At 38.8% G+C, this 72,089-nt stretch overlaps 2 protein-coding genes across 2 annotated transcripts in view; one reads left to right on the forward strand and one right to left on the reverse strand.

The window, feature by feature from the left end:
• The first annotated feature begins 13,549 nt into the window (after positions 1–13,549).
• Positions 13,550–43,492, forward strand: UBXN2B (UBX domain protein 2B). The gene is made up of 8 exons (XM_026516444.4): positions 13,550–13,931; positions 19,817–19,920; positions 24,276–24,426; positions 27,114–27,197; positions 28,030–28,139; positions 31,459–31,596; positions 37,778–37,939; positions 38,935–43,492. The coding sequence occupies exons 1-8, from the start codon at positions 13,851–13,853 to the stop codon at positions 39,095–39,097; spliced, it is 993 nt and encodes a 330-aa protein (XP_026372229.1). The 5' UTR covers positions 13,550–13,850; the 3' UTR covers positions 39,098–43,492.
• A 26,773-nt stretch (positions 43,493–70,265) lies between these two features.
• Positions 70,266–72,089, reverse strand: part of LOC113268152 (cytochrome P450 7A1) — a 9,733-nt gene continuing 7,909 nt past the window's right edge. The window contains exon 6 of the mRNA XM_026516514.4: positions 70,266–72,089. This exon is cut by the window's right edge and continues 152 nt beyond it. Coding sequence (XP_026372299.2) covers positions 71,942–72,089 — 148 coding nt within the window. The 3' untranslated portion in view covers positions 70,266–71,941.

A 72,089-nucleotide genomic window follows, 5' to 3' on the forward strand; every position in this document is an offset into this window, starting at 1 on the left:
TTCACAATCTAAATAATCTCTCATTTGCAAAAACGCATGGGCCTTGTTAGAGCAGTCACCCTCAAAGTGGTTTGGATGGCCCTAAAAGGGCATGTCAGCTCCAAGTAGGCAGAATTGTATAAAATATGTAGTGTACTGGGTTGAACAGTGTCCCCCACCCCAAAATTCATGTCCATCCCAGAACCTCAGAATACGACTTGATTTGCAATACAAGTCTTTGCACATGTAATCAAAGTAAGGTTCAAGATAAGATCATCTTGGATCAGGGTGGGCTCAAAACCTAATGGGAGTATCCTTAAAAGAGACAGAAAAGGGAAAGACCCAGGGACACAAGGAAGAATGTGATGTGAATATAGAGGCAAGGGTTGAAGTGATGCACCTTCAGACCAAGGAATGCCAAGGATTGCCTTCCACCACCAGAAGCTGGGAGAGAAGCAAGGGAATGGGTTCTCCCTCAGAACCACCAGAAGAAACCAAACCTGGAGACACCCTGACTTCAGACTTCTGGCCTCCAGAACTTTGAGAGAATGTATTTTTGCTATTTTAAAGCCACCTAGTTTGTGGTACTTTGTCATGGCAGCCCCAGGAAACTAATATTCATGGACACCCTCTTGAGGTCCTGCCCTTGGAATGCCTGGTATGGGGTGGGGGGCTAGGGGGGCTTAAAAGATACTTATACATTTGAAAAAGAAGATATAAACCATTAGGACTTCGAGAAAGATATCCTGGTGACCATCATGTATGCATGGGGTGGGGGGCTAGGGGGTGGTTTTGGAGTCCAACAGAACTCTCTTTCCATGAGGTATACAAAGATTTCATCTTCAAGACAAAAAAATCCATCGGACTCAGCACTTTCCTCAGCAAGCCACAGCCCGCACCAATCCACCTCCCTGCATTAAACCGTTCAAGGAAACCACCTTTGAGGACAACAGTTCCAGAACAACTCAGGAAAATAAGATCTTCATCTAATTCCTGCTGCAGTGTGGCCAGAGGTCATCAAGTAGAGGAAGAAGAAATGATCAGCCCTCTTCAGACAAAGCAGAATCTCCAACCAAAGAAAACTGTTGGAATAGCCAGAAAATTTTAAACACACAGTGAATTTGATGAAAGGACATATTTGAAAAGCACCTTCAAGAACATCAACGCACATGAATCTTGGGCACTTGATACTAGGTCATGCAGCGGCCCCCAAACTGATTTTGCGAAAGAGAATCTTCTCAAACAGGGATTAAATGAAGAAAAAGCAAAATTGGTGAAGCCCATTCAGGAAAAAGAAGAACTTCTTCAGAGGTTAAAACTAGTCAAAATGTATGGCTCAGACCGTGACGGGGTTACAGCTGTTAATGAGGAGGTGGAGAAGCTCTAGCCAGCTGTTGCTTTACGACATGCGGCAACTGTGTCTGAGGAGAACCAGAGTGCAGCCTCCCTCAGCTGACCGGCCACTGTGGGTTAGACAATAAGATGTCACACCGTAATAGAAACGAAGAAGGTATAGGTGTTTCATTCATCATTGTTTCTCCAAATGTCTTTGAGAATGACAACTTAAAAGATACTTATACATTTGAAAAAGAAGATATAAACCATTAGGACTTCGAGAAAGATATCCTGGGGACCATCATGTATGTAAATATATGTATGTAAATATATATGTATGTAAATATATCATGTATGTAAATATAAACTCACCTCTAAGATGAAAATTCGGTATGTGGGGTAAATTTGCCAAAGAAAATTTGACAGCTAAAGTAATGTGAAAAAAACTAAATTGTGTTAGGGGCGCCTGGGTGGCACAGCGGTTAAGCGTCTGCCTTCGGCTCAGGGCGTGATCCCGGCGTTATGGGATCGAGCCCCACATCAGGCTCCTCCACTATGAGCCTGCTTCTTCCTCTCCCACTCCCCCTGCTTGTGTTCCCTCTCTCGCTGGCTGTCTCTATCTCTGTCAAATAAATAAATAAAATCTTAAAAAAAAAAAAACTAAATTGTGTTAAAAAAAATTAATGTGGACAATTCTGGGAGCCAAGTTTAATACATCGTTTTGCTCATGGCAAAAATTTTATGTTGACTGTTAAAAAAAATAGTCCAATGTGGTGAATGTCTATACCTAAACTGGTCTAAAAATGCCTGCCTCTCTCCTAAGTTTGTGATCTTTGTTTCCATCCATTTACCACATATTTCCAACTAGATGGTTTAGCAGGCAAGGAAGCTCCTATATCCGAAATTTTACAATAATTATAATAATATTATGGAGACAAAAATTGGGGGTCACTGCACAAGCCAAAGCCTTTGCCTCCTGCAGCCTCCAAGCTGCTCCGAGGGTCCTGCGTCAGGCACTTTGGGCATCTGGAATGCCAGCTCCAGCCAAGCTCCCCCTCCGTGCCCACCTGACTCCTTATCCCCCTGGCAGAAAATGGTTGCCCCACGCTTTGCACATTTTAATTCCAGCCCCTGGGGCAGTCTGACCTACAAATCTGAATCCCACTCCATATCGCAGGAAAGAGAACCAGATGGACCAAGCTTGGGTGACAGCTGTCAATCCAGTGACCGTATTCCGGGGTCAGAGTTAATACCTAGCCTTCCTTGAATGCCACTCAAGCCATCCCAATCTATCTGGAGTAAAGTTGGTCTCCTGATCTCCTTCTAAGACAAACAAACTGAAGCACATTTGGTTAAGGATCCAAATTGTCTTGGACGTACGATGTGGGCAGATACGTTTCCTCCAGGTCTGTAGTGTTTTGGTGGCTGGGGCTCAGGGTCCATCAATCTAATATCCATGATGTATTCATGCAGGCTTAGAACAGAGCTAGATATATGGTTCAAAAGGAGTATAATATTTATAATATAAAAATATTTACATAGTATCAGTGCTTTAGCAGCATGTAAATTCATAAAAAAGTGCACAAATAAAGTTTTAGAAATATAATTATATATTAACATGCTATAAAATATTTTTATTTGTAAGACCCACAGAAAATACCCTTTTGGAAAGTGAAAAAACTCCTGAAACAAAAATGGTTATTTCTTTGTTCATATCTTTAGTTTATAAGGTACTCATGTATCCTTAAAGTGAAGAGCTCTTAGAATTTGTTTTCTGACATAAATTTTTATTTCTAAAGCTCCCCTGAGATGTAATTGACAAAAAAATTCTGAGGTATTTAAAGTATACGTTTTGTATACACACACACACACACACACACACACACATCACACCCCATATTTAGCTTCTTGGGGGGCAGAGGACACTTAAAATCTACTCTCTTAGCGAATTTCAGTTATACAATGTAGTATTATCAACTAGAGTCACCATGCAATGTATTGGAGCCTCAGACCTTATCCATCATACAACTCAGTTTGTACCCTTTTACAGCATCTATCCATTTCCCCTACCCCAGGACCTGGCAACCACCACCTACTCCCCAGGACCTGGCAACCACCACCTACTCTCTGTTTCTATGAGTCTGGCTTTTTTTTTTTTTTAAGATTCCATATGTAAATGATACCATGCTGTATTTGTCTTTCTCTGGATTATTTCACTTAGCATAATGGCATGAAGTAATTATAAACCCTGAGCTCCCTAGTGATGAAGAATGAAGAATGACCTATGGGGTTCTATGAAATGCATACTCAGATCAGGCTCACTTCTCTAGGCAGGGAGGATACCTGGTGTAGTCATAGGAATTTAGGGTGAAATTTTATTTATTGCATTCTTGCCCTAATTCTGGTCCTTATTGCTGGTAGTGGTGACTTGGCATGTTTGTCTTGGGGCCAAGGAAGAGAGGTGAAGGGCAAGAGCTGGGAAGAGCTTGGGGCATTGGGAAAGAAAACCATTCAATAGGTGTTAAATCTCTAGAGAGAGTGCTTTCCACAAAAAGATGAAGTTTTAAGGAATAGCTTGGCTAAAGTTTGCAATAAAATCAATTAATAAAATTTGGTTACCTTAGATGCTTTAAAGAGTTTTTTCAATTTTTTTAAGCATGATTGACACACTGGTTTCAAGTGTACAACAGAGTGATTCAACTTCTCTGCATTATACTATGCTCACAAGTGTAACTACCATCTGTCACCATATAATGTTATTATAATATCATTAATTATATTCCCTGTGCTGTGCCTTTTATTCCCATGACTTATTCATTCCATAGCTGGAAGACTGTATCTCCCTCTCCCCTTCACCCATTTTGCCCTTCCCCCTACCCCACTCCTTCTGACAACCACCAGTTTGTTCTTTGTATTTATGGGTCTTATTCTGTTTTTCGTTTGTTTGTTTATTCATTTGGTTTGTTTTTTAGATTTCACATATGAATGAAATCACATGGTATTTGTCTTTCTCTGTCTGACTTAATTCACTTAGGATAATACTGTCTAGGTCCATCCATGTTGTTGCAAATGTCAAAATCTCATCCTTTCTAAAGAAAAAAAAGGATCTCATCCTTTCTAATGGCTGAGTGTACATATATGTGTATATGTATATTTATATACATATATTCATATGTATATAAATCTTATCCCCATATCTTGGCTATTGTAAATAATGCTGTAATAAACACAAGAGTACATATGTCTTTTTGAATTAGTATTTTCATTTTCTTTGGGTAAATGCCCAGTAGTGGAATTATTGGATCATATGGTATTTCTATATTTAATTTTTTGAGGAACCTCCTCCCAAATAATTTTTTTAAACTTTTTTCCCCAGGCTATTTTGCAATAAATGGAAATAACCACTGCAAATTTCACATCACAAATTTGACTCTCTCTCTCCCCCAAATTCAGCTTTACATTTCTACAGAGTAACAATCACAGTGACATATTTAATCCTCTCTTAATGTATATTTTAGATAATACTGTATCCCTGAGAATTTCACCTTGTCTCAGTCCAGATTGGGAGGAATCTGAAGCTGCAGTTGGATTCTCAAGTTACAGGCAAGCCTGTATGCTGGTGCTCCCTCTAGTGGACTTTCTTTTGCATTGCACAGGCTTTTGTTTTTGTTTTTGTTTTTGGGATTTTTTTGATTTTTGTTTTGTTTTGGGGGGGTTGGGTTTTTCTAAAGCAGGAGCACTTGCTCATAGGCCAAGAAACATCTCATAAAGCCAAGAGTAATCAGAAGATAATAATCTCAAAAGATACTTGCATGATCAAAAATGCATGAATCCAACAAGATGAAGCTGCTTGTATTCGCCCGAATTTGCAGGGAACTTGCTAAAAAGAAATCTCTCCGTAAGAGCTTGGAGTGGCAGATAAACCTCAAGAGACTGCTCATTAATAATTATTTTTCAAATGTTTGTTCTGATTGATAAAGGACGGGGAGTTTGTATTCGGGAATTGGGAAGAGATCCTGTACCATGGTAAAAAATAGGGACCACAGAAAATACATGCTAAGTCAAGTGTTCATTTGGAGCGATCTGAGATACTGAACACTTCCCTGGAGAGCTGATGTGTAGGTCCTGTTGCAGAAAATGGTGAAGATGCTGAATTCTATGTGCTGGGTGATTTGGGGTTCCGGAGGTGACTGGCTGAGACACAGACCAGAGTGTGAAGGGACAGCTGAATGTAGGAGCCCAACATTACCACCATGGCCCTTTGCTGGAGAGCTGCACAAATCCATAATGCTCAAATGTCTCTGGGCCAACACTACTGAAGTGGTTGAAAGAGTCAAAAGCAATGCTGTCAGTGTTTCCCAGCACGGGAAATGACGACATATGTGTAGCTTGCTGACAGAGGTGACTGTCCAGGGCCTGTTCAGGGAGACCTCACACCTTGTGTTGCTTTCCAGGACCCAGGGGCACCATTGTCTCAGTACGACTGTCGCCTACTGAAGGCACCCCTGCAGGAGAAAGACTGCACACGGGGTGCTGAAATGCCGGGGGCTTGGTCAGTAGGACTGACAATACACCCGAAGACAAGGCCAAGGTCTGATGCCTCCCTGGTCTTACACAACTCTAACACTGATCTCTCTGGGTCATCCTGTTCTGCGTCATCTTGTCATATTAGAATGGCCTCCTTTATTGAATGCCACCTGCTTAGCTTCAACCAGGCATTTAAATCTTGTGTGCGTTTACTCAATAGCTCTATTTTTAGTCACAGGTGGATAGAAATATGCTGCTACAATTTTGGTGGCTGCTCCTCTTCCTTTATTTTTATGCTGCTCTATATGGTCATTTCTCTCTGTCTAAATAGTTCACTAACAGACAAAGATGGTAACACGTTACACAACTGAGAACAGGGAAGTAAGCAAAAAGGGGAGAAAATGCCTCTGAATAGACAAAATGGATATTGCAAAACCCATGTGTAAGACTGATGTAATGTTTGCATAATCCTGAAACCACTACCTGAGAACAGTTCTAATATCTCTTACTACTGTGATGAAGGGAAAGCCTCAGGGCTTTAAGAGGTAAAAGAGAACAGATTTCTGGAAACTTGCAGTGATGATTACCCCAGTGTACTAAGTATCTTTTTCTTAGTTATATTTCCTGGTTGACCATTGTTGGGGAAGATCATCCAAAAAACATGACCACTGGAAGATATTTGCAAATGATACATCCAATAAAGTGTTAGTATCCAAAACATATAAAGAACTTATATAACTCAACACACACATAAAAACAAATAATCCAGTTTAAAAATGGGCAGAAGACATGAACAGACATTTCTCCCAACGAAGACATCCAGATGGTCAACAGACACATGAAAAGATGCTCAACATCATTCATCATGAGGGAAATCCAGATCAAACCCACGATGAGATACCAACTCATATGTGTCAGAACCAAAATCAAAAACAGGCTAAAATCAAAAACACAAGAAACAAGTATTGGTCAGGATGTGGAGAAAAAAGAACCCTCTTGCTCCATTGGTGGGAATGCAATCTGGTGCGACCACTCTGGAAGACAGTATGGAGGCTCATCAAAAGATTGAAAATAGAATGACACTACGATTCAGCCATCACACTACTAGGTATTTACCCAAAGAATGTAAAACATTAATTCAAAGGGATATACGCACTCCTGTATTTATGCAGCATCGTTTACAATAGCCAAATGTGGAAGTAAACTGTGTCCATCCACAGGGGAATAGATGAAGGAGATGTGTTACATATATACACAATGGAATATTATTCAGCCATAAAAAGAATAAAATCTTACCATTTGCAACAACATGAATAGACCTAGAGAGTATAAGCCTAAGTGAAATAAGTCAGAGAAAGACAAATATCATATGATTTCACTCATCTGTAGAATTCAAGAAACAAAACAAATGAACAGAGAAAAAAGGAAGAGGGAGACAAACCAAAGAACAGACTCTGAGCTAAAGAGAACAAACTGGTGGTTGCCAGAGGGGAGGTGGGTGGGAGGATAGGTGAAATAGGTAAGGGGGATTAAGAGTACACTTATTTTGAAAAGCACTGAGCAATATATGGAATTGTTGAATCACTATATTGTACACCTGAAATAAATATTACACTACATTTTAACTGTGCTGGATTAAAAAAAAAAAAAAAAGGACATGGCCACCGATTGACCTGACAGCAAGACCCACCAGGCACTCAGAGACTCCTCACCCCCTTCCCTCTGCTAGGAAATAGTTCTGCTTGCCTCACCTGCTCCTAGAGGCTTCTCCAAGGACACGGACTTGAGATAATAATGTGGTGCTGAAAACACCTGCATGGTATACGTGACTGAAACCAGTTAAGGCCTCTTTATAAACTTCCAAGATTTGGATGGTGGTGCTGGAATCCACTCCTCTTGCTGCTGCCCAGCACAAGCGTCTTATGTAAATTCTCTTTGCTTATTAAAACTGCCACTTACTAGCCTGGAGGGGCCTTTCTCTTTGGTCTCTCCCTGCCCTCTACATATGGGGACCAGTTTCAAATTTCATCTAGGAATTTCCCAGGAGGGTGATGAACCAACAACTATACAGTATCTTTGTCACAATTTTAGAGTTGGATGAAAGAGGCTATTCACTGCTAGGACCAGTGCTTCAAAACCAGTGCAAGAAACATCTTTCATATTCCCCTGTTCTTAATTTGTGAAACACATTGAAATAGTCAGTGCTGCTCACTGAGATTTCTAGTTCTTGTCCTTCAGAGTACACTATAGGATTGTGCTTCCCCAGTTCCTTGAGCTGGGCATGGCCAGATGATTTGCTTTGGCCAAGGAAATATGCCTATTCAAAGAAATAACGGTTCTTTAGGGGCGTGTATAATGCATATATTGGTCAGCAGTCTTATAATTCCCTTAAGCTATCTTCACTCTTTTTCATTGTTTTTTCTCTTTATTCCTCTCATTGGGTGAATTCTACTGCCCTGTCTTGGAGTTCATGGACCTTTCTTCACTCTTAAAAAAGAAGGAAATCCTGCCATTCCCAACAACATGGATGGACCTTGAGGGCATTATGCTAAGTAAAATAAGCCGGACAGAGAAAGACAATATCACATGCTATCACTTATATGTGGACTCAAAAAACAAAAGTTAAACTTATAAAAACAGGGAATAGAAAAGTGGTTGCCATGGGGAAAATAGATTGGTAAAAGGTACAAACTTTCAGCTATAAGATAAATAAGGTCTGAGGATCTAATGCATAACTTAGTGACTGTTGTTGATAACACTGTACTGTTATTTGCTAAGAAAGTAGAACTTAAATGTTCTTACCATATATACATATAGAGAGAGAAATATACATATGTAAATATGTGAGGTAATGGGTGTATTAACTCAATGAGGGAAATCTGTTCACAATGTATACGTACATCAAATGATTATGTTATACACTTTAAATATCTTACAATTTTGTCAGTTATACCTTAATAAAAAGAAAGAATTTGGATCATGTCAGTGGAAGTAGGGTAAAAAGGAGAAGACATGCTCAAGAGATATTTTGGAGTTGAAATCAAAAGCTTTGGTAAACAATAAATGGCGTGGGTAAAGCAAAGAAGAATTAAAATGACTCCAATTTGTAGCTTTTGCTAAATGGTGTATTAAATGTTAAAACAGTGAGGAAGGTTTATAGGAGGAAAAAAAAGAGGTTTTGGTTAGAGAGGCAATGTTTTTGAGACATCCAAAAGAAAATTACAGTTGACAATTGGAAATGCAAGTCTGGAGTAATGGAAAGAATTAAGAATTGGAAAAATAGATTTAAAAATTTTAAATGCAGGCAATCCTCCATTCACATTTTCATATTTGCAAATTCACCTACTCGATAAAATTTATTTGTAACCCCAAACCAATACACATGGAGCTTTTGTAATCATTGGCAGACATGCACACAGAAGCAAAATATTTGAATTGCCCAATGAGCATGTTCCCAAGTAAGGACAAACAAGGCAATATTCTGCCTTGTTGTTTCAGCTCCTACACTGTAAACAAATGTTTTGCATGGTCTGTTTAGTGCCACTTTTTTTTTTTTGCATTTTTGTGCATTTTGTTGGTGATTTTGCTGTTGAAAAGGGCCCCAAGCATAACGCAGAACTGCTATTCCTAAGTCCAAGTCCATAAGTACAACAGGGTTATAATTTGCCTTATGGAGGAAATACATGAGTTAGACAAGCTCCATTCAGGCATGAGTTATGGTGCTGTTGGCTGTGAGTTCAGTGTTAAAGAATCGACAATATGTATTAAATAAGGTGTCTTTTAACAGTTACAGAAAACAAGGTTATCTATCAATTGGTTGATGAAAATGTAATCAGAAGCTTACAGGACCCTAACCTTGAGTTTCTTCTAGGAGCGATGGTTCAGTATTCACTAATTCCATGTTCTTGGCAACATTATAGAACATAACTACTGCAAATAATGAGGATTTTCTGTGTATAATCATAGGTATGAGACTGTAACATTGAATAGTGAAAGCATATACATCAAGAAAGTAAGAGAGCTGAAGATAGAACAATAGGAAAAAACAGAATTTAGATGGTGGACAAAAGGTAAAATGTTAGAAGCAGCTCAAAAGGAATGGTCAGGTAGGTAAGCAGAGTACCAAGAAGTACCCTGAGGAAATTTCAGTAAGAGAACAATCCCAATGTTAAGAGCTGCATAGAAAGCTCCCAGGAGACACACAGATGGTATAAAGGAAATGCATATACGAGACTAATGGACTTGAATTTAAAACTTAGTTCTGCTCCCTAATACCTGTGATATAAAGAAATTCTTCTTATTTCTTTGGTCCTTAATTAATTCTGTAGAATGAAAACAAATCCAAATAGACATTGTAGATTACATAAAATAATGACCAACTATAAATATTCCACATTTTGTAAACTTTAAAAAGCCAAGATTAAATGTTTTAAAGGGTTGTATACTACAGGGACCTTGGATCTTGCAAGGCCTCAGTTATGTTCCAACGTAAATAAAATTACACAAGTTTATGTTTCATTTAGGGGAGTTGCAGTTGGATATAGTTTATTAATCCAAGATGGAGAGGCCTGCATTTTATTCTGTCTCTTCTATCCATACATGATGATCTCTGTTGATATATCTTGTTATTTCTTGACTTTCCGTGAATAGAAAATGGCCTTTGGAGATAGTCAAACCTAAATCTGAGTTATGGATCCCTACCTCCTTCCTTTAGTCACTCACTCATTTATACACTTTTTAAAGGTAATATTGGGTCCCTGGGTAGCTCAGTCGGTTAAGCATCTGCCTTTGACTCAGATCATGATCCCAGGGTCCTGCATCCTGCTCCCTGCTCAGCAGGGAGTCTGCTTCTCCCTCTTCCTTTACCCCTTCCCCCACTCATGCGTGCTTTCTCTCTCTCTCTCAAATAAATAAATAAAATCTTTTAAACATTTAAAAAATAAAATAAAGATACATATTATGTTCCAAGTTCTACACCAAGGCACTAGAGATAAAGAAGGCTGTAGCCTCCATGATCTTATAGTCTACTGGAAAGAAAAACTAAGTATAACAAGGTATAAAATTAAGTTTCCAGTTTAAGCACCCCAAGAAACAATACATATTATATGTGGAAGCAAGTATGACACAGAAACTCCTGGATTTTATATCCAGTACAATAAATGCCGTGATCCTTGAACCCCCTAGACCACTTTGAGAATATAAAATAGAGGACAGAGGGGCAGTGAGGTATTTATAATCATATTCCTTTGGAGAAGAATGGGAAGAGATACTATAGTTTTCATCACAAGCTAAAAGAGAGGGAACTTCAAAGGGACCATGTGAATGTCAGTTGTTATTTTTATTCACTTTAACAAGACAGGAGTGAAACAACACAAACATATGGAGTAACTCAATGACATGACATGAGCAACTTCTTTTCTGAATCAACAAATAATTTTCAAATACTAGAAGACTACGTCTTTTCTTCTTTCTTTCTTTCTTTCTTTCTTTCTTTCACTCTCTTTTTTTTTTTGTTTTCTTTTCATAATATAACAGCTATGGACACAGCATACTTCTAAGTCTTAACTGAATTGTAAACACTCTCTCCACCACATTTTAAAATCTAGAGTAGACACTGAACAAAGCAATAAATCGAATCTTTATTTGTGGTATTGCCAATTTCTGAGGTGTACATACTGCCATCGTGGTAAATTTCAAGCTACCACATGCTGTGGATGAAAGCATATGGAGTTCAGAAGAGGTGTGCAGAGCATGTCATTACACAGTATCTCCACCACATGGATAGAAGAGATGTAAATAACCTCAACAGCATAGGTAATAGTAAAATGTGCTTTTAAATAATTAGGCAGTGATGACTTTTGAATTTTTATTACCTCGGTTTTTGACATGATTTCATTGTAGGTTTATGTAATTTACTTTTTAATAATGGCTATGTTTAACAACTCCTTATAAAATTCCTGAAAATTTAACAATAGTCTCTCACAAGCCCATATAAGCCACCTCTTGCACACCATTGACTTTAAGTACGTTGAAAACATAGGCTTCACAGTCCTAGCTATCACTCTCAAGCTACATGGAACATTACATCAAAAACTAAGGATGTACTGTATGGTGACTAACATAACATAATAAAAAATTATTATAAAAAAAATCTATTTCTAAAAAAATTTTTTTTAAATAAAATAAAAGATGGATTTTCCTCTGTATGAAATTAGTAGTGACCTTTGGTATATCAACCTCCTTCTTTTAATCCACTGGATATGTTCTGGTCCTAATCTTACTTGATTATCTCTAGGAATAGAGATATTGGTCTTCTCCTTGAAACTGCCTTGTCACTAGTTTTTCTAGTCTCTTGTCTTCATCCTACCTGTCTGATGATTCCTTAGGTCTACTTTGAATGCTTTCCTTTCTCCATCCAGTCCTTCAATGTTGGTGTTTCTGTGTATTGTTAGTCCTCATATTTCTCACATTTCACACTGCTGCTGGAAGTCTCATCTACTCTGCTGTCACTGATATTCAGTCAGCACCAAATCTGTCTGTCTCCACACCAAAATTCTCTCCTAATCTCCTGAAGTCCACACCCACATTTGCAATTGCTTCAGGATGCGTTTTCACCCTAGAGTTTCACATAAATTTCAAATTCAAAATGTCCGTAACAGATTTCTTTCTTTTTAAGTTTGTTTCCTCACTTTTAACTCATTGACTTGGGGGTAGTGCCATTTACCAAACCACCTAACCAAAACCCTGAATGTCATTCTTTATTCCTCCTTTCTAGTAGATTCCAGCACCTATTGGGTCTGACCCTAATATCTCTACCAACTATTGCTTCTCTCTGTACTCACTGCCACTGATAAAACTTGAGTCCCATCACCTCTTCTTGTTGTAATAACCTTCTAATTTCTTAACAAAAATTAACAAAATAGGAAACAACCAATGTTGGCAAGGATGTGGAAAAAGGGGAACCCTCTTACACTGTTGGTGGGAATGTAAGCTGGTACAGCCACTCTGGAAAGCAATATGGAAGTTCCTCAAGAAGTTAAAAACAGAGCTATCTCAGGACCCAGCAATTATACAACAGGGTATTTACCCCAAAGATACAGATGTAGTGAAAAGAAGGGGTACATGCACCCTAATGTTCATAGCAGCAACGTCCACAATAGCTGAACTATGGAAGGAACCAAGTTGCCCTTCCACAGATGAATGGATAAAGATGTGGCTCGTACATACAATGGAATATTACTCAGCCATCGTAAAGGATAAATACCCGCCATTTGCATGACATGGATGGAACTGGAGGGGATTATGCTAAATGAAATAAGTCAAGCAGAGAAAGACAATTATCATATGGTTTCACTCATACACAGAACATAAGAAATAGCACAGAGGACATTAAGGGAAGGAAGGGAAAACTGAAGGGGGGGAAATCAGAGAGGGAGATGAACCTTGAGAGACTATGAACTCCAGGGAAACAATCTGAGGGTTTCAGAGGGGAGCAGGGTGCAGGGGGGCGGGGTAGCCTGATGATAGGCATCAAGGAGGGCACGTGTTGTAATGAGCACTGGGTGTTACACGCAAACAATGAATCATGGAACACTACATCAAAAACTAATGACGTACTGTATGGTGACTAACATAACATTAAAAAAAAAAGTAAGGTTGCATTTGTATTACACAATGCATACAGAGAATGTTTTCATTGTTGACTTAAAAGAACCTGCAAGCCTATGCTGCCCTCTAAAGCGGGCTACAGTGCTTTCAGGCGTCCTGCAGAGAGAACACAAGGCTTATGTACAGCCGTCCCTGTGGAGAAATTCTCTGAGCCAGTGTCTTTTAAGAAAAAGAGGGATACATAACTCCAGGGCAGGCGCTGGAAGACAGGACGCCAGCCCAACGCTGGGGGTGGAGGGAAGTAGAGGCTCGTAGGCACCGCCTCTCCCGCGGTTGCCAGGCAACCGGCCCCGGAAGGCGCTGAAGACGCCTCGGCGCAGGCGCCGGCGATCCAGTGAAAGATGGCGGAGGGTGGCGGTACCGACCCGGGAGAGCAAGAGAGGTCTTCTGGGCCGAGGCCCCCGAGCGCGCGGGATTTGCAGGTGCGGCGAGCGGCCGGGGGCGGGGCGCGGCGGCGGGTGACGGCGCGGAGGGGTGTGTGCCTTGGCTGAGCCCTTGCCAGACCCCACCTGGGGACTGATTTGTGACTCCGGCGTCGCAAGTCCGCCCAGGGCGGTGCATCAAACAGTGGTTTTCGAGGAAATAAGTGCCCGAGCCCAACTCTTTGTTGATTCCCCTTCCACCCGATTTGCAATTTAAGAAGCAGCTGTTCGTTAAGAATGACATTGTGTGGTGTCAGTTGAGTGGTTCAGTGGTTGGTGCTTCCTTCAGGAGACTTACTGTAGGAGAAAGCTTTACTGTGCCCGTGGGAAATCAGGATCACTTTATAAGTAGTCACATGTGTGCTGTTTTGATCTTTCTTGTCTTGGATGCTGTTTCTGTCTGGATTACTTTCATATAAAAATGGTTCCTTTTTATCAGACAGCTCTTCCCTTTTAAAAGTGTGAGCTAAAGTATTCCAGCCTACAGCTGCACCGCCTAGTTCTAAAAGCTACATCTATGAAACATTGCACATAAGAAACAGCGAAATAAAACTTCATGGTGACATTAGTGAGCTAAATACGAACGCACCAAATCTCGCTTTTCAGATGTTTAACACTGTTTTGCTCATTGAGGCGTTTTTTTTTTCCTGTCTCATAAGACCATTGGTAAAATCAACAAGTAAACAATCATAAGGAGCTGTGTAATTAAAAGTAAATGACACGGAATCTACATGGCTTGGTAGAAAAGTTCTGTTACAGTTACTTCTACTTCTTTGAACAAGTATTGACCACCTGCCCTGCAACAAACACCAATGCTGAGAGGAATAGGACATCAAATCTATAGTTGGTGCTGGACACTGTTGAAGGGGATAGAAGTGTAAAAGGCATTTCTATCTATTTTTTGCAGAAATAATATATGAATATATTGGCCATGACATTTTAAGGTGGCGTATGATTGAATGCCAAATTAAGCAGTACATAAAATGAAGAATTTGGAGAATGGAGAGCTCAGTATTGGGTTAGAAGATGAACGAATGTAGAAGAATTCCAATGCTCTTAAGTCAATTCAAGTAGTAAAATCAATTAAGTAGTAGTAAACAGAATCAAGGAATAGGAAGATATCATCAGCCTCATCTTTTCTATGGTAGACTACCATCACTAAGAGGCAACATGGGATGTTGAGAAAAAGTGGAGTTTCTGGTTAGACCAATTTCTGTTTACATCTTGGTCCTGTCATTTAGTATGTGTGTGAGTGTAAGAGGAATGTCTTAACCTCTCTGATCTTCAGTGTCTTTATTTGTAAACTAGGGGTGATGATGGTGGTGTCAGGGATGAAATGTCCATAAAGTGCCCATGCACTCCCGTATTATCCTGGCTCTGTACTTGCTTGGTAGATAATTTGGTTCCTTTTTCTTTAAAGGAGGAAAATACTGTAACTTTAACTGGTTAGTCCAGTCTAATGCCATTAAAGTTAAAACTATATAACTTAATATCCTTTCTCTAATTTCATTCTATTCTTTTCATGTGAAAAATGAGAACAGCTTGTCTTATGATTTTCTAATACTTTACAAATTTACAGACTTAATCCAGCAGATTAATATATGATTAATGGTTGGTGATATTTTGGTAGATGTCACTAATCGAAAGAATGTCTTCCTCTTCACCATCAATTCAAGGATAGGGATTTTTTTTTACTTTTTTTTAAAAATTATTTATTTGACACAGAGAGAAAGTGCGAAGCAGGTTGAGCAGGAGAGTGAGAAGCAGGCTCCCTGATGTTGGGCTCCATCCTGGACCCTGGGATCATGACTTGAGCCAAAGGCAGACGCTTAACTGACTGAGCCACCCAGGCGCCCCAGGGTTTTTTTTTTTTTTTTTTTTTTTAATCCCTTATCTACTTTTGGTAGTTAGGTTGGTGGGTAGATAACTAATTTTTTATAAATGTGATTTGGATATCAAATACATTAAGAATTGATAATGTTTCCTTTAGAATTTAATAAGAATCTGAAGAACTTGCTAAGATACCTGAAAACGACCAAAGTGATGATGTATGAAGAAATAGAGTATGTTTAAAAGAAATAGAGTAGGTTTAAAAGAAATGAATAATCTTCTCCCCAGCTAGTTTTTTGAATAATGATTACTGTTTGATTAACTTGTTATTGTTTAATCTAGCTGTGCTTATCTTAAGTGTACATTTCAGTAAATACTTCTTTCTGGACAGTTTGCTCTAAGAGTCAGTCATTCACAGTATTATAGAGGAAAAGGGAAAGGTATTACTAATTGGAACAAGCAAAAGATACCCCTACGTATGTATATCTAAGCTGCCAGGCAGTATAGGGTTTGTCGGCATCTAAATCAGGAAAGATTTCCTCGTTTAGCACAGGAGGAAACATGGATGGTTGTCTCTCAGAAAGCCTTCCAGCACTTCGAGCCTCTGACTTAGAAACCACAGGGATCTCCTGTGGATATCAAACCAAGAGCAGATCTTAGCTCCCTTCATTCCCCCCAAACTGGGAAACATTCAGTGGGAAGGTTTAGGATGGGATTTTAGTGACAGTCCTCGCCCTCAAAACCTCAGTGTTTATTAGTGTTTGTGAACATTTTCAGAGACCTTTATCTCTCCTGATTCCCCTCAGTCCATCTACACACATGGGTTTAATAGTTGGCTAACATATTTAATTGTATGCTTCTGTCCCAGTTTTCCTCCAGAATAATATCAAAAGAAAAATATTTCTGTTCTTAACTCTGTATTTCCATAGAGATTGGAGTTGGAGGGTAATTATAGCGATAACTTCAGTATTTATTAAGGTTAGGATGGGGTGGGGAAAACAATGGAGTTCTAGAAGTGAGAAAAGAATAAAAATGTCTGATACTGTGTTACAGTTGCCACAAGTATCCTAATCCTGTTGGATATCAGTATTCCATAGTATTGGTTCTCAGTTTTAGGGTGCATCAGAATCATCTGGAAGGCTCAATACAACACAGATTGCAGGGCCCCACCCCAGAGTTTTTTATTCATTAGTTCTAGGGTGGGGCTGGAGCATCTGTATTTTCAAAAGTTCCCAGGTGATGCTGATGTTGTTATTCTGTATTTTAAAAAATCAGTATAATACCTTCTGGCAGTTGTCACTCTAAGACTGAGAATTCCAGTAGTTTTAATCTTTTGCTCTATACTTGATTTTCTCGTTCTCAATTACTTTCCTCTCAGGTTTCTTTTCATGTTCTTCACATTTCAAATTCTAGGTCAAAGATTATCAGTGCTTATGTACTTTATTCCTTCTGTGTAATTGAAATAGCTTCATAATCTAATTGTTTAGCCTGTGGAACACTCTGTCCTGATAACTCACAATGATTCATTACTTCACAATGCACACGTTCTTAACTCTTTATTTGGTATTTAGTTGTTGTTGTATTCGTTTTGATCAGTACTTTATTTTGATCAGTTTAAATAATCATTTCCTCTTCTGGTGTGGTGTCATTTGCTGTGTCGACTAACATACATTTCTTTATAATATGTACTAATGAGTTTATACCACATGATGCTGCAGGGAAATCATGAATCCCAGCAATAATTCCCTCTAAATATCATTCATTTTCCTCTTAGTAATGCACCATTAATAACTAAGAACTTTTCAGGTAGGTGGACTCCCTGCCCTAATACAATTTCCCCTATATTCCTATTTTGTTAATATATATTAATATTTTGTAAATATATATATTCCACAGAATCAAAACACATTATTTGCTTTATTCATTTATTTTACAGAAAAAAATTAGTTGATTGACAGGGTTTGTTCAAATCTTCTTAAACAAAAAACAAACAAGGTAAAAAACTCCATAGAAAGTGTAATCTGAGTTTTAAAATATATAACTTGGGGCACGTAGGTGGCTCAGTTGGTTAAGCCTCAGCCTTCAGCTCAGGTCGTGATCCCGGAGTCCTGAGATCAAGCCCCGCATCCAGCTCCCTGCTCAGGTGAGAGTCTGCTTCTCCCTTTACTCCTCCTCCTCCCCCTGCTCCTGCTCTCTCTAGCTCTCTCTCAAATAAATAAATTTTTAAAAATCTTCAACTTTATCTATATTTATTACCTACATGATTCAACTTGAATTTGTTGGGTGTCCATGAAGTACTGTATTAGAAACAATCTAGGAAACCTAAATTATAGTAGGGATAAAATAGTGAAAAAGGTACACAAGTGATGACAATATAATGTTTAATATAAATGTTAATGACAGAATAGCATATACTATGAGAAGTTAGGAAAGAAATATCATTTAGTTAAGAAAACTGGAAAAGCCTTTGTGAAGGATGGCTGAAGTGGGCCTTTGCAACATAGGTAACATTTCCATTGATGGGCTTAGAAATCACATAAAAGTAATTCATAGAGCTGGAATAATCAGTTCAGAAGGAACTTCCATAAAGGAATACTGTTTTGAACAGATTTCAGGGAGGTAAAGTTTCTGAAAACTTTGGACCCAGGTAGTCAGGCAGAGTGTCTGTCTCCATCTCTCTCATTTGGTTTGTTTCATTTTGGAGGGACTAGGGTGGGAAGAGATGTAGATAACACTGAAGAAGGAAATCTTGGGGAAAATGAAACACTGATAGTAGTCATTGTTAAACATTGTTTAATATCTTCTAGTAATGGAGCACTTGCCTTCTGCTTCACATGCATTCTGTGATCCTTAAAATGACCCTCAAAGGTAATTTTTTAAAATAGACATTTAAAGATGATGGAACCATGGCTCAGAGAAGTTAAATAACATGCCCAAGGTCACACCATAGGAGCCCAAGTTAGGATTTTAATTCAGTTCTTTTAGATTACAAAGCACTTTCATAATTAGGATTTCTAACAAAATTGCCATGTTAGAAATATAAAAGTTGATGTCAGTGTATGGGGATGGGGTAGGGAGTAAAAATTAGGGAGGAAAATAAATCCTTTTGTTTTTGGTTTTTGTGTGTGGTATTTTAAAAGTTGACTAATAGAATTTTCAAAGGATTGACTCTGCCCCAATTCTTCTTTTCCTTCTGAAGAAAGAAGCCCTGGAGGTAGTTTTCATATCTCTTGTATTTTTAGAAGGAGCACTTTATCTGGTTTTTAAGGGGGATTTTATTTTTTGTTATTTTTTTTTTCCAAAAGATTTTCTAAAGATTATGCTCATGCCAATTATGGGAGCATTAAGGAAAGTTTTTGAATTGTTGTTCGAGATGGAACAAAATAACTTAATGCTGAAATATTTGGATAACTTTTTAAAATTCCAATTTCAAGAACTGTGTTGTATTTATTTCATTTTAAAAGTACCCAGCCATATATTTATAATGCATAATTTGGTAATATTGCTTTCTAAAATTTATATAAACTATATATATAATACATTGTCTTATATTTTTAAAAGTTCGTTTTACTAAACTTGATGAACTTTATATGTCAGGTAGACTTTTAAATAGAATAATTTTGAAATTATTTTATGTGCTTGGGTTTTGAAAACTTGAACAGCTAAATGAAAAAATTTTATGAGAGTTGATGAGAGCAGGTTGACATTACTGTGAAACATCTTCAAGTATTTTTTTTAATTATAGGAAAATTGTGGGCTCAACTTTGAAATGATCTGTTACCAAATACAGTTTTTGAAACAGTTGCATAGTTAATTGAATATAACTAAGCAGTTATTGTAACTTTAATATATTCCAGTATATGTGGCATTGTGGGTAGTTTTATCAAGTGAGAGATACATTGGTTTTATTTTGGAAGGGGGTCATCTGAAACAGCAGCTTTTATTTTTCACTAGAAATTTGTCCTACACAATCACATGTTCTAGTCATAATTTCTACTTGTGTCAAATAGTTCATTCCTAGTGTTATACTTTATAACAAATCTGTTGTTTTATAGTTGGCCTTGGCAGAATTGTATGAAGATGAAGTGAAATGCAAATCTTCCAAATCTGATAGACCTAAAGCTACAGTCTTTAAAAGCCCACGAACACCACCTCAAAGGTAAGTTTTGTTTTGTTTTTGTCTTGTTTCGTATTTCTTTTTAGTTTGCTAATCCTAAATTATTTTAATGGTTTTGTGAATTTTCTTTAAAACTATGATTTCTAAAATAAATATTATTTAGGTAGTATTCCTAAAATGGTAATAGTCAGAAACCTAAAAGAATGAAACAATTGGGATGCCTGGGTGGCTCGGTCAGTTAAGCATCTGACTTCGGTTCAGGTCATGATCCTGGGGTCCTGGGATTGAGTCTTGCATCAGGCTCCTTGCTCAGTGGGGAACCTGCTTCTCCCTCTTCCTCTCTCCCCCTGACCCCCGCCGCCGAGTCCACTCGTGATCTCTCTCTCACTCTCTCAAATAAATAAATAAAATCTTTAAAAAAAGAGAATCTAGAACTTCAGGAACCTATGTTTTCACTGAATGATGACCCATCTAATAAGTGATCTCCTAGATGGTATTTGGTATTGTTAAAATCCCTGAACTAGAAAGAGAACCAGCCATCCAGATGTAAGAGTTGAAAGCCAGGTATACTTTATTACCATGAATTTACTTATTTTTAGGAATATTTTCATTAATGTCTTTTTAATACTTTTAATACTTTAATACTTTTAATCTCCTTACTAGGGAGAAACTTGGAATTTTTCCATTATATCTTATTCACAGGAAGTCTATCATTTTACCAGAAGTTTAAAAATTCACTGGAAATTATTCTTTCTTTTTTGCCACCTTCTACTTCCTTTTTTCTGTAGGGAAGATAAAAATGACATACCTTTTTGGACCTGAATGAGAAGAAAGAATATTAATTTTTCCCCAAACTTTTTATTTTATTTTCAAACCCATAAGTAATCAAAAGATTAGTACAGTTGGATATATGCAGTATCTGCTTCACCTGTATTCACCAGTTGTTAGCATGTTACAGCATTACATTCATGCACGCGCTCTTTTACTCAACTATTTGAAAGCAAATTACAGCTATCATAACACTTCATCCCTAGATACTTCAGCATGCATCTCCTAAGAAGAAGCACATGCCCTTTTTAACCCCGGTAACATATCACACATTAGAAAATGAACAGTAGTTTCATAAAATCATTAATATGTAGTTCATAGTCAGATATGTCTTTGAAACTTTTTCAGATTTAGAATCTAACCAAGGGCCATGCATTCCACTTGATTATGCCTATTTTGAATCTCAATCCAGAGCATTCTTCCCACCTTTTTGTTGTTTGCTCTCAGCTTATCTATATAATCTTAAAATTTATTAAATTGAGAGGTTCCTGAATGGCTCAGTCGGTTGAGCCACAGACTCTTGGTTTCAACTCAAGTCATGATATTGGGGTTGTGGGATTGAGCTCCACGTTGGGCTTGGGACTAAGCGCAGAACCTGCTTGAAATTCTCTCTCTCTCCCTCTGTACTTCTCCCTGCTCTCTCTCTTTCTAAAATAAATAAATAATCTTTTAAAAATAAAATAAAATTTATTAACTGACATTCATTTTCATTTGGCACTGGGACCCACAAATTATATAGCCAGCCCTGGATAGAGCCACGTTATGGACAGCCTTGAAAGCCAAGGGGAGTTGTATTTGTAAAGGCAGTGGAACACCAGTATTAGCTTTTAAACGTAAATTTTATGATAAAAACTATAATATAGTGATAAAAGCTTTGATTCTAGAGATAGATACACCTCTGTTCTAATTTTTTTCTCTCTGTTCTAATAAGGTTTTGGCAATGTACAAATTTTTTAAATTCCCTAAGCTTTAGTTTTATCTGTAAATCAGGGATAATACCATTGCTAAGAGGATTAAATGAGCACATAGTTACTCCTTGGTAAGTGTTAGTTATTATTATTATTACATATTTTTAGAAAAATAGGACTGGCGATACAGTGCAAAATTAATAATAATGGGAAGAATAAGATGAGGCAAATTAAGAAGAAAACAATTATGGTAATCTAAAGAATATGTTAATAAAATTTTGGATTAATGTGGTATCAATGGAGTAAATGAGAAAGGTGAAATCAGTGTGGGAGACTTCCAAAGATTTTATTGTAGAAATTTGATGACATGGGATATAGGGAGCAAGTGAATGAGAAATTGAGACCTAAAGGTTCTTAATCTGGTATGCAGGAAAAAATGTGATTGTTAATGGGAAGATATATGTGAGGAATTCAGGTCTAGTTTTGGAGAGATGAACTTGTGCTTTTAAATTCAGCCCCTCAATGGGGTGCCTGGGTAGCGCAGTCAGTTACATTTCTGTCTCTTGGTTTGGCTCAGGTCATGATCTCAGGATCATGAGATCCACGCCAGCATTGTGCTCTGTGTTCAGCAGAGGGTTTGATTGAAACTGTCTCTCTCCCTCTGCCCCCACCCCTGCTCATTTGCACACACTTTCTCTCCCTAAAACAAATAAATCTCTGAAAAAAAAAATTAAATAAATTCAGCACTCAACCATAAGTCACAGGGTGGTAAAAACATATTTGAGAGTCATCTGTAGAAGAGGTGGTTATCTGTGGGAGTGCACAAATATTTTGATGATCAGAGGAGTTTAAGTAGAGAACAAGAGTCAAGGATATAGGCATACTTAATTATGAAAGAGGAGAAATGGATGGATTGTTATCTAAATACAAAAGGAAATATAAATAGGAAAACAATATATAATGAAAACAATAAAATACAATATAAAAAGAAAACAGTTAAACTTTTGGAAGAAAATGGAGTATCTCCATGACCTTCAGGTAGGCAAAGATTTCTTAAACAGGAAATAAAATCATGAACTATAGAGGAGCTAGGAAATCTTTTCCCATGTCAGATTTTTCCTATAAGGTCTCTCTAACCACGACTGACATAAAAAGTTACTATATAGTTGTACTTCCCAGAATAGAGACACGGGACAGGGAGGGAAGGAGCTGCAGCAGGAAGCTTTTCCTTTTGTTTTCTTTTCCCCTTCCTCTTCCCTTTCACGTGGCTGCCATACATCAGAGCTCCTCCTCATAGTACTGCTCTCTTAAGAGCCAGTTATGGTGTTGTTTGGCCTTGCTTGCTACGCCAGGCCCTCTGAGTCTAAGCTTGGCAGGAAGGCTTCCGCTGACTCCTGCTCTGGGCAAACTCACCTCTGTACTTGCCCAGTACACTGGCAGGATGGAGGCCAGCCCACCCCACCCCTGCCCCCAGCAGTAATGAGTTAGTCTTGTGTTCATAGGGTTCCGCTGTTGGATTTGTTCTCCAGTTGGGTTTTTCCTTCACTTACAGTGAATAGAAAGCTACCCTGCCTTTCCCTCTTTCCTGTTCAGTTTTGCATGTACTAATTTTGCAGAAAGTTTTGAAGGTGACCTCTATTCCTAGCCTCCAGTGCTGATATAATTTTCCCTCTTTATGAGGCAGTTCAGTGCAAATTTGGAACTGGATTGGAGGGTATAGGTAGTTAAACATACGAGCTTTGATTGTTACCTTATTCTGGCAGTCTCCATGTTGATATTTCTTTGGCTATATTTTCTGATATTCTTGACTGAAATCTTGAAAGATAAAGTTGATAAAATCTTATATAAAAAATTAGGTGAATTTTTATGTTACCTAAGACCATTATGAAGTTGGAGTCAGACTAGAAATTAGTCACTATGTAGCTAATACACTGAAAAAATTGTTTGTGGTCTAAATTATTTACCTTTTTTTTTTTTCTTTTTTCTTTTTTTTTTTTTTTTTTAAAGATTTTATTTATTTATTTGACAGAGATAGAGACAGCCAGCGAGAGAGGGAACACAAGCAGGGGGAGTGGGAGAGGAAGAAACAGGCTCATAGCAGAGGAGCCTGATGTGGGGCTCGATCCCATAACACCGGGATCACGCCCTGAGCCGAAGGCAGACGCTTAACCGCTGTGCCACCCAGGCGCCCCTAAATTATTTACCTTTAACACAGGGAAGTTATAATATTTGAATCCAAAAATCTCTGGAATAAACTCCCAACGTGTAGCCCTTCACTAACTAGGTCCCTATTGAATGTGAATTCCTCAGGGGAAGAGCCTTAATTCTGCTTGTCAACACTGCTTTGCCCACCACACCAAAAGTGCCTGAGTTGTGCAAGAGATGCATTTGATAAGCAGTTACAGAAGGGGGAGGGAAGCAGTGGCAAGCCAGTTCTCATGTGGAATGCTGAACTTGACTGCCATAATCTCCACAAACTCCATGAGGAAGTGTGTGAACTCTTTACTATTTCGTTCCTTAATCCCATTTTTAAAATTAAATATTTCCACAGAAGTCATAGATATGGCTCTTTTTAAATAAAGTTACTCCCTAAGACTCTGTAGCTTTTTACTTTAAAGGAGTTATATTTGTATTCTAAGTTTCTATTCATGAACTTTAAAGGTTCTATTCAAGTGAACGTGAATACAGTGGATTACATATAGTTCGACCTTCAACTGGGAAAATTGTGAATGAACTTTTCAAAGAGGCAAGAGAACACGGGGCTGTCCCTCTGAATGAAGCCACAAGAGCTTCCAGTGATAACAAATCTAAGGTAAGTGCTAAATTTAAAAACTAAATATCATATATATATATTTGGTCTCCTCTCTAGGTTTTTATGTTATTTGCAAACATTGTTTTTCTAACTATATATTTCTATTTTAAGCATTCACTCTATTTCTATAAGATTACAATCTTTCTATTAATGACTGAAAGTTGCAGCAATTTCTTACATCTCTGTGAAATCTTTTCTGTTTACCTTTTTTTTTTAATAATTATAGATTCATGTGAAATTGCAAAAAGAACACAGGTCCTGTGTACCTTTCACCCAGTTTCCTCCAATGGTTGTATCTAACATAATTATAGTACAGTATCATAGCCAAGATTTGACATTGGTACCATGTATGTATACAGTTCTATGTCATTTTCTCACATGTGTAGAGTTGTATAATTGTCAACTCAATCAAGATGCTGTTCTGTCATCACAAAGCTCTCCCTCATGGTGTACCCCATTTTAGTCACACCCTCAGTCCTCTTCCCGGCCATCTCTAACCTCTTGCCACCCTAATCTGTTCTCCATCTCTCTGATTTTATAATATCGAGAATGTTATACAAATGGAATCATGTAGTATGTGACCTTTTGGGATTGGCTTTTTTCACTCAGCTTAATGCCCTGGAGGTCATCAGAGTTACTGAGTGTCTCAGTAGTTCATTCTTTTCATTCCTGATAGCACTCCATAGTATGGATATACCACAATTGGTTTAACCATTCGTTTATTGAGGGACATTTGAGGTGTTTCCAGTTTGGAACTATTACAAATAAAGCTGCTGTGAGCAATTGTGTTCAGGTTCTTGTATGGAGATTAGTTTTCATTTCTCTGGGATGAATGCCCAAGAGTCCAGTTGCTGGGTCATATGGTAAGTATATGTTAGTTTCTTAGAAACTGCCAAACTCTTTTCCATAGTGAATAACAGATCCAGTTTCTCCATTCTTGCTAGCATTTGGTATTGTCACTATTTTAAATTTTAGCTATAGTGATGTGTGTAGTTATAACTCATTGTGGTTTTAATTTGCATTTTCCTAATTGCCAATGATGTCGGTTTGCATATTCCTAATGGCTAGTGATATTGAACATCTTTTCATGTGTTTTTTTGCCATTATCTTTCTTATCCCTTTCAGTAAAATGACTTTGACCTATTTTCAAATTGGATTGTTACTGTTGAGTTTTGGGAGTTCTTTATATATTTTAATAGTTTTGAGTCCCTTATCAAATATATGGATTGCAAATATTTTCTTCTAGATTGTAGCTTGTCTTTTCATCCTCTTACCAGGGTTTGTCACAGAGCAAAAGTTTTTAATTTTGATAAAGTCCAGTTTATCTTTTTTTTCCTTATGGATTATTCTTTTGGTCTCTTATCTAAGAACTCTTCACCTAAACGTAGGCCTCAGAGTTTTCTCCTGTTATCTAGAAAAGTTTCATAGTTGTACATTTTACACTTAAACTTGTGATCCATTTTGAGTTAATTTTACATAAGGTTTCCATCAAGGTTTGTTTTTCTATTTATGGGTGTCCACTTGCTACACCACCATTTGTTGAACAGGCTCTCCTTCCTCCATTGAATTGCTTTTGTGCCTTCATAAAATTCTAGACATCTTTTACACAGCTTTTATAACTATATCAGCTGACATAGTACTGGTTTATTGAAGAAGACATGAAGACATCAAGTGTCCTTTTGTGTGTAATTATCGTAATATTCTTAAAATTAGCATTTCTCAGCCCGAGTTCCTTATCATAATCATTTGGGAAGGCTTTCTAAACTACCATATGGCCTATGGTATTATGGTTCAGTAAGTTTCTGGTATGCCTAAGCATGTGTCTTTTGAAAAAGCCTGTCTGGTGATTGTGACAGACCTCCACTGTTGAGAACCATTGCTGAGAATCACTATTCTAATGAAACATAAATTTTAGTTTTCATTTGGTTATTGACTAACAGCTTACAGTTCTCTTCCAGTTAAGTCTAAGGTAATTTGCATTCTTGCCAGTTCTCCGATTCTGTAAGAAAAATGTGGAATTGATATATTGATATATTTAGTTGATATATTGAGTCGATAGAAAAGAAAGCAATGTGATCATTAAAAGCTCATTTACGATATGCATGGTGATTAAAAGGAATGGCATTTTTACCTCATAAGCTACCCTACCTGAAAAATAGAAGACCTTGTGATCAGTATGGTAAAACAAAAAGTACAATCATAGTTGATTGTTACAGTTGAATAAAAGCAGCTTATAAAATAATTATGGAGCCTTTCTTCAGAGTAATTTATACCCATTTATAAAATTCTTCCTTTACACTGTGAAACTGTTATTTACTTTGTGAAATATATTTTAAACATAATTTTTATTATAAGACATCATAAAATATTAGTGGTGGCTTTTTAACATCTGTTTATACTTGAAAATATATATTTCGTTATATAAATGTATTTTTTAATTTAAGATTGGCCTAAATTATTTCAACTTCCGAGTCACTAACATTTTTATGGGAAGAAACATAATTTCTTACTTGAGTATACTCCTATGTAACATAAAACCTTCACTTTAATATAAAATTTTCTTGGAAAGTATAAACTGGTTTGGCTAAATATAGTTGGTCTAGTTTTCAAATATATATCACACATTATCATAACATTTTGCCCTATAAACCATAGTGAATTTTTAGCTCATTTGCTGTGTATTTCAGTCATTTACAGGTGGAGGATACAGGTTGGGTAATTCCTTTTGTAAGCGGTCTGAATACATCTATGGAGAAAATCAACTGCAAGATGTAGGTACAGTAACCAAAATGAAAAGTTGCAGATATTTGCCTCTAGTTACTACTGTTTTTTAAATTTAAAAATTGGTAATTTAAATTGTGTCTTTTCTGTTACTCTTTGAAACATGAATTTTAAAAGAATTAATGTGTAAGCTTTTAGTCTCAAATTTTATATTTTGTATCTCAGTTGTGCCTTGCACTTAGATTGCAGGTATTTTCTACATGTTTTTCTACATGTTGAAAGAATACATGATTCACTGTCAAAATGAGCTTTATATACATACAGTAATAATTATTGTAAGTAGTAAACTGTCATAATAGAGAATTAGCTGAGTTGTAAACAAGGAAACTCCTAAAGTCATTCTTTGTTTTTATGTTTTAAAATTTGGAGTTATAATTTCATTTAAACATGTTTACTTTAGCCTTGAAGGGTCACTGGAAATTCTGTCTTGCCCCTTGACGTAAATATTTAAGCCCTGAGTAGCAGCCAAGAATATAGGTATGGTTGAAGGAGAAAAGTGGATGTGGAGTGGCAGGTGGATGCTGTCATTTTCTCGTTTTCTCTATGAACCAGAATAGTTGTACATCAGGGCCAGGATCTAGCTTTGGCATTTCAGCTATCGTCGATTTGTTAAGCTACATACAAATCTGCTGAGCAAACACACTTGCTTTCATTTACATCTTTATTTTAACAGTAACTGAAGTAATATGAATAACTCCATATTTTAAATAAAGTAGGTGGTTTATGTGGTGAATATGTTGTGAAATATCACATTTGAAGCTTAAAATTACTTGATGCAGATGGATTCTTGTATTTCTTTATCTTTTTTCCTACACTCAAAAGGTTCAGATTTTGCTTAAACTATGGAGCAATGGTTTCAGTTTAGATGATGGAGAACTGAGACCCTATAATGACCCACCAAATGCTCAATTTCTGGAGTCTGTTAAAAGAGGGTAAGATGAATTACTTGTATTCTATCTGTTACTTAGGGTGGGACTTTTTTTTTTTTAAGATACTGGAATATATTATGTAAGTGGTTGCTGGGGGGAAGGGTATTTTTAAGTATCTAAAGGATATGTTGCTATCTGTAAGTCTCTGGTTCTTAATTTGGTGGGGAGTGGCAGTAGACACTGGTCACTTTCAAAATCTGATCAAGCGATGGTCCCCATTCCAAGAAGAAACATCTTAATGTAATAAATCAGTATAGTTGATTAGCCTGTAGATGCCCGCTCTCTAAGCCACTATCCTGCTTACTGTTAACAAGATGACTCTCATTGCGTGTATGTGTGAAATTCAGCAACTTATTTTAGAAATCTTTTAAAGTGGCATTACTGCTGACAGAAGATTTCAAAAGGTTAATTTGAAGTTATGATTTGTGAAAGTCAACCAGATATACAGTGCTCTGACCTATGGAAAGAACATCATAGCTCACCAGCCCTTCTTGCTAGAGGATGAAGAATGAAGTGATTTTGCTATGATTATAAAAGCTTTTGTGAAAATACTTTCACTGGCTGACAGTGTGATCATTCCTAAGTAGAAATACAGCTAAACACAAAGTCGGTGATGAACTGGGAGATTTAAGTAGTAGTAAAGGGACTGGAGTAGGTTATACTCCATTCAGGAATTGAATGTGGGGCTTTTCCAAGTGATACAGATATGTCCAAGGAGAGTGGCTGAAGTGGAGTGGAGGTGAAACTCATTGGCGTTGAGGGAGTCAAGGACCTCGAAAGGAATGGTATTAGAACACTAACATGAAATCTGAATTTGAATTCTACCAGATAATGTCAGGATACCAAAAAAATGGCAAGAAATGCTGTTATTGATATGCTGAAGTCCTTTGAGAAAGGTGGGAAGCTTTCCTAGGAGGCAGTATGTGGTGGTGGTAAATACAAGCTAATAATAGTCTGTGTCAATGCTGTGGACTTGGAAACCGGCAATCACTGGGAAGACCTGGGAGCAACTGGACAAGGGAAGTGTTCGTTCATCTGCTAAGGGAAGATCAGCATTGCTGTGGAAATTGATGCTTATTTCAAGATGTTGGAAGACAAGAACTTATTGAAGATGGATGTACTGTAATGTACCTCGAAATTCACTTATTCTTAAATGAAAATAAGCCATAAACTTTGTGGTCTAGTGTTTAAGGAGTCAGAGTGTCCCAAAAGAGTTTTGTTTTGTTTTGTTTTGTTTTTTTACTATATCCTGAAGTGCAAATTATGATCAAGAACCGTTTTAGAAAAGACTCCTTGGAAAAATGATTGATGTCAGATAGTGGTGGTCAACTGTAGAATCAGTGTCCTCTACTTATGACAAATATTGAGTAATACCACCTTCAATATCCTGAAAGAAGAACTCATAGATAATATAATCTTTCCATGCATATTATTTCCCTAAAAAAAGATACAAAATTTATCTTAAATATATTGAAATAAGATAATTTATCATAAAACTGTATGTATTTCAGTTTATAAATGCTTTGGTCCGACTGCACCAGAACATAATAAAAGTAGTCAAATAGTTTGCACCTATGTGCAGTCTAGCACTTCTCAAGAAAATGTGACAGACATAAAAACGGAATAATGAGGTATGTGAGGTTGGCAATGTAATTACTGTCAGTGGTGTTGCAGTCAGGGACTTGATAAAGTTCCAAACAAAACAAAGTGCAGTCTTCTCTCAGTTTATATGGTGCATGTATTCCTGAAATTTTCAAAGGGTATTAATGCAGTGCCCCCCACCAAAAAAAGGTTTTTTTTCTTCTTTGGAAGACAGACCGTAAGTTGAAGTTTTAGGCTCAGACGTTACAGACGTGTTGTCATCCGTGCAGATCTCTGGCAGGGCATTCCGTGGTTCCGTGGAACCCAGGACGAGACTTGATGAGGCCAGATGAATCCCTGTGGCAGAGCATCTCGTATCTGGATCCTGACCAAGCACGACAGCAGCACTCAGGAATCACACTGATGGTTAAAGATGCCTATCAGTTTTCAAAACTTCTTCCGGAGAGTTTGGAAATAAATACCTGCATTAACTACTATGTCCTCAGGAATTTTTTAGTGCTTATTTAGGTATAAATTACTGTCTTGCAATTCGGCTTCCTAAATGTTAGAAGCACTCCAAGATCACTGTGACAACAAAAACTCCCTATATTGAGAATCACTAAGAATAAGGTGATGCAAATTTTTTTAAAATTTTAATTCCAGTATAGTTAACATACAGTGTTATATTCATTTTAGGTGTACAATATAGTGATTCAGTAATTCTATGTATCACCCAGTGCTTATCAGGACAAGTGCACTGCTTAATCTCCTCACCTGTTTAACCAATTCCCCCACCCCCATCCCTGAGATAACCATCAGTTTGTTCTCTATAGTTAAGACTCTCTCTCTTTTTTTTTTCTTTGCTTGTTTTGTTTTTTAAATTCCACATATGAAAGCATATGGTATTTGTTTTTATCTGATGGACTTATTTTCCTTAGTATTATACTCTAGCTCCATTCATGTCATTGCAAATGGCAAGAGTTCATTCTTTTTTATGGCTAATATTCCAGGTGTGTGGGCATGGCGCATCTTTATCCATTCATCAGTTGATGGACAGTTGGGCTGCTTCCATATTTTGGCTGTTGTAAATAATGCTATAAATATAGGGATCCATGTATCCCTTTGAATTAGTGTTCTTGTATTCTTTGTATAAATACCCAGTAGTGCGATTCCTGAATCATAGGGTAGTTCTATTTTTAATGTTTTGAGGACCCTTCATACTGTTTTCCAGAGTGGCTGCACCAGTTTGCATTCCCACCAACAGTGCAGGAGGGTTCCTTTATCTCCACATCCTCATCAGCACTTGTCTCTTGTGTTTTTGGTTTTAGCCATTCTGACAGGTGTGAGGTGATACCTCAGATGACAAAAAGAAATAGAAAGACATTTAATGTTCATGGATTGGAAGAACAAATATTGTTAAAATGAGTATACTACCCAAAGCAATCTACAGATTTAATGCAATCCTTATCAAAAACCAACAGCATTTTTCACAGAGCTGGAACAAACAATCCTAAAATTTATATGGAACCACAAAAGACCCTAAGTAGCCAAAACAATTTTGAAAAAGGAAAGCAAAGCTGTAGGTAACATAATGTGATGCAACTTGAAGAAGAAAATATCTATAGGGACTAATCAATCATCATGGAAACTTTTATAATTTAAGCAAAAATTGCTCTTTTCCAGGATAGCTTATGACTTAATTATAGTAATTTCAACTAAAACTTTTTTCCCTTTTTAAAAGAGAGATTCCCCTGGAGCTTCAGCGGCTGGTTCATGGTGGCCATGTGAATTTGGATATGGAAGACCATCAGGATCAAGAATACATAAAACCTAGACTGAGGTTCAAGGCTTTTAGTGGAGAAGGACAAAAACTTGGAAGGTAAAACCCTAAAATAAGAAAAACATTTGTCTTTGTTCAGCATGAGTTTTCTTTGAGAATCAAAAAAAGCAAAATAACCTAGAAAGTAACAACTAAAACATGAACCGTGAAGACCTTGCTGATGGAATTAGATACACAAATCTAGTGATAGTATTAGTAGCTAATACTTAGATAGCAGTTCCCACATTCCTGGCCCTCTAAGCACTTTAACTTACATTAACTCACTTACACAACTCTTAGATGTAGGTCCTGTGATTACTTCATTTGCTAATGCAGTAGTGTGCCTGAGGTGATTGAGCTAGCGAGTGGTTACTTTGTGGGATTCAGACCCACACACTGGCTCAAGTCTGTGCTTTTTACCTTTGTGCCATCCTGCCTCTTTCTGATTACATGGACTCAAGAGGGGAAATTGTAAACGGTTCTTGATTAGATTGAGCAGTAGGCATCTTAGATCACAGCTATACGCTTGCCTGTCTGTCATAAGTAATTGGTAGGCTCTTGCAGCAAGAGCAGTGTGCTAAAGTTGGTTGTTTTCAGTATATGTTAAGCCACCAAACTCTTCTTCACGTTAGGGAAACCCAACACTTAAAACACTTAACAAAACCAGAGCTTCTATTGTAGGAGAAGGAAAGAATTGCCTTGGAGATGTTTCTAAAGATCCCCCAGGACTTTGAGGAATACAATTCAGAAACCAATATATGTTGTGTGAGTGGACTCCTGTATAAAAAGCCTTGGCTTAAAAGAATTTTCATAAATCTGGGGCGCCTGGGTAGCGCAGTCGTTAGGCGTCTGCCTTCGGCTCAGGGCGTGATCCCGGCGTTCCAGCATCGAGTCCCACATCGGGCTCCTCCACTGGGAGCCTGCTTCTTCCTCTCCCACTCCCCCTGCTTGTGTTCCCTCTCTCGCTGGCTGTCTCTCTGTCACATAAATAAATAAAATCTTAAAAAAAAAAAAGAATTTTCATAAATCTTGTAAAATATGTTGGTAAAAGTTAGTCTGTATTTGTCCACATGTTATTACAGGTGACATGTGAAATTGTAGCATTGACCATGTTTCCAGCATACACTTTTGTGCATCCTTTGTTCCTTTTCCTGTGATTCCTTCCCTTCCAGGTTCTTTTCACTTGCCTTGTGCACTACGGTTCTCCATTCCCCTTGCATTTCTGAGAATAGGAAAAAATTCATATCAGTTCTTTACACTTGTCTTTCATACCTCAAGTGTCCCTTTCTGTATCCTTTTCTCCTGATAGAAACTGATTTCTGAGACATGTAGAGAATACAGGAACACATGTCACCCTGGCTTTTTTTAGGACCCAAATCCTTCAGTGCCCATTCACAGGTCTACCTGCAAATTTTCTCCCTCATCTCTCCTTACTACCAGCACAGGTCAGGTTTGTCCTGATTGTTCTTTCTTCCTCTGGTTTGTTTTTATAAGTATGACCTCCAGATATATTTTTAAAAATATTTTCTAGCACTTCTCTTTTTTTTTTTTTTTTTAAAGATTTTATTTATTTGAGAGAGAGAGAGAGAGAGAGCACAAGTGGGGGGGGGGCAGAGGCAGAGGGAGTAGCAGATTCCCCACTGAGCAGGGAGCCCGATGCAAGGCTCGATTCCAGGACCCTGGGATCATGACCTGAGCCAAAGGCAGACGCTTAACCAACTGAGCCACCTGGGCACCCCTAGCACTTCTCATTTCTTAATTTTTATTGAGATTATGGTTTTTAATTAGAACACAGGTAAAATGCCCAGCCATCTCTCCACTTTGTACATATTCTTTCTTTCTTATTTAAATTTGTGACCAAGAATGAATGTTAAAATGCACATCTTGGTTAGCAGAACAGTAAATCTAGAACTGAAATTGAAGGAAGTAGCATAAAGGGAAGATAGCTGAAAAGAGCCAGTAATTACAGTCGACAATTGAAAATAAGGGTACTATCTCATTGTCATATCTTACAAAGACCAGCCTTTCTCCTCATAAGGCAAATAGCCAGAAAGGAGGCAATGATGGAGGGGAATGACAAAAATAAGTGGTGAGAATGCTGGGTTGTTAATCATTAGCCATATTGGTCAGGGTTTTTGATTGTAGAAAACAGAATCCACCTACTAGTTTAACAAGGGGCTTCTGACAGAGCCCTGGATAGTTTTATAGAGTTTCTGGAGCTAGCAAACCAAACTTCCGTAGAAGAAACAAACACAACAGGGAACTTTCTAGAGAAAAAATTTCCTGTGCCCCCATCAGCTGTTCAGTGCCCATGAAGCTAGGGACCAGACACTAGAACATTCCATCATGGCTGCTGTAGAAGAATCAAATGCCTCCAACACCTTGGAAACCAGAAAAGCTGCATAATTTACACTTCACAGTGCTTACATTCACCATAAAGTGTGTATTTGTTGCTTGGTAGAAGGGTGGAATTATATAAAATCCTAACTGCAAGAGAGTCTGAAAAATGTAGTCTTTAGAATTTTCAGCTTCTACCATGTAGGAAATTACACTAGGAGATTAACGTGATGGTGTGAGCCTATCTGATACACACGAATTAAAACGTTGAGTAGTTGAATATAAGTTCTAAGAAAGTATAGAATTGCATAGAACATTTTAGAAGGATTTACATTAAGAAATCTGTTAAAATATAAAAGTTCTAACAGTTAACCTTTATGTATTTAGAAAATAACTTTTTGAAATGGCTCATTTCCCAAGAGTTCCAGGCAACTACTGAACAGAAATATAATTAAAAAGAAGCAAACAAAACAGAAATGGAAATAATTCCATTGTCTTCCATAGCTGGAAGTCTTATTGCAAACAGAACATGACACAGATGGAAACTAACTTAATTTTTTATTGCGATATTACAAATAATTATGGGGTATACCTAAATGCATTAAAAATACTACCTAGTTCCTTCATATTAATATCGTAGGAACAAGCAAACCATAGGTACAGAACTGCAAATTTACAATGGCAGCATAAACTGTACGACTGCTTAAAAATTAGTGAGCTGGAGTAGAGCCCAACAGACCTTGAAAATTATAGAATCATTTTTGATAAGCAGGGCTAACAAGCAGACAGTCGCTGTAGGCTTTTGAGCTTGTGCGTATGATGATACAGATCATGAGTTGAAGCAAATCTCTCTGCCTAAGAACGGTCGCCGCCTGTTTTTCATACTGTGCAGTCCAAAAGATTCCGTTTGTCACTCACTCATTCTGGCCACTAAACCTGAGTTTTGACTTCATCTTGATCCCTGGACCCTGAAGGGCTGTCTTCTCTAAAGCAACCCCTTCCTGCCTTATCTTCATTTTCTTATCCCAGCAACTTTGCGGCCCCTTGCCTTACTGTTCAGCCATTGGGTTTGTCTGCCCTTGTGCAGTTCAGTGCTGTTGGGGACGTTCGCACCCCCATGCTAGGCAGACAAACTGCGCCTCTCCCACTCTGAAAGGGCTGATCCCTGCCCTCATCTCAGCAGATTTCTTTTTGCTTCCAGCCTGACAAGAATTAGCTTTTGTAATAGATTCCACTTAGCCTCAAAGTTTATTAAATCCATCTTTACTGCCTTCTCTTAAGTTAGATATTTCTCTTCCTGACCAAGGGACTCACTCCTCTTACAACCAACCTACATCCTTTCCTCCAGTTTGCCTAGAAAGTTTGCTTTATCAATTAACTTCCCTCTTTTTAAAAAAATTTTCTTTTTATATATTAAAGCATATTTATATGCTTGAAACATACAAACAGCATATTGAAAATGTCATTATATTTTGATCAGTTGAATGATGAGAAAGTTTTAAGTAGTAAGCAGGAACAACTTTGAAGGCTAAATAGTAAAGTTACTATAACTTTTTTAAATGTGTTTTTATACTTCGCTAACCAGCTCGCTCAACTACCTATCTCTGTGGCTCTGAGCATGTCCTTCAGTCTCTGACTCCGTTGTTTTCCTGTAAAATGATACAGTTGGCCTAAACTATCTTGAAAATCCACTCCTGTCCTCAGGTGTTATTATTCCATATAATTTCATTTTGACGTACACACATCTTACCAAAAAAACACACAAAAGAGCTTTCCTTAGCTAGTTTCCTTACCTGGTACTTTCTTTTTATATCTTGAGAAGAAGCTTATCTGGTCAGAATGTATTTTAAACAGAAAGCATTAAACCACAGAAACCGGGGTCTGAGGCATCTCAGCTAATAGAGATAACTTTTCCCTCGATGCTAACAGCTGCCTTCTAGGAAGTGTCAACTATATAAAAGCACTGTTTGAAATGCTTGTATGTCCTCATAAACTTCATCTTTACAGCTGTGCTGCTGTTGTCTGTTTTGCAAATGAGGAAACTTAGTGTTAAGTGACTTGCCCTGGGTCACACATCTAGTAAGTGGCAGAATCAAGCATCCTGGAGTCAGGCTCCTGGATCCACACTGTTAACTGTTAAGCCTCTACTCCCTCGTTCGCATGATGATTTAAATGAACTAACAAACGCAGTGGTGGCTGTGTTGGTGGTAGTGATGGTAATAATAATGTATACGCCTAGTTATCTGTGAGGCAGAGGAAGAGAGAACAGGTCTTTTGCATTCAGTGTCCCTTCCCTTTGGTTTTGTACCTCTCACTGTATAAAGGACACTGGACTGTTGGCACAGTGAACCAACTTGGTGGTACAACTGTTTAAGTCCTCAGTTCCAAACTCCAAAGAAAATTCCTTAAGAATACCTGGTCAGTGATTGCAAATCATCATTTTCTTTTTCATGTCTTTATCATATGTATTCTGAAATTGATTGTAAAATATATGTCAGGAAACAGCTAAAGAAAGGGGAAGTGTTAGCAGTAAGTACCAGTTTTTTACTACTTTATTGTATATTTTGGGAAACTTTGGGTGGGAATAAGAGTCAGGATGAGGAAAGAATGCTCCTAGAACTTTTATACTAATAAATATATACTTATTTTTTTTCAAAAGAAAATAATTTATAGGATGCCATCTGAATCTCCATGTTTGAAAAAATAAATATTAAGACTATTAAATAATACCTTTAGGTAAGTTAGAGAAGATTAAGATTTGATGTCTATAAAGAATTTGGCTAAATTTGTTTTAATTTCTTAACCAAAAGGATACTTTATTTTTGACACTGACTTTCAGCTTACAATGATAGGTCATCCTGCTAGCTAGCATTAGAAGGCATTAAGAAAGCAGTGCTAAGGTCATTAGTAATCAAGTTCCAATGGTAAGATGTTCTATCAAATAACTTTTATTATAAATCAATCACTATAGGGGCGCCTGGGTGGCTCAGTCAGTTAAACGTCCAACTCTTGATTTTGGCTCAGGTCACGATCTCAGGGTCCGGGGATCCAGCCTAGTGTTGGGCTCCGTGCTGAGTGTAGAGTCTGCTTGTCCCTCCCTTCCCCCCGCTTGTGCGCACACTCTCTCTCTAAAATAAATAAATAAAACCTTTAAAAAAATTTAAAAAAAAATCTATCACCATATGTAGAATTTCATTCCTCACTAGCACATAGAAATTACTTCTCTTTATAAAGCAATAACTACTTAAATCACATGTTTTTAAGTAATATAAGTTTAAGCTAATAGTTTAGTGCTGATGATACACTATATGTACCATCATACATATATATGATACAAAATATACACTATTTTGGTGTACAAAAATAGCTGGCACCTGTTGAAACACTGTTGTAGGGCATTGAGGGGCTTACTGATAAAACAACCTACGAAACATCATAACATCGTATTATTCCACCCCCATTTTATGCATAATAAAACTGGGATTCAGAAAGATTAATTTACTTCCTCAAGTTTATGCAGTTGGCATAGCTGGGATTTGAAACCAAATCTGTCTGTACTCATAGTCATTCTTTGACGTTAACTGAGAGTTGCTCGGATTTCTGAGTGAAGACTGTTGTGCCAAACAGCTTCATGGAATTTCAAAGAACACAAAGTTAAGCTTTTGAAAGAGATTGGATAAGCTAAACTAGAACCATAGCATACAAAATAATTTTAATATAACAAAAGAACTTGGAAGAGGTATGGGAGACTCAAAGGATGCCATGTTCTTGCTGGTCCAGAAGTCACAGCAGGAGCACTTGAGAGGCAGCCATGGGTGTGGGTGGTTACTCCACTGTCCTCAGTGTGTCATGTCTTAGGATGGGTTCAGATTCGTGCTCTAATTCTTCAGTTCTTCTTTCTTAGCCTCACCCCTGAAATAGTCAGTACACCTTCATCCCCAGAAGAGGAGGATAAGTCAATACTTAATGCGGTGGTTCTTATTGATGATTCCGTGCCAACGACAAAAATTCAAATCAGATTAGCAGATGGGAGTCGCTTGATACAAAGATTCAATAGTACACACAGGTAAGCTCGTTTGTGGTTTCACACGTGGTCACTTATCTTTATAAACTATGTCACTTGAGTATTGAAGAATACGAAATTATTTACGTGTGCTTTTTAAGTAAGCTTTTGAGAGAAGAAAAATACTCAACAAGGATAATAGCTGTATTAGTATTAATATCCTCTGTAAACTGCTCAAATACTAACAAATTCAGATATCACTCAAAAATAAAATTGTTAAAAGTTGCACTTTTGCACTGTTGCTAAAACCATGTGAAGTGGGATCAAATATGAGTTAATATGGTAAATATAGTAAAACCTTATTTGGACTTTACTCATTTAAAAATTTTGATAATTCTGTTTAGAATTAACTTTCTACTTAGCAAATTCTTCACAATATAAATTTGTAATTGTAGATAAAATATAATTGTGCTGCTGTCAAGTACTTTTTTTGTCAAGTACTTTAAATAAACTTTTAAATGTCATTTAACATTCATTTATACATTTGTTATACTAATAACGTGCCATTTTTATTTGTTTCTTGATTCCAAGGGATATATTTATAGTCTTAGTTGAATTGCTAGACATATGTGAACATTTTTAAAAAAGGATAATTTTTAAAAATTATGACTTAAACCTTTCATAGTTATAGACTCACCTTGTCAACCTGGGGTACCTTTTTCTGGGTCAGCTGCTGCTAAGATATTTTAATACTCTGAAAAATGTAGGACCTGCACTTTTAGTTTAATAACATTGTTGACATTTATTTTATGCATAATTCACCTAAAGATTGTCTCTGTTTACAGAAAAGGTAAATATTAGCTATACTCCAGAGTTAATTTTATCTATAATCCAATATAAATCCATCCATTGAAATAATGTAACTTTTTAAAAATTACAACACATTTAAATAAGGATTAGAATTGTGTGATTCATATTACTACCACCTAGTTTTAGCTAAAAGCTTACATGAAAATAAAACTTTTATATCACAAATCATTTTTATCTTATTTCTTCAGGATCCTGGATGTCCGGGACTTTATTGTACAGTCCCGTCCTGAATTTGCGACTCTTGACTTTATTCTTGTGACTTCATTTCCAAATAAAGAGCTAACAGATGAAAGCCTGACACTACAAGAAGCAGATATTCTTAACACTGTGATACTCCAGCAACTAAAATAATACTGCTCCTTTCCATGCAGTAGCATGTAGGAAAGATAATGTGCCATAAAAGGAAAATACTTAGAGCATTGAGAAAACTAATTATTTTTATTATTTATACAGATAAATTTCAGTTTTTTTCTTATCCTGTCTTCCAGCCTAATACAGATGAATTTGGACCAGGAATAGATTTTGAGACAAATATGTTTGAGTTTTTAGTTGCAGGGCTGGTTTGTGTTGTTAGCTTATAAATATTCAGGCAAACCAATTTGTTACATGCTCTGGGTTAATGTAACAACATTTGTTTGCAGAGAAAATGAACAGAACCCCATTTTGATAAATGCATTTGGTAACATTTGCACTAAAGTTTCTTGATAGTACATTGATCAACAGCTATCAAGAAATCCTGTGATCAAATTGGAATTTTTTCTGTGATATATACTGAAAAGTATCTGTATTCTGATTTTGAAATACGTTGATCGTATAATTATTCCTTCTATTAAGATTGTATGCGTCCTTTTTACTTACTGATTTAGCTATATTCCTAGTGTCAAAAATACGGTTTGGCCTTGTATTTTACAGAACTATGACCATCGTAAACCAGAAACAAGGACAGAAAGGTCAGCAGTTCTTGAAAAGATCCGTTAAACAGCACTTTAAAATAGAGTAATTACAATCCCTCCCAGAGCCTGCCTTGATCACATTCATTTATTTATTCAACACATTTTTCTAAGGGACCCACTGTATATCCTGAACACTGTTCTAAGTGTTCAACCCAGAATGTACTGTACTGCAGTGCAAAATGAGTGTACAAATTCAGAAATGTAAATTCTTTCAGCCAGACTGGATCTAAAGAATTACCAGCAAAAATATTTGCATTTCTGCCAAAGCCAGGTATTCCCTGAATGAGGTAGGCTATATCAGGAATGATAGAAAGGCTTTTTCTTCCTCCCAGATACCATTTCATTTTTGGTCACCACTCCTGCTGGGTTTTCTGTGGCTGCTGTAACAAATTACTACAAACTTCGTGGCTTAAAATAGCACCAATTTATTATTCTGTAATTCTGTAGTTGGATGTCCAGCGTGGGTCTCACTGGCTAAGATAAGGCTTTGACAAGGCTGTGTTCCTTCTGAGAGGCCTAGGGGAGCATCATTTTCTTGTTTCCAGCTCCTAGGGGTACCTGCATTCCTTGGCCTGTGGCCCCTCTTCCCATCTGCAAAGCCAGTAATGCTACATCTTGACTCTTCTCTGTCATCACATCTCTTTGACAACAGCCAGAAGTTCTCTGCTTTTAAGGACTCATGATTGGATTGGGCAGACCAGATAATTCAGGGTTATCTCCCCATCATCAGGTCTGTCGTAAGCTTGGCTGCATGGTTAAAGTCCCTTTTACAATGCAAAGTGACATGTTACTGGTTCCCTCTGGAGGTTGCAGGGGTGAGTCTGTTCTTTACCTCCTCCAAGACTGTTCGCATCCCTTCACTGTAGCTGCATCCTTCCAATGTCTGCTTCTGACCTTACATCTTTTACTACCAATTTTATTTGTCCTACCTTCTTCTCACAAGGACCCTTGTGTTATATTCGGTTTACCTAGAACAATTACCAGAAAAATCTCATCTCAAAATGCTTAACTTAATCACATTGGCAAAATCCTTTTCCTATGTAAGGCCACAAATTTACAGGTACAGTGATTAGAACATGAATATTTTGGAGGCCATTCTGACTACTACAGTCCAGTCCTGCACCAAAGAGGCACACCCATCCCACGTGAAGTCACCCCATCCAAAGGTGCTTCAAAAGTGTCAACCCATTATAGCATCGAAGTGCAAAATCTTATCTGAGTCTCACCAGCTCCAAAGTCCCAAACCTCATTTAAATCATCTAAATCAAGTATGAGTGAGGGTCCGGGTATGATTCCTCTCTATCTGTGTACCTAGAAAACCAGTTATCTCCTCCCAAATATAATGGTAGGACAGGCATAAAATAGAGTTTATAGGCATCCCTGTTCAAACAAACAACGGAATGAGAAAAGGAGCCACCCGTGCCAAGATTTACAAAGGAGCCATGCCCACCCTATCAGGTGTCAGATCCTGGAACAATCTCTGTGGTCCGGAGCGCCATCTCCTAGGCTTGTGACGTCCTCTCAGAGTCCTCTCTTTCCTGAAGGCAGCACCTGTGCGCAGCTGAGTAGTCTCAGCTTGTTTCTTACCTGTGGAGCTGGGCAAGTCCCGCCATCTTGCATTTCATACCATCTCCGTCCTTTTCAATTTAAGGTAGCAGTGTCTGCTGGTTTAACATTCTCCAGAAACTTGGGGGTCTTGTGTGCCTACTAGGAGGACTCAGCTCCTTAGACCAGAGGCCCCTGCACAAAGCATTCCATCTCTATTTGGGGCTTTATCCGAGAAGGCTGAGAGGATCTGTGAGTCACACCCTTCATCTCTTCAAAGAACGCGTGGTGTGACAAAACTCAGGCCTTTCTCAGGTATTCGCAGAAGGTTGCATAGCTGCACCCTCATCTCTCCCTAGAGCTGGGTTCCCCGACGGTGAATCCCTTACTTGGAATGTCTTTTGTCATTTGGGTAGGCCAAGAATATCCAAGTCATCGAGTCCTGTTTTCTTTATATGTGACAGTTCTTTCCTCAATTTGTCTGTCTCCACTCATGTTGTACTATAACCAGCAAGAAGAAACCAGGCCGCACCTTGCACACTTTGCTTAGAAATCTCTTCAAGGGGCGCCTGGGTGGCACAGCGGTTAAGCGTCTGCCTTCAGCTCAGGGCGTGATCCCGGCGTTATGGGATCGAGCCCCACATCAGGCTCCTCCGCTATGAGCCTGCTTCTTCCTCTTCCACTCCCCTGCTTGTGTTCCCTCTCTCGCTGGCTGTCCCTATCTCTGTCGAATAAATAAATAAAATCTTAAAAAAAAAAAAAAAGAAATCTCTTCAACCAGATGTCTTAAGTTTATCCCTTACAACTTCTGCTTTCCACATAACTGCAGACACATTGCAGCTAAAAGCCACTATATAACCAGAATCTCTTTTCCTTCACTTTCCAACAGCATGTTCCTCATTTCTTCCCAAGCCCTCATTGGCAGCACCTTCAGTGTCCTTTTTTCTTCTAACAGTCCATTTACGACGATTTATATAATGTCCGTGGCAATTTAGGTGCTCTCTGCCATGCTCTTTCCTTCCTTCAGCCCTCACTAGCATTAACATCCATAGATCGCTAGCAGTGTTCAAGGCAATCCTGCCTCTTTCTGCCATGCTCCTAAAAATTCTTGCAGCCTCTACCCACGGCCTCATTCCAAAGCTACGCCCTCATTTTTAGGTATTTGGTATTTGTTCCAGCAGCACCCCATAGCCAGGTGTCTGGGAAAGTCTGCTATGCCTATTCACTGCCACTAGACTTGAATGTGCCAATAGGAGATTTGGAATTCACCTTTCTCTGGGGGCTCTGCTTATTTCAAGGAGGTGAATTGGCCTGTGGTAGAGGTTTTCCTACTGGCAGTGCTGTCATCCCACAGGATGGAAGTGTTGGTACCACCACAGAGAAACTTGTTCTCAGTGTCACAATGCAGCGTGAGAAGATTATTCCTAATAACAGGAAGCCATGCTCCTCTCCACCAATTGACAACTTGGAGAATGTATAAATAATAGCAGTGCAAAATGTTACGAGGGATAAACTCCACTTTCATAGGAGCAAAAATCATCTTCCTTAGGAAATATCCTATTGAAACGAATAAACATTTTAAATAAAAGGGCACTGCCCTATTTTGGATTAACAAAATGGGGTGAGGGGATTAACCAAACCCTGTAGAACTGTGTTCGAAATGTTATTCCTGTGGGGTTTTTTTTTATCATTTAGATGGAGTGCCTATGGATGCACATACAAAAGCGACTGCCATTTTTGTATCTGATAGTCTTCCAAAGTGTAGAGATTTATATCCGGAGGGAGAATTAAACATTCAGAACAATACTTTCACCTGTACTACACAGTGTTTTGCTTTATTAGAGTCGTTCTCCTGAGTTCTTTTTACTATTGCAGTCACTGTAACTTATAAAATTTATAATCATCCCCAAAAGATGATGTTACAGTGAGCAGGTAGACAACCATGGGTGAGGTCAGTTGTTTTGCATGACCTACGTAATCAAAAAGTTTTAAGTGTCTGCTTTACCAGTAAAGAACGTTTTCACTGAAAGGCATTGAAAATCCTTCTCAAAATTTCCTTGATTTGCAGTTTTATTTGGGTGATTTAATGGATTATTTTAAAGCATGAATAACATTACCTGTGGTTTAATTTCTCGTGGTGCATCTTTTTGATGGACAGAGAAGAACTGAATTGTAGCAATGTTACTTCAATTTCCCATTACTGTTTCTGTTTTTATTCCACAAAAATAAAGGTGCAAATTTTTCTTAACTTTTTGCCAGACTGGATTTCTGAAAACCTTGTCACAACATGTGTTTTAAGACTATGACTTTTCTTGCCTTAACATTGGGAATAGAAGAGTATTTAAAATGAGTATGTGTCCTTTTATTTTATGCTTTCGTGTTTGCTTTTTGGTTCATATTTCCCTTATCTACATAGTGTACCTTTCAATGTACTTTTTAGGACATTGTTAATTATAGTGTCCCATGTCGTCGTTTCCACATTTAACATCTTTCCCGCTTTGTTCTTCATTTTTGTCTTTGTGAGAAAGGCTTTTTTTTTTCCTAATGTTAACAGTTTTTGCCATTTTTAATCCTAGGATTGGGAATGGTATAAAGTATAATTTTTAGTTTTCTATCAGAATCTATGTTGATTAGAAAGTAGCAACTATAAATACTACAAATATTCAGAACGTCGGTAGGCTTGAGAGTGAAAACATGAATGTAGTTAAGTATGAGCAGAGGTTGTGTTCCCAGCAGCCTGGAATTTTTAGCCAGCTCTGAGCTTCTGAGCATAGAAGGAGGTAGGGTGGAGTAGCACCTTATAAAAAGAAGTGTTCCGGGTGCCTGGGTGGCCAATTGGTTAAGCGTCTGCCTTCGGCTCAGGTCATGATCCTGGAGTCCCAGGATCGAGCCCCACATCGAGCTCCCCACTCAGTGGGGAGTCGGCTTCTCCCTCTGCCCCTTACCCTGCTCACATTCTCTCCCTGTCTCTCTCAAATAAATAAAATCTTTTTTAAAAAAGAAAAAAATGTTCATTCTTAGTACAATCACTCAGATTTAACATTCCCTGAGGTGAGGGGTTGTTTTTATTAATATAGTAAAATTATATACAAATCAGTGGTTTATATATGTATATTATAAAATACATGATAACATGAAGTCTAGGTCTTTTTTTTCCCCTTGAAAACATAAATGTCTGTAATATAAGTAGATGTTACCATTTGAAACATGGTGTACATAGGTATTCTATGGCAACTCAAATGAATCTGACTTTATATTCTTTAAGCATGTGTGATTCATTTGTAGTAAGGGCTATGTATCTTAGATAATAACGACTTGGGCTGAACATTTATTGGGGGCCTACCAAGAGCAGGATCCTATTTTGATAGGCAGCATGTCACTCATGGCCAACGTGCTTCTGTTAGTCTGTCACCCTGACCTCCATATAAGTGTGACTTCAGAGAGGACTTTTGTGAGGCCTCAATCTAAAATCATGCCCTTATCTCTTAGTCACATTACCCTGTGTACTACAGCATTAGCAATGCCTATTTTCTTAATTTGTTTGGCTTTTGTCAACATCTCACATGGAGACAATCTTTCCTGTTCCCCCTATCAAATGATGAAAGCAAAACTATTTAGTAAGAGCTTGATGTCCTTTATCCAAGGAAAACAATCCATGGATGGGGGAGTACAGTGCTCAGAAGCACTGGAGCACTGAGCCCGAGGGGTCGGGAGCAACAGCAAGCTTTAGAGCAGGCAGAAGAGGCAACTTGGAAATGCATGATTGGCTAGGAGGTGGGGGGGTTTCCTTAAGGCTAGCAGGGCCTCCTTTCCAGGGTGAGGTGATTGGTGTGTGTCGTTTCCTTGACCAGCACTGCCCGTAAGAGCAGGCTTGGGTATAAAATTGTGATGGGCCAGGCCACTGGGGTATCCTACATTTTGTGGATCCCAATAAATGAATTAACTTTAACACCCCAGATTCTCAAAATGTGCCTTTGTGAGAGCAGAGATTCTTCTTATCCCCTGTTGTATCCTCGTTAAATAAATGGTTAATAAGTAATGAGTGAATTAAGAATGGCACCCTCTGAATGTTGGACAAATGTATGCATTAATGCTTTAAAATTGAGAGATTCAGAAATGCCAACGGAGTTCATATTGGTGATAGAAAATACTTGTTTGGGTTTTAAAGGAAGGAGAAGAGAATGCGTTCTATAAGTGGCAGACTTGATTCATTTCCAAGAGTGGTAGCACCGACCCCTATAAGTGAATGGTCCTGGCAGTTCCCATGGTAGAATTAGGGTAAAGAGAGCTAAAGAATGCCCTCCCAACAGTATGAGAAACACCTGAGATTGAATCCCAGCAGTAGGTGTTGTGATTCTACAAGTTTAAGGCTAAGGAAGAACTTTGTTCTAGAGACATGGTAGAGACCCAGAGACCCGTCAACCCATTATGTTCTATTCGATTACTCAGAAAGGTGTGCTGCTGACTTGTCATGTGATCTGCTGTTTATAATATGATTTCCCTTATGGATTATATCTTTATATCAGAGGTAAAATACCACTAGCCTCATAAGAGCTATTATTTAATTATGTGACTTTCATGTAATTTATTTAAACATTTTAGCCATTAATGTTTTGTTTTAGAATGTGACACCTCATCGTCATTTATTCGTCACTTTAATACTGATACCTCAAAATGGAAGTTGATTTAAATGAAATTAATCAATCAATTGGAAGTGTGCTAAAATACATGTAAACTAGTTAACTGAAAAGTTGTAGAAAGTCAGATGATGCTAGAGACTTTATTGACACATCCCTCGTGCCTTTGAAATGAAACTAGTTTGAGGAACTGTTGACTTTGGCTTGACTCTCTATTTGGCTGAACTTGCAAAGAAAATTCTCACTAGGCACTTTATATTGTTCTTGTTCTCTAAATTAACTCCCATTACCCAATCTTCCACGCAAGCAAAGAAAGCAGAAATTGACCTGGAGTTACAGATTTCCAAATAACCTTTATAAACAGACAAGTATATCAGCAAACATGTGTGAGTTTCAGTGTTCTTGAAATTATTTTTTCAGAGAGAAAATGATGTTTAAAATTCTAATTTTGATGTTCTTTAATAACACCCTTTTATGTATATTAAAATGCCTAGTACTTATTTAACTTGCATAGATTTTTTTTTTACACATCGTAAATACAAATCTTAAGTATGTTTGACATTTAAAATGGCACTAGAGCTCGTAGTTGTAAGTGATCAAGGGTGTATATGTGCAGCCCTTGTCATAAATGACTTTTACATAGGACTGTATGCCTAGGCAGCTTAATCATTTTTTTTTTAGATGTAATAAAAATAGCAAAGACACTAGATTTGATTCCAAGTCACACACATGACTCCGTGAGTGTGTGGCATATATTCATTTGATCTAATCTCCTCAGATGTGAAGGACCACTGGATGATTCACAAACTGTATTTTTTTCTTTCTCTAAATTATTATTTTAAATAAAAGTATCTACCTTAATCTACTAGTGAAAAAAATATGAAAGATGTTTGCATTTTTAGAAGTTGTAAACTTTATGACTTAAAGTTTTTCATTTCATACCTGCACCTAAGTCCCCTAACTCCACTTTTGGTTGGTTCTCCAATCAAGGCTAAGATTTTTACTCAAATAATTGCATTTAAGTGTATGCAAAAGCATGTTTGGTTTTTTCCTCATTATTCTTCCTGTTATAAACAATAGTCAGTGCTTACTGTGACTCCGAGGATCTACCAAAATACCTAAAAATCCTCATACCATATGTATGTGGAGGTTGGGAATAGTGGTGGTGTGTGGTTTCCAACCAACACGCAGACTTTCACTCCCATTCTTATTTCTCCTGCCATTCTCTCGTTAGGTTGTCTTCTCTCTTTTTTCTCCACAGACTTCTAAATATTACTTCCCAAACTTCCTGACTTACTGGGAGCTTTCCCTGGAGCAAGGAGTTCTCCGTCCTCAAATGTGTAGGGAGAAGAGTCAAGTGCAGGGAAGATGAGGTGAGGCAAACCTTCATGAGAACCGAGACAAGCAGAATCAGTGTTATCTCCATCATCTTCATGGGAAAATCACATTGTGAGCAGAGATGAAGTCAGTGAGTGTCTCCCTCTTGGTGTGCTTCTGTTTCCAATGCCCAGCAGTGTCGGCAACAAACATTGTCCTCATTTCTTACTAATCATCTGCAGTGTAGATACGGAGATAGCAGGACACTCATTTGATAGATGACTGATAAAAGATTAAGTCATTTTCTAAAGGATATTTAGCAAACGTGGCAAGTATTCAGCACTTTAAGGAACTTTCAGCATGTTAAGTAATACTCTAAAAGATATTCAGCAAATACGATAACTCTTAACTTCACCACCAAAACCATCCTCAGGTAAAATGGTAATCTATGATGATTTGGTAATTTTGGTGCTATGTAATTTTTGTGCGGAGTATTCAAATATAGTTCAAAGTTTTGTTATATTTTTCCTCCATTACTTGCTATCTCCTTGGCAATTTTATTCAACCAGAATCATGAAGCAGAGAGACGATCCGGCTCAGTCGGTTAAGCATCTGCCTTTGGCTCAGGTCATGATCCAAGGGTCCTGGGATCAAGTCCTGCATCAGTCTCCTTGCTCAGTGGGGAGTCTGCTTCTCCCTCTGCCTCTGCTCCCCCTGCTTGTGCTCTCTCTGACAAATAATAAATAAATAAATAAATAAATAAATAAATAAATAAATAAAATCTTAAAAAAAAATCGTGAGGCAGAAAAAGCAGAGTACTTGAAGGGACCTGACTCTATTTCCATAAGGATATGTTTTTTTTAACTGGAGATATGAATATCAAATTATTTTTTACATTGAGCTAGTGAATGAATACTGGTATTCTTACTCATAACTCTAAGCCAGAATATCTTGGAAGGCAAATAGTTGATAAACCTAGAGATCTGAAAAGTTCTTCATACAGGCTTTTAAAAATCTTATGTACTAAAAAAAACCAAAAACAAAACAACAACAAATATGGTAGGAGAGGAGATTGGGTGCTGGTACATGGTTTACCTTCAACATAAGAAAAGAATTGAGATTACTATAGCACCTATCATTGCCTGGCAGCAATTAGCAATATCAAAAATGCTATTGTCAATTACAGTTTAACTCTCACAAAATGACTCCAATCTTAGAAAACAAGCCAGCATGGAAGATGGAAGAACTGCATGTCCGCCCACCAAAACATATGTCTGGAGGAGGAGCCATGCGGTAGAAAAGTCAGGGAAGGATTTTTTTTTCATATGTCATCATCGGACAAGAAATACCTAAGGCCACAGGCCCCCCTGATCTTCGTAATGATCAAGGTGCTGCTGTTAATAAAACAACATCTTACAGTACCTTCAACAAGTTAATACTACATCAGTATGTGGGAATTTGGTTACTTACTGTCTCCACCAGAGGGCGTACAGGCCCTGGAAAGGAATGTACACCATTCAGTCTCCCTTAGCTGTTCAAGTGAGGTGAAAGGAGAGTATAAAGTTTGTTAAAGTAAGAAGTGGGAATTACCCAGACATCAATGTCATTGAGCACTGCTTTTTCTGACCGGTAGTACACATAAAGAATACAGGACTAAATATAATTCACATTTTCAGAAATGTAATGATATTAAATGAAAAATATTGACAGTTTCATGTACTAGGCCTTGGGGGGTTTTTTAGTGTGATAGTGCCCAGATGTTTAACACTTTGTCATATGCCACAGGCCATTCTCCCTGGAAAGTATTTACAATGCCCCAAGTGTCTTAGCTTCCTTGATAATGCATTTTTCATTTTATTGCACTGCCCTACAAGCTTTGTCCTTTTGTTTTTGTTTTTGTTTGTTTTTTTACCCACATCATACTCCCTCCTGTTTTCCTTGGCTAAATTCTGATTGCTCAAATTTCAATTCTTGCGCTCACCAGTTCTTCCAGAATTGTGTATGCAACTTTAGGATCACCAAGCCCACTCTTAGAGACAGAAGTGGCAGAATTGTAAAATTAAAATGGAGAGGATTGGCAAAAGAGTTTGATGTCCTACACTGCTCATCATGCCTCCACCATCAACTCTGCAAATCTCTACTTTCTTATCTCCAGAACAAGGAGATGAGAATTCTGACTCTTTCCATGAAATTAAGCGCTGACCAACATAACATGCCTAAAGATGGTATCATGGACATAAAGATGGTCAAATGATACAACTCGGTGAAAAGCAATAAATAAATCCATGGAAAATATAACTTGTGTTATTTATCCTCTTCCTTTTGGGTTTGTTTTCTGGCACTATCCTACTGGCAAAAGAATTTGAGAATTCTTATTAAAAGCATTTTTAGTCTAATAATATCTGTAGACTAGCTGGTAAAGTATAGTGTTAACAAATAGGTTAAAGATAAATTTACGGTCAAAACAATTTACCTACTTGTTTAATAGCTTTTAAAAAAGATGATGTTCGTGTCTAACTGTACAGATCTAGTCAACAAAAATGATGGTGTCTTCATAAAACTCTATTCATTTTTTTAAATGTAGAATATTTAATGATGTGAAAAAATTCATGATAGAAAAGATTTACCATAGGATGACAGTTTACTTAGGAAAAACAAAATGAACAAACTTCTTACTCTCTAGTCCAAATTTCAGTCTCCAATATTATTCCAGAACCCCTTCAAGAAATGGCTGATTCCAGGTTCAGGAAAGGGAAATACAAGGTGAGCCCAGGTTATCTTGTGACTGAAAGTAAAGAAACTTACAATGACCAATGGATTCAAGAGCCAGGCTGATGTGATTCCCACTGACACCATGTCAGCATCGAGTTTTTAGTTAACTGAGGGCACCTGGGTAACTCAGTGGCTTAAGCAGCTCCCTTCAGCTCAGGTCATGATCTCAGGGTCCTGGGATTGAGTCCCAGGTTGGGCTCCCTGCCCTGCAGAGAGCCTGCTTCCCCCTCTCCCTCTGCAGCTCTCCCTGCTTGTGCACTCTCTCTCTCTGTCAAATAAATAAATAAAATCTCAAAAAAAAAAAAAAGATTTCAGTTAACCAAAATACACTGGGTCTATGAAAATCCCCTAAGTCCTTCATGACTATCAAAGAGCCATTAAAGCTTCTTTGTCACCATTTGAGGAAACCATTAAACCAACTCCTCAGCTTAAAAACTGGTAAGGAAAGGGAAGCATTACAGATTTACTCTGCCTTTCCCACAGACCTTTATTTCTAATAACCAGTAGCCCTAGCGATAAGTGAAAGCTAATAAATGTTGATGATGATACAAATATAAAATCACTATTTGAAGTCCCTAATGAAATTACTAATGCAGATAAGGATTATCAGCTAGTATTGAAATTATCAAATGATTGATTGGGGGGAAATGGATTTTCTCTGCAGTTTGTCCAGGGCACATCAAAAAATATTATACTCTCATCACAAGGGGGAAACCATGACTGCACAATGGAAAATAAGGCCATCATCACCCTAATTCATTGACCAAACTTAATACCCCCAATGGTGGAACAGCCAGGAACTACGCATCTCCTAGTGGGTTGCCTGTGGTGTAGACACATGTCTACACGCAATGTACTCTCAACTAAAACATTTAACTTGAATCAGTCAAGCCTTTAGATGTAACTTCCACTTTATAGGAAATATACAGAAGAATAAGTTAAACATTGTCAAAAAAAGGAATCAGACAAATTCAGAAGATGAAAAATTTTACAGGACAGATCCATGTCATGAAAAGAAGAGATTCTTCTAGAGTAAAGGAGGGGTGAGGAATACAGCTATTGTAGTGTGCACTGGACTAGATCCTGATTTGGAAAGACCAACTCTAAATGGTATTTTGAGGGTAACTTGTAAAATATGGCCTGGGAATATTGAAAATTATGATTCGTTTTGTGAAGTGTGATTAATATTTTTAGCTATGGAGAAAAAAAATTAATGCATACTAAGGTATTCAAAATGTTAATGCTCATTAATCACAAAAATGTTAATGGTGGTGGAGTATAGGCTTCGGTTTCATCCCTGACTTCACCATTTACCAGCTGGTCAACGCACACAAACTCTATGCCTTCGTTATCTATGCTGTACCTACCTTATGGGTAATGGGAATTATATGAGATGAGATGATGCCTAGTTTAACAACTATCTACTGAAATTTTCTCATTAACCTTCTGAATGGTTGATCGATTTTTCCTATCCTAAATTTTCAAAAATCTCTTCTTTGTTCCTGTTTTAAACTTTCACTTGATTTCATTCTGATTTCCACTCAAGATTCTTTTGTTCTCTCTGTGCTGTGAGGACTCTGTGAAATTATCCTTTGTTATCTCTGCACCACTGAGTACTCTGATTACATAATTATTCACTTCTCTTAGGACTTTTTGTCACTAAAGAATTCAACAATCCCCGCCACTGTGTCACTTGGTGACTGTTCATTTAGGACAATATCTTTTTTCTTACTGACTCTTCTAATCTCCTTCAGCTGTTTATTTCCTAAAGTAGTCCTGCTTTATTCTCATCCATTCGTTCATTCTCTCCCCTTCTCCCCCTCCTACTGTTTCTCATTCTGTGTCTTTCTGTCACGTGAAAGAGTTATAAGGGAAAACAATTTTTCTCCTTGAACGTTCCTATACCTCTCTTGTCTTCCTGATTCCTTTATCTTGCTCTTCAGTGGCGTCCGAACCAAGTGTGCTTTGTGTAAACCCTTGAACTGCCTCACTGTCCACTCTCCAATTTTCTCCCCAGTGTGGGCACTGACTTTTGTGACCCTCAGTGATCAGAAGCAGCCACGATAAGGTCTTCCTTAACCTTTCTTTCTTTCTTTCTTTCTTTCTTTCTTTCTTTCTTTCTTTCATTCATTCAAGTTTTGTGAACTTATTTATTTGACAGAGAGAGAAGGAGAGCATAAGCAGGGGGAACAGCAGAGGGAGAGAAGCAAGCTCCCTGCTGAGCAGGGAGCCCAACGCATGTGGAGCTGGATCCAAGAACCCTGGGATCACGACCTGAACCTTAGGCAGATGCTTAAGCAACTGAGCCACCCAGGTGCCCCAACCTCTTCTTTCTTAACTAAACCCAAAATCTTTCTTGTGATCTCTAATTTTCAGACTTTTCAGTTGCTCCTGGTTGTGATGAATGGTCTCAATTTACATATAACTGGCGTGCTTGCTTTTCCAGTGATGTATTTAACTCTCTTATTCGATTGCAGCTGCTTGTCCCCCTCCCCCACCTGCCCCTCATTTGCACAAGAGGAATTCCCTTCCATACTTTCATCACACTTATTTTTCAGTTCCGGCAATTTCTGTGCAAAGAACAGAAACATTCTATTTGCTGGAGCAAATTCACCCAAGAAAACTGACTCTGATGAAGAACCCATGTTGAAAGATTAAATGAAAATGATGATATGGCAAAGGCCATTCATTCCTTTAAAATCTCCTACTTGTTTCTTTGGGGATCTGAATCTGTAGATCAATATATAGTTAGACTCACTAATACATGGCGAACTGAGATGTTTAGATCACAAGGCACCAGAGATCCTCCCTGCCCCCAGTGTAAGGAAGTAAGCTGTTCAGTGACTCCAGGGGGGCCCACATTGTTGTCTCTTCTGTGTGCCCTAACCATCACAGCAGCGGGGTCAGGTCTCACCTTAATCCCTTGCTCTCCCGCTTTTCCTAAATGGCCATGGAAAAGAAACTCACAGCTCTAATATCTTCAACTGTAAAATCAGAAAGAAGCAAATAGTACCTCCGAAGGGTGAGATAATTAAAAGTTATGTAAAGATATTTACATATCTGTTAAACACCCCCTCCCAGAGAGAGAAAGCACGAGCAAGAGACACATGTAAAATACTTCTACCAGGAGTAGCTATGATTTCCCATCCTTTTTTTTTAATAATAATTTTTTCTTATGTTATGTTAGTCCATCATGACCAAGTGGATTCATCCCTGGGATGCAAGGGTGGTTCAACATTCGCAAATCAATCAGTGTGATAGATCATATCAACAAGAAACGAGTTAAGAACCATATGATCCTTTCAACTGATGCAGAAAAAGCATTTGACAAAATACAGCATCCTTTCCTGATTAAAACCCTTCAGAGTGTAGGGATAGAGGGTACATGTTCCTCAGTTTCGTAAAAACCATCTATGAAAAGCCTACAGCAAATATCATTCTCAATGGGGAAAAGCTGAAAGCCTTTCCCTTAAGATCAGGAACACGACAAGGATGCCCACTCTCGCCACTATTATTCAACATAGTCCTAGAAGTCCTTGGGACAGCAATCAGAACAAAAAGGGATAAAAGGTATTCAAATCGGCAAAGAAGAAGTCAAACTGTCTCTCTTCACAGATGATATAATACTCTATATGGAAAACCCAAAAGACTCCACCCCCAAATTACTAGAACTTATACAGAAATTCAGTAATATGGTGGGATACAAAATCAATGCTCAGAAATCAGTTGCATTTCTATACACAATGGGACTGAAGAAAGAGAAATTAGGGAATTGATTCCATTTATAATAGCACCAAAAATCATACGTTATCTCGGAATTAACTTAACCGGAGAGGTAAAGGATCTATAGTTTAGAAACTACAGATCACTCTTGAAAGACATTGAAGACACAAAATGATTTCCCGTCCTTCTAACCTCTATGTGAGATTGGCTCTGACTTCCATTCCATGTCCTATGGAAGTCAAAAGCCCTTCCCAACATTTCTCCACATTGGTTTTATTTTCATGAGCATCCTTACTCTAAGCTCCTTGCTTCTAATTAATCAGTTCGATTTATGAACAGCCATCCCACTGGCTCTCCTATGCGGTTCCTATTCTACACGACATTGACACAGATGTCAAACTGGGACACTTCCCGTGGTTTCATCGCCCACCCTACCCTCACCCAAAACCAAAGCCCAGGGAAAGCAAAACCCTGCATGCAAGGCCTTTCCTTTGGTAGCCAACTTGAATAAAAGGAGATTGTGGTGGAAGGGGAGAGAAATATTACAGCAATACAACAACTTCAGTTAAGCACTCAGCAAGTCCTACACCGTCCATCCCTACAGATTGTTCTTTGGCCCTTGTCCCATGCTACATCTTCAGGCTTATGCCATAGTGCCAACTTTATGCTCCTTGGTAGGAAGTTAGTGCTCCCTAGGACTCCAAATTTTCTCTCCAAGTAGAGCCAGTTTCCTCTTTTCTATCTCTAATCAAATGTTTAGCCCCTTCACCCAACCAATTGAGCTCCTCAGTAGAAAAGGGTGGGGATTTCATTCCATAGGATTTGTCTTTCTCAGAAGTTGTAAATAACGTTTTCCCCATCCATTACATAATGGTTTGAGTTCTTAATAAAAGTGTGACTATAGGATCAAGTTTTTTAATGTCATTTACCTAGAGTTCATAGACCTAAGAATAGAGAACTACCTCAAAATAAACATAAGAAGTAGAACACACACAGGATCAAGGTTACATGCAAGTGCAGTTTGGTTTCAATGTTCCCAAATAGCCGTAGTGATTTAAAAAAAAAGAGAGAGAGAGAGAGACCTTGATAAATACTGTTCAAGGTCTACTTTTATCAGTAAATGGCCTTGATCTTAGCTATTGGGTCCAGAGTTGAACAGGCTATGTATATAACCTACAGGTTTATGTTGACTTTGGAAGCTTTATACCTCTTCAGTGACAAAATGCTTGCCATTTCCAAGCTTTCTAATATACATACAATGCACACTTTATTTCTACTGATATTTCTTTGTCCCAAGAGATAGGGTTATGAGTTTAACTACCCTTTCGTGTAAGCCTATTGTTTATAAGCTTTGAAAAATATGCCATTTCAAGAGGAACAGAACAAGGAGAGGGAAATACTATCAATTCAAATAACACATCTCAATAGAACCAACTTTGGGTCCTCCTTTGAGAGATATTTTTTAAACACTTATGGTACCTAATGTGTGGCCAGTATCAGATGAGCCCAAGCTGAACTGGAGGCTGGAGTGTGGAGAAAGTTCTTTCTTTCTTTCTTTCTTTGAACTTCAGTTAAGCAACCAGCAAAAACAGCATGTCCCATGACTTCAGATGCTTGAACAAGTTTTTCAATTAAGTTTTGGTAGAGTAACACCATGGCAATGAGCTTGTTGGGTTACATGTTAAAATTCAAAGTTGTCTATTTCTCAAATGTTCATGTCTCATATGGGTTTCTATAAAAGCGATGTGTTCTACAGACACAACATGGCTTGGGGAAGGAAATGACTATAACCCGCAGGCTCTTCTTTACTCCACCACTTACCATCAGTGGGACTTTGGGCAAATCACTTCACCCCTCTAAAGTGTTAGACAATGTAAGAAATGATTATGCATCTTTCATCTATTGCTTTGAGGCCTTCCTTGCTTTGCTGACCACTCTCTGAAATAGGGATCATTCTTTTTAGTTTTTCTAAAATTTGTTTACATCTTAAGGGGTCTAGTACTTTTTAAATAATTGGAATTCAGTGAAAAATAAAGCTACTCTGTTGATAACTGTCATGATCTGAGCATCATCTCCCAAAGCTCCTCTCAACATTCGACCATAATAATAACATGTTGACTTAGAAGCCTATTTCTTTCTCCCCAAATAGGAAATCAATGTGGATCAGTCCTCCTGAAGATTCTTTAAACTTTGGAATGCTTTGACGATTTCTTGAGGATTGTGATCAGAATGGCAAGAGAGAAAACAAATATAGAGACAACATATTAGTCATTCACATCCTTAATTAAGTATTCTTTGAATTTTTCTTTGGTTGAGTTATCTTAGAACAGTTTGGGCATATCCAAGCTCATAGATGGACGTAACCTATTGTATGCAGAAAGCAGGATTTCTGTGAGGGGAAGGTTGCTTCTCGTCTAGCATTTTATAATACAGTATTGCTTCTGGCCAAACAAGTCACAGCTCAACCAGACTCAAGGTGAAGGGAATTGACTCCACCTCTCAAAGAGAAGAGTATCATCTCTAGACTGCCCCAAGTTCATTTTCCAGAAACATCACTCTCAAACATTTTTACCTAAAATAACATTTCAGGAAGCCATGATGGATTGTAAGAGTAACATAGGCAGGATCTGATCTAAGACACAGAGAAATTCTTTCTTTGTTCCAGAGTTAAGTGTACCCTAATGTAATATACTGTGTAATAATATAGCACAATGTGAATGCCCTATTTTAGGGATCCATTTTCCTTGTTAATGTGCCTTCAGAAAATTCCCACTCCAGGTTAGGATAAGTTATCTTATCAAAGTTATGGGTGGTTGGATAGGGAGAAGAAATCATCTTTTCAAAAAGAATTAATATTTATGTTTGTAACTGACAGTCACACTGAACGTGAAAAAGAATGTCTCAGGGTCTGGCAGTTGTGCTTTATCTACTTTAATAAACAGCTAATGCGCCTTCTTATTTTCAGCCTGGTGTAACATCTGAGGACATTGCCATGCTGTTCAAAGCTTGGCAGATGAAATCAGCAGGCTACATAACAACAACAACCAGAACTGCTCCATCTTGTCAGAGCTACAGGTTACACAAACTTGATTTGTCAGCTTTGGAATCTAGCCATTGACAGAGGTAATCGCCCTGTGACCAGGCTCCGTAGATGCGAGCTTCCCAGCAGGTGCCATGAAGAGGTAATTGGAGTGCAGAAACAGTCAGGACTTGGCAAGCTGGCCAGGTGCTGGAACAGCTAGAGCCCCCCACCCCCGCACCCCGACCAATGACCTCCAGCTTCAAGCAGGCCCTTCCAGTCGCTCCCATGTGTCTAAAATAGAATAATTTTTCTATGTGTACCACGTTAAGGGAAAAAATTAAGAACCACCCGCCTGGGTAATAGCTATCATCAAATTTTTAAGCATCCAGGTTGGAAGGTCATCTAGTCTGATATCCAGACTAATTTATCAACAAATGTATTTGTTTTCTAACAACAGCACGGTTCTAAAACATTGGTCTCACCAGTTGATTTTTTTGTAATTGTGGTAAAATACAAAACAAAGTTTACCATCTTAGCCATTTTTAAGTGCACGGTTTAGCAGTGTTAAGTACATTTATATTGTTGGGCAACCAATTTCCAGAACTTTTTTCATGTCACAAAACTAAAATTCTGTATCCCTTAAACAACAACTCCCTATGGCCCCATCCTCCCAGCCCCTAGCAACCTCCATTCTCTTTTCTGCCTCTGTGAATTGGACTACTCGAAGTATCTCATGTAAGTGAGATTATACAGTATCTGCTTTCTTGTGGTTGGCTCATTTCACTTAACATAATGTCCTCAAGGTTCATTTGTGTTATAGCATGTGTCAGAATTTCCTTCCTTTTAAAAGTTGAGTAATAGTCTATTGTATGTGTCCCCCACATTTTGTTTAACTCTCCTATGTTTTATGCATTTTTTTATTATTAATACAAATTTACCTGACCTTCTGGAGCAAGATCAGGGTATCTAGACCCAGTGCATTATGACTCATTGTCATTTATTATCTCTCTTAAGTAAATACATCTGCTCATAAGTCAGCCACAATATTTGGGGTTTTTTGGGGGGTGGGTTGCTTGTTTGTTTGTTTTGCTTTTGCCTTGGTAATGTTAATGAATGTTATCTAATAAAAATGGGGCAAAATTATTAGAACTCTAGTCCAGGTCAAAGAACTTGAGTATCTGTGCATTGAATGGAATACCTTTGGCGGTTGGATTCATTATAGGATTGTATTAGTGAGGACTCCCAGTTGCCAAGGCATCTCACAGACTCTAAAGAGAATCTAAGGAGTAGAAAGGGAAGGACTTATTTGAGCCGCAAGAATAGCTGGACCAGGAACCCATATAGCATCAAGACTTTCTCTCTTATATCTACTTTCCTCTTGCCTGTCAGCCTCATCCTTCTTTCTCTATCTATCCTATCTCTATCTATCCTTGTCCACACGGCAGAAAATCTAACCACTTCAGGACCTAACTGAACTGAACATCCTTCAGCAGCTTACTGGCTTTAGCAGCCTTCAAGGAGCCCAGACTCCCCAGAGCCCACTTCAGATGTGACCACGGACATGAGGACAATGAACCCTGCCAGAGGGAGGATCCCAGGGCCTGGAGAACACAGACAAGGGATTCTTCACAGAGAACATGAACAAGTTCTTCTTGAGGGGCTACACACACCACCAGACACAGAATCCTTACAGCTCCTTCCCTGTGAGATTCCGTCTTCTTAGAGAAGCAGTGGCTGCTGGGTTTCCTCTTTTTCCAAATTGGGGTATTTATTGCAGCTCACAAGACCTACTTTGCCAAGTTCTCAGCTAGAACATAACACAAGCAGAGCCACTATGTGGTCTCATCTTCTCACGGTGTCTCCGATGATTCAGCTCCGTGTGTCTGACTCCTCTGTCCCAGTCTCCATCCCCTGTCCTGCTCCCCCACTTCTGCTCATGGAGGGCTGGGACAGCAGGAAAAGTGGTGCTCTGCCCTGTCTTCCCTTACCTGTCTTGTCAAACCCAGCTGGTATGCCTCCAATCTTTCTTTCCTCAGAAAGAGTTCCTTCACCATCTAATCGAGGGCTAGTAGCTGAGACATAGCTTGCAGCTTCCGAACATCCTTAGCATGTGAGTGCTGGTCTGTCATGATTTAGCCCTGCTGGGACATCCAAAATTAATAGTCTATTCTCAGCACACTGCCATCCCACAACCAGCTGTTCCTAAACACCTTCTGCCTTTCCCTTCTTGCCAACGATAGAAGAAGGTCTTCGGGGCTTTGCACTGAGGCCTTCAGGGCACAAATCATTCCTGTCATGAGTCACTTACCTTCTCTAAATCTTAGTTTCCTCATCCAGAAAAAAAAAGGTAATAACAGTATAAACCTCATAGGGTGATCCAGAGGGTTAAGTGAGGCAATCCGTGAGAGCCCTCAATTCAGTGTCTAACCCATAGTAAGCATTGCAATACCTTTACTATTAGTAGTAGTCTCAGTTCAAAATACTGGATGGAATTCGACACTGGAGAGTGCAGTCTGACTTAACAAATCAAGAGGTCTGATCTATGAAAATCTCAACAGAATTCCGATGTCATTTCCCATCACTAAATTTCATTAATTAAAATAACTTCTAGGTGATTTATATATCCATTCTCCTGGATATACCCATGGGTTGGGGGTTGGAGTGAAGGATTGGAAACTCTTTGGAATTCTCATCCTGCTATGACTTGAAAAAGATGTGTTCTGGGAGATGTGCCTCTGTGCCTTATGTGATGATCCTTATTAAGAAGTTGGAGGTTGCTGGGGCGCCTGGGTGGCACAGCGGTTAAGCGTCTGCCTTCGGCTCAGGGCGTGATCCCGGCGTTCTGGGATCGAGCCCCACATCAGGCTCCTCTGCTATGAGCTGCTTCTTCCTCTCCCACTCCTCCTGCTTGTGTTCCCTCTCTTGCTGGCTGTCTCTATCTCTGTCAAATAAATAAATAAAATCTTTAAAAAAAAAAGAAGAAGTTGGAGGTTGCTGGAGGAGATAATGCTAAGTGAAATAAGTCAAGCAGAGAAAGACAATTATCATGTGGTTTCTCTCATCTATGGAACATAAGAACTAGGAAGATCGGTAGGAGAAGAAAAGGATAAAGAAAGGGGGTAATCAAAGGGGGGAGTGAAGCATGAGAGACTATGGACTCTGAGAAACAAACTGAGGGCTTCAGAGGGGAGGGGGTTGGGGGAATGGGACAGACTGGTGATGGGTAGTAAGGAGGGCACATATTGCATGGTGCACTGGGTGTTATATGCAACTAATGAATCATCGAACTTTACATCAAAAACCAGGGATGTACTGTATGGTGACTAACATAATATAATAAAAAAATATTTAAAAAAAAGAAGTTGGAGGTTGGCCTCTGATTTCCCTTGTTCCTACACTTTTCATCCTCACAGGTGAAATCATGAGAGTGTTTTCTTTGCTAGCAATTGCGAGGTTTTCAGGGCCGGTGGGAGGCATTGCTGTACCCTAAAGTCAATAATGACTTGCAAAGATATGTTTACTTTGACTTTAGTTCGATTGGAATTCTGTAACCTTGGGCAGTTCTCAAATGTATTTTTTCTGAAGGACAAAGTCAGGAGGTTCCCCGTCCCCTATCCTCTTCTTAGGAATAGAGAAATAGGGGACCATCAAAAACAGGACAAACCTGCTGCTCTTCAGGTTCCGAGAATTTCAACTTGTGGGACTTGCATGGTGAGATTTTAGGTTCGTGCCATCAACATCTCCCTCTCCATCCAAGGCCCTGTGCCATGACAGGGAAACTCTGACAATGCTCTGCTTGGGCAGCCATTTATAGTTCTGCCATTTTGGTTTTCCTTCAGTACTATTCCTCTGTGGATAATCCACATGACAAATATATTACCTACTATGTGAACCAATACAGAAAGTTCTCATTTTTTATCCCCCATAACATTCTGAAACCTAGAGCATTAAGCAATCTCTTGTAATAATAATCACAATTTCTCTAAGGCTTACTTAGTGCTATGCAGTGTTTTAAGTACTCACTGACAACTCATAACGCCTGAGGCGTTATGTTAAAAAGGTGTTATCCCCTTTTTAAAGGTAAGGAAGTTGAGGCACAGAGAGATCAAGATCATGAGGTAGTAAGTGGAAAAGCTGAGAAGTGAATGCAGGTATCTTGGTTCCAGAATCAGACTGCTAGCCACGGTGTTACACAGCTCCTAAGATGGCCCCAGTGACCCCTGCCTTCTAGTATTCATGCCCTTGTGTGGGAGCTGAAATTTTTTATTTTCTTCTAATAAATAGAACAGCAGAAGTGACAAGATATTACTTCTGAGGTTAGGATATAAGCAACGGTAGGGTCCATTTGGGGCACTCCCTCTTGCTATCACTTGGGTGACTCACCCTGGGGGAAGCCAGCTGCCATGGCATGAAGCAGCCCTGTAGAGAAGCCCACAGGGTAAACAGTACAAATTTCTAAGTCTGCCAACAGCTACGAGAGGGAGCCTGGCAGCAGATTCCTCAGCCCCAATCCGACTTTGAGAGAACTGCAGCCTTGGGAAAGACCTTGAGCTACAGGCACACCACTAAGAGGTCTGGACTCCTGGCCCACAGAAACTGTAAGTTAATATTTATTATTTTAAGCTACTAAGTTTGGGGGTAATTTGCTATATAGCAATGATACAACTGCTAAACAACACTGGGGTGGTTTTTTTTTCGTGTTTTTTTATTGTTGTTGTTTATTTTAACTAATACAAAATATTACAATGAGAATTTGCGTTTCTTTCTTTTTTTAAAAGAGAATCTGCCTTTCTTAATAAAGCCTATAGTTAGCAGGGGTCTTGGCTATTTGTGAGCCTGTGTTGATGGCTTACTTCAAGCAAGTTTTTTATTCCTATTTAAGCAGAATTACTTCTGTAACAATTTCATGATTGATTTTTTTTTAAACTTATCCAAGACTTTCTGAAATTCTAAATTTCTTCACCGCTTCCCGTTATTGAATTCCTCTCTCAAGGAAATCCATTCGTCATGCCTACCTCACTGGAATTATGTAGACAAATTTGATTAATGAGGAGTGATCACTCCATATGGTATGGGCTCCATGAGCTCGGGCAGTATGAAGAGTCACCCGTAGGTGGTGACCCAGCCTGCCTTCCCCACCTGGGGCTTTCAGTGTCTTTTTTTTTTTCACTCTCTTTTTTCTTTTTTTTTTTCTTCTTCATCTGTGTGTGAGTGTAAATGAATCTATGTGTGTCTGTGTACAGGATATCTATATGTAGTCTTCTCATCAGGTACAATGAACATATTCTGATCAAAAATTTTCCCTAGATTCCTACAAAATGATCAAGTGATTTTCATTCAGGTTCATTAAATTTTTTTATATTTATCAGTTTAGCTTAGAAATGCTGAGGGACTATTATGGTCTTGTCCATCTAATTTGTATATATTATTAATAAATTTGAGCTAATAAACTCTTTAACATATTTATCAATAGAGGCCAAGGGTGTATGTGATCAGTGAGTCATCAGCCCCTGTTCCTTCCATCTTTGCCACATAATCACGAAAGAGTCCCCTCCTTTGAGGATTTACCATCACAATTTTGGACATCCAGGAGGGTCCCTGAACTGCCTGCAACATCTAGTAATCTGTGGTTACGCCCACTGATACTCGTGTGCAGGAGCGAGGCACTTACCCAGCGCGTAGACACCTAAACATCAGCCCAACACCATCTTAATGCTTTGTGGCAGCCATATTTTATGGAAGAATCCTACGTGGCAGTGGTATTTGTAAGTTGACGTGGTCTTAAGAACACATCTCTGAGTACCAAGGGCCTGGTTAATCTTTTTGGTTTTGTTGTTCTCTTGTTTCTCCTCAAAGTCCTTTGGCTTGGATCATGTTTAGTTTGCCATCTAGTCTGGACATTTTTCATCACGTGAAAATACTTTTCTCTTGCTCTTTTTAAATAGAAGATGCAAAAGATTGCTTAAATTGTGTGTGTGTGTGTGTGTGTGTGTGTGTGCACATGTGTGTTAACCATGCCTTACGGGGGCAGGGCTTCAGTTTTTTACATTCTTACCCATCAGCCTTGCCACTGTCCTTAAGTGACTTTAGATTCAAAAGCTGATTTTCAAAAACCTGAGTGGTTCAGTTGGTTAGTCATTCGACTCTTGATCTCAGCTCACGTCTTGATCTCAGGGTCTTGATCTTAGGGTCGTGAGTTCATGCCCAGAGTGGAGCCTACTAAAAAAAAAAAAAAAAAAGTTGACATACCAAAGATAGAGCGATGGTTACATCATTTCACCAAGAGCAACCAAGGTGAATACCTTGCAAACAACTGTTTGACCCTACATCTCCTGCCAAAATTTCAAACACCATGAGACAGCATTGGAAGACATCCAATGAGAGTTATTAGTTTGGAGCACTGAGGCCTAGGGTTGCTTTGCTGGATTTATATGGCACATGAGGGTTGATAAGGACAAAAAATTTTGATGAATAAGGCAAAAAGCTTGTTTTGTAAGTGAGCAGTCAGAAGAGGCAACTACCATGTCCCTGAAACGGGGCCAGCCTCCAAAGAACATTTATCTCCAGGCCTGACTGCAGGACCTTGCGAAGACAGCCTCATCCATCTGCCACTTGAAATCCTCTGATATAGGATGGGGTTGGTTTGCTCTGAAATTAGAAGTTACATTTTAAATACCTGCCCCTCCCCCCCCAAAAAAGTATCCTATTACTTTAAATCCACTCTTAGGTATATGTGCTATTGGAATTTGATCTGTCTGGGCTTCTCAAACAATTGAGCTCAACTCTGAACTCTTTGAGGGCAGGATTGGGTCTTTTCGTCTCTATAAATTACCATTCCTGGCACTGTGTCTATGCAGCCTGAATACTCAGCAACTCTTGACTCTTTCACGAATAAAAGATGGACACGGGAAAATGAGGAAGGGGCCACCAAAGATAAGCCTTACTTCGTAATTTCACCTTGCCTTGTTCTCACGTGTCAGGCTAAAATCATGTTGGAATAGTCCAGCAGTTCAACAGGGGTCAAGCTCATTGCAGGAATGCTATAGGCTCTGCGTAGTTACAATATTTGATATCATTAGCTGCTAACAGACCCACTGCCTGTTATGGAAATACAAGGTCCCGGATGAGGTGGAGATTTGCTCTGTGGCCCTACTAGTCCCACAATTACCTGCTTACCCACTGGGTAATAGGAGTGGGGAAAGGCCTCTTCATGTGTAGATATGTATGCTATCTTTCCTACTCTTGGGTTGCAGTGAACAAATGGGTAAGTTGACCACAAAACAAAAACGGTCAGGATCAGATCAAATCAAGCCATTACCTATGTTCTCAGAGGAGAGCTAGGTGTGGAATGGGAGAAAGGGCTGAGAAAGTGCTGGTGCTTCTTAGCCTCTCCTTCCTCATCATGAGCAATCAGCCAGTCTCAGGGTTGCACACCTCTTTCCCTAGAAAGCAGCTGAACAGACACCAGCCATTACTGGAATGTGCTCCTTGGGGGTCTCATTCCTGCCCCCTTCACAAAGAGCTGATCAAAGGATTAGAGGAATTTTGATAAATACAGTTCTCTTCACGTTATTGCATTTCAGTGTTTTCCATTGGCCCTCATGGGTTGGCTACCAGGGCATCTGCCTAGCTGGCCACCCCTTCAGTTGGCTTTGATTCTGAGGGGAGCTGGAGTGTAGCTGAGAGCTACACTCAGCTGAGAACTGAGAAGCAAAACCTCAGAACAGCATTTTGTGAAGTTGTTCTAAACTTTGGAGAATAAGGTCTGTGGGGGACTGTTTGGACGAGTTAGCAGGTGGGACTGGCTGGAATTTAAGATAAGAAGGCTTTATGAAAGCAAGTGTCAAGGGAGGTTGGAAAGGAAGTAAACAAGGAGGAAAACATACAACAGTGAGGCAGTTTCAGTATTAGAAAAGGCTGGGATATGCCCATGTTTTGGTGGCATACACATAATAATGCAGATTTACTTCTCACTGATGCAACACCCAGTGTGAGTCGGGCAGCCCTTGTCCATCACACCACCGGCCTCCAACATGTGATCTGCAGTTACCATGGCGAGGGAAAAGAGAAGTGGCCCATCTTGAAGAAATTTCCTTAAGGCCAGGCTGGGAGTGACTGACGGCGATGGTGACCTCATCCAGTTAGCCTTCTACTAACCCAGTTACCTGGCCCCAACCCACTACAAGAGAAGCCAGGACAGGTAATATCCCAGGTACGTAGGAAGAGAATGATGAGATGGAATTTGAAAACCCATAGCGTTATCTCTGCAACAATCCACCCTCTGACCACCTCTAACAATTCCATTGTTCTTCTCATTCATAGAACACACTGACCCCTTCCCAAGGGAGGCTCCCTAGAGGGCCGTCAGTCCCCTTCCAGCTGAAAGTCTGGGGTCTCTAGCATAGACCCCATCGCATCAGAACCTCTCTGAACTAAAAAGACGCACCCTGGACTGATGAACCAGAGTGAAATGGGGTAGAGTAAGTGCAAGAAAATACTCGCATTTAGAATAGGAAAGAGTGGGAGACATTTGGGGGTCACTGCTTTGCAATGATTCTGAAATCCCCATGCGAGACACCGGGAAGACCTTCTAGTGTTAAAGTAGGAAAATTCCCTGATTAGTGTTGGATCACACATTCCCTTGGCCATTGTTACCTGATTTCCATGCCAGAAATGGGTGCTGGGAAGTATGCCCTCACTTGGGGCTGCACAGCCATCTTGGACCGCTTCCTGTTTAAGGGGTTCAAAATGGGAGAAGTCTTCATGGAATCTGTGTGTGATGGCATTGGTATTTTGGGCCCCTAAGGAAAAAGTAAAATTCATGGGGATGAGAATTGAAGTGTTTTAGTCATCCCCCCCCCCCACACACACACATTTGCACAGAAGGCCAGGTCAGGCTGATTCAGGAGCCTTGTCCCCCACTCCGTGTCCCCATGCCAAAGCTCCCAGCCCTCTTCTTCCCAACCACTGCTGTGTACACCCTGCCTTATTCACTGCTCACGTTGGCTGCACACAACTCTTTAACTTATTTCTTGCTTTCTCTCACTTTCCATGCTGGTATGGACTGAATTGTGTCCCCCCTAAATTTGTATCTTGAAGCCCTCACCCTCAGCTCCTCAGAAGGTGACTGTATTTGGAGATGGCAGTTTAAGGAGATAATCAAGGTTAAATGAGGTCATATGGGCGGATCCCTAATCCAATATGACTGGTTCCTTATAAAAAGAGGAAGAGACACCAGGGCTGTGCATGCCCAGGAGACAGACCGTCTGAGGACACAGGTCGACGATGGCCATCTGCAAGCCAGGGAGAGAGGCCTGAGGAGAAATCAAACCTGCCAACATCTCGATCTCTGACTTCCAGCTTCCAGAACTGGTTAAGCGCCCCCAGTCTGTGGTATTTCGTTATGGCAGCCCTCGAGAACGAATACACTGACCTGTCATCTTTTCTCAAATTCCTCTTTACATGCCATTAGCTTTCTCCCACTGCCTTCTCACCACTAGTGACGCAGCTGAATAGAAGTAAATAAAATGGGTAAGCTTTGAGGTAAAATTAGAAATAACTTTCTGTCTCTTGTTTTCCTTAGCTAAAAAATAAGTTAGTATCCATAACTTGGAGACTGTGATTCTAAATTATCTCCTGGAAAAGCGCCTCCTTCCAAAGTACCCAGATGACCTCTTCAGATCCTTCATATCCCATCTTCCATCCTCTGCTAAGACATCTGTTTCCAATTTAGAATATTCACATTTCAACAGCACTTCCCCTCTCTTTCCTTTTGCATTGCAAAATTATTCAAAACCCATGGCTGTTATGGATGAAATTAGCTTTTGTTTGTTTCTCTGAGAATTTAAATCCCATTTATAACATAGTTTTTTCAATAAAATATGTTCTGAGTCCTAAATATTCTATTCACAGTGCATCTTTGGAACATACTATTTATGAACTGGGACTCTATCTAAACCGGGTTGAATTGAAAGAAGTCATACATCTCGATGCTATTTCTTTGGCAATAAGCTTTAATTATTATGAGACAAACAGCCTGACCTAATTATAATATAAGCAGAAATCTTAAGAGGTGGCAGGACATTACAGCTCCATCCTCCAGCGCTAGAAAACTATACAATGAATGTGTTACTTCATTGTGCCACAAGCAAAGGCCTAATGATCACCAAAAATGGGCCTAGACCCTCAGCAGGGTGCGAATTTCTGAAACTTCAATGAATAACAAAATAGAGGCTAAATATAGGGTATAAGGTACATTGATGAACACTGAAGAGTAGCAGCGTGTGCTGCATTTCCAATGTCGGCCACTCCCTACCAGGCCGCCTCTCCGTCTCTGATATCCTGGGGCAGACCGCTCAGCGGTGTGCAGGCCTGAGACCCTCTCCACTCTGCTTTATCTTAGCAAATAGTGAACCCGCTTTATCACGCAGTCTGGGCCTGAGCTCAGGCCAGGTGTGTTCTCAATTCTGTGTGTAACTCTTTCCCAATATTGTAATAGAGTGAGAAATCAATAGAAGCAAAAAGGTCTGCTTAGCAAAGCAGCCATATAAAGCATTTGCAACTTGTGCAGCCTGGACTAAGAAAAACAGGGACCCCCGAGAGCAAAGCGCCTCCACACACATTCACCTCGATTGTTCACTTTGCCGCCGGCTTCAAACATTTGAGCTCCTACTATGTGCAAGACTCCAGTTAGGAGCTTTGGTGAGCTATAGAGGAGAAGAAAACACAGTGACCCTCTTGGGGAGCTGGCATGCCCTGGAATCACTCCAAAGAAGTGATGAAGTACAGGCACTAAGGTCCATACTTCCGAGAAATGTGTCCATGCAGAGTCCCCCTCCCCACCACCCCCATCCCCCCTGCAGGACACCTGCCCTCGCTCTGCAGGGATGGTCCTCACAGACGCACGTTATTGGAGTACCGACTACTTCACGAAATACCTGGACCTCCTCCCTGGCCATATTCTCAGCAGCACCCTTTAAGGAACCTTCTGAAGAAAAATAGTCTCCTTCCAGATTTCTGCACATGTATATATTTTTTTATGTTCAAAAAAGCAATTTCTGTTTCCAGGGGAGTTTAAGTGAATTTCGCTATTTTTCCTGCCAGAGAAGTAAAACAAGGTTATGCATAGACATGGCACTAGTGGGGAAGAGAATCAATACCTGTCAGTGATCGCCTGGTTCCCTCATCCCTTTCTCCTCCTCAGAGGTTCAGAGGAACCAGAGATCAAATGCTAACTTGGGAACTGAGAAAGGAAAATAATTATAGGGACGCCTGGGTGGCGCAGTCGGGTAAGCATCTGCCTTCGGCTCAGGTCATGATCCCAGGGTCCTGGGATCCAGTCCCTGCTCAGAGGGGACTCTGTTTCTCCCTCTCCCTCTGCCTGCTGCTCCCCCTGCTTGTGCTCTTTCTCTCTCTTAAATAAATAAATAAATAAATAAATAAATAAATAAATAAATAAAATCTTTTTTAAAAAGGGATAACAATTATAAATGAAAACCCCAACTAAAATCACTTTTCAAGCCAGCTTCCTGGGTAAAAGCAAACGTGGCCAAGTGACCGGCTGGTGGATCTGGATGAGAGTGGAGGGTGGTCGCTGTGCTCCTCCAGCCTGTTTCTCAGTGTTTGAAATTTTGCAAACTAGCATATCAGGGAGGGGGTCATCCTTACTCCCGTAAGCTCTCCGTTCTCTCAGAAACTCTCTCACACAAACTCGTCATTCTTAAAACTGTCATTCTTTTCATGCATGATACATTGGTTCTAGAACTGCCAAGCAGTGCATCTACCTTCCAATTAACTTGACAGCAGATTGCTGGATAACTTTCACTGGCCAGTGGTTCCTCAGCAAATGGAGTTGAGGATACCAGACATTATATACTTTCTTCAAATAAAGATGGGAATTTTGTAAAAATATAGTAATGTTAAAGTTTATGAATGTTTTAAATTTTTCTATTTTTTTTTCATGTATATCCCTATAGATAAAGAAATGGGCTCTGTGGAGTCTATGAAACTAATGCTTCTAGTTTGGAGAGCGAGGTCCTTAATGTTCAATGTATACCGGTTAATTCAGTGACTACGGTATTTGCTGTGCAAACAGGAGACTTCCAGAACCAGGCCTGCCGTATACCTTGCTGTGCAGCCTTTTTAACAAAATCACTTCGCTTCTACCAGATGCCAGTTTCTAACAAAAAGGAGAGCTGAGACTAGAAGAATCTGAATAGTCCGTGATGCTCTGTGAAACATCAGGGTTGTTGTCCTTGTGTCACTTTCTACGTCCAAGCCTCTGAAATGGGATCGGTCAAGGTGATGTGGAGAAGGGGCTGGTGAGTACGAGATTGGCATTCAATGACCTATTAATGAGATGATGGCAGAAGCCTTAATCCCAACCACCTCAAAAATGTCTAACGCTGATCCTCGAGGAATCTGAGACTCCGCAGTGAACAAGCACAAGCTATTGGCAAGACAAAGCAGTGTGTTCCAGCGTGGAGGGCAGCATCCTTTAAGGCAGCGACACTGAACTTGATTTCACAGTAGCTCCTCCCAGGCTCCTGGTTGGAGTCACTGCAAGGTGGGGTCCCCGGCATCCTGGCCACCCCGGACCAGCTGAGCATGGCCAGGTGACGCTCCCAAACAGTGGAGATTTCAGGACAGAAATGACATCATGGAATTTGTTTACTGTGGCCTTCCCTCAATGACCTGAGTTTAAGAAGACAGCCTGTCACTTGGACTTGCCACAAAGTGAAAAAATGCTGGCTCTGGAGTAGGAAAAACTTGGATTCCAATACTCTGCCATTTGCCAGCACTGTAACCCTGGGTCAGTGACTTAACCGTTCTGGAGTTCCCTCTCTCTCCTCTGTAATGTAGGGGTGATAGAAACAAGCACCCCACAGGACTCTTATGAGGACCAAATGAGATCGTGCAAGGGAAGTGTTCGAGCTTGGACCTGGACCACAGTAACCCTGAACACATTTAGCCATTAACGTATCTCTTTTAGGCTTTACAGCCTAATACATATTTGAAGCTTTACAATCACATGGTCTCTGTTGCAACTACTCAGCTCTGCAAAGACATTCCAAGAGTGGCCCCAGACTCGAACACAAATGCACTGTCTCGTGTCCCCATAAAGCTTCACTTGTGGATGGGGAAAATCTGAATTTCATGTAATTTTCACGTCATGAAATATTGTTTTGATTTTCTCACAACTCTTTGAAGATATAAAAACCATTCTTAGCTTTCAATCCATATAAAAAACAGATGGAGAGGCACCTTTGGCCCCCCAGTTGTATCAATTACCAATCCCCACTCTACAAGAATAAAGACATGGAAAGATGTATAGACCTGTCCACCATGTTATAAAATATATTAGGGATCTGCAATTAGAAATTTAGTTGAAAACAATTTGCTATAAAACAGAATTTTGTTCATCTTGCACCATATCTAAATAAGTTTAATTTTCTTAATATATAAAGTAATCTACATAAGAGATAATGCCACGGTAATATTAAATAGCAAGATTAAAAATCTTCAATGACTTGTATGAAGTACGGAGGAGATTTTTGAGTGAATGAATATTTTATTTTTTCTAAGAGATGAATAATGAACAAAACTGTTGCAGCTTGTCACTAGGTGAATGTTTTAAACATTCTGAAGAGTTAAGAACTTAAAATTACACACATACACACTTTTATTTCTGAAAGGTGAATCATTTCAAAATTATCAAATGTTACAATATTTTCTTAGTATTTGTATATAAGAAAAAAGGGAAATATAATTTACATATAAATACATACATAAGGGGCGCCTGCGTGGCTCAGTCAACAGTCGGACTCCTGATTGCGGCTCAGGTTGTGATCTCAGGGTCATGAGATCAAGCCCCGCATCAGGCTCCGCACTGGATGTGGAGACTGCTTGAGATTCTCTCCCTCTCCCTCTGCTCCTCACCCCAATCCCTACACGTGCCCACTCTCTCTCTTTCAAAAAAATATATACATACAGAAATATCAGTAAAAATAGTATAGCTGCTAACTCCAATATTTAAAATATTTTACCAAAGCACTGTTGTACACAGTAGTTAAACACTACTATCTAGCCTTCAATTATTTTTCCTTCAACTACAAGTCATTTAAAGGTAAAAAATATTTAAATAAAACACAATGTCTAGCTACATTTAACGAACTCTTTGTATGTTTCACATCCAAGACTTTCAAATTGTCATTTTCATCTTAAAAGATAACATAGGAAAGCTACATTCTCTTCACTGATAGATGGTTAGTAGTACCAGAAAAACTGCCTTCTTTGAAAAAAATCTTTTTAATATGGAATCTAATAAAAATATAGATAAGATAGTTGAAGCCTGACATAGACATTAGGGTTTCCAGCAAAAATACATTAAAGCATAAAGAGCAAATATTAAAACCACCTTTAGTATTTTCAGGACATCAAGGTCATCATTTTAAAAGTCCTAAATACTGCCTATAGGGAAAGCTGAAAAACATTTCCTTTTGATTAAAGAGCGTGATAAAATCATTTCATATATCTTTTATAATATAAATCTACATTTGACTGTGGTGGGGAGCATGGCGGGTATGGGCTTGGTTGTACTAACAGCACATTTCCACGTGGTACGATAGTCACGGACTTCTGGCTGTGCCTACCCACTCCTTTGCCTCTTTAAAAGGGCTAATAATGCTCTAAACTTCCTGCCGTCTTTATAGAGAAACATGAAACTGTCACAGGTGCTGGACAATAAAAGGGTTATGTTTTAAAAAAGGAAAAAAAAAGATATCCCCTATCTAGTCAATAAATCATGTGGTTTCACTAAAACGTGAATTTGTACCTTTTTCATAATTATTGGGTGGTTTTTACAAAGATAAACCTGTTTCCTTAGGGGGGGAAAAACCTTTTGCCAATCGTAATATCTTCATTCTGGAAAAAGAAAAAAAGACTTTTTCTTTGAAAATAATGAACTTCAGCGCCTAGCTAGATGAACGTTCACTGACATACTCAAATGAAAACAAATTATTGTGCTTCTAGAAACGAAGTTTTTTCACTAGCGCAGCCTGAGATAACATCTGGAAACTGTCACCCAAATGTTAAGATTCAGCAAGCATCCGTGTACAGAGTTGGACCCCCCTTAGTGCCACCACCACCAAAGGGACTGTCCAAAGGGACAGATGGCGTTCTGCAGGCTGGTAACATCATCTCGTGTCCTCTGCTTCCAACCATATGTTCACAAATGTTTGAATTTATATTTAAACTCAATATCATTTAATGGTGGTAAAATGCCCAAGCCTGCACGGGACTGGTCCAAAGGGGGACATTTAACCTGGCTCTCCACAAGCTCCAGTTCAAAATAGGAAAGCATCAGAATCAAAAAC

This window comes from Ursus arctos, unplaced genomic scaffold, assembly GCF_023065955.2.
Source record: "Ursus arctos isolate Adak ecotype North America unplaced genomic scaffold, UrsArc2.0 scaffold_6, whole genome shotgun sequence".
Classification (NCBI taxonomy): domain Eukaryota; kingdom Metazoa; phylum Chordata; class Mammalia; order Carnivora; family Ursidae; genus Ursus; species Ursus arctos.

What these genes read in the sequence shown, in the direction of transcription:
- UBXN2B (XM_026516444.4), top strand. Translation starts at nt 13,851, where the DNA reads ATGGCGGAGGGTGGCGGTACCGACCCGGGAGAGCAAGAGAGGTCTTCT. An exon ending in CCAGTGATAACAAATCTAAG is followed by an intron (nt 24,427 to 27,113) that starts GTAAGTGCTAAA and finishes TGTGTATTTCAG; the next exon opens with TCATTTACAGGTGGAGGATA. An exon ending in GAGAAAATCAACTGCAAGAT is followed by an intron (nt 27,198 to 28,029) that starts GTAGGTACAGTA and finishes TACACTCAAAAG; the next exon opens with GTTCAGATTTTGCTTAAACT.